We start from the raw sequence: 72,089 nt of genomic DNA on the forward strand, positions 1-72,089 counted from the left end.
ACTCTTTTTTGGGCCTTGTTGCAGGTATTTCTCCGAAGCTTCATCAATCAAGACTAACAAAGATGGGTGTTTTCCTATGGCCAGCGCTACTCGTCCTTTAAAGTTTGTGGTGTGTTTTGAGACCGAAGTTCGTGTTCAGACATCCGTCGTACGCCATCAACACGTTATAGATAGCCGATGCAATTACCTTGTTGTTTTAGTTTATGTTATTAGTAGTGCTTTGAGGTTTTATGTTGTAGTTATAGGTATGGCCTGTGAGCCGTACCACTAGAATGTAAAACACTTTCTTTACCGCTGTCAAAAAAAAAAAAAAAAAAAAAAAAAAAAATTAACATATTAACATAAGTTGGGTTAAAACGCTATGTTTATTACTTTGTAAATAAGAGGTTTTCGACACAACGATTTTCTTTCTTATATTTCTTCACATATTCTGTGTGAAACGAACAACACAAGAAGTAAGGAAAAAATTGTATCGAATATTATTGATAATCAAGCAGAAGCAATTACAAGATTAAATACATAAAGTTAGGAAAGGTTACCCTAACTAAATCCTACAAAAAAGGCAAAATAAGCGTACAAACTCCTAAATTAGTGTAGATATACATGCAAATATTTGACATGATACACGATATCAATTAGTTACGGGAATATCGTTCAATACTCCCCCTCAAGTTGGAGTACTTGGTAAGCTAATGCCCAACTTGTAACGAAGAAAACGAAACGCTTCACCACATAATGCCTTGGTAAAGATGTCGGCTACTTGGTCTTTACTTCGTATATAGGATGTTAAAATCATTTTGTTCATAATGTGATGTCGTATAAAGTGGCAATCTACCTCAATATGTTTGGTGCGGTCATGAAAAACTGGGTTTTAGCAATGCTTAAGGCCGATGTATTGTCACAAAACAATTCAATTGGTGACTTGTGATCGACTCCAAGGGACAAAAGAAATGATTTAAGCCAAAGAACTTCACTAGTTACCGCACCCAAAGCTCGATATTCTGCTTCTGCACTTGACTTTGCAATTGTTGTCTGTTTACGTGCTTTCTAACTGATTGGTGAGTTCCCCAATTTCACAAAATACCCGGTGAGAGACCTCCTCGTTAAAGGGCACCTAGCATGGTCGGAATCCGAGTATCCACGCAACAACAAATCACCATTGCGTTCTATCACAATTCCACTACCCGGGCTTCCTTTGATATACCGTATAGCTCTCAAAACGGCATCCAAATGTTCTTTTCGTGGTGCGTGAACAAATTGTGACAAGATATTAATAGCAACTCGGATATTACGCAACACCTAGCTGTTGCCACCAACCCCAATAGAGCCATTGGCTCTTATCATGCAATCAAGGAAATTCTATTATTTCCTACTTTGTGATATATTATAGCTGTTGTGAATATTTGCCGGAAATAGGATTGATTACATAGCTTACATATCTTGTATAAATAGCTAATTCCTTAACCATGTAAAACACAATTGAATTGATTCTGATGCAATATAAGTTATACAATCTCCAAATTATCATGGTATCAGGCTAGTAATTTTTTCCTCTGCCTCTTAATTCAAATCAAAAAACAATACTACTCGACTCTTTTTCACACAATGACGAACTCCGAAATACCGGAAGTTATCAATTCTGCTCAACAACAACAACAATTTTCAGTCATTCAAGTCGAAAATACCGGTTCGAATATCACACAAATCGCTTTCAATGGGTCTAATTACGATGAATGGTCCCGTTCTTTCCATCTTGCACTCATCGCAAAAGGGAAGGAGGGATACATCGACGGAACCACCGTAAAACCTGCCGAATCCGCTGCTAATTTTTCCACCTGGAGGGCCACGAATGCACTGGTCACAGGATGGATATTCAATTCCATCGAAGCAAACACACGACGCACCATTTCGACTCGACCAGAAGCGAAGTAAATATGGCTCGATATCAAGAATCGTTTCTGTCAGGGCAATGATCCACGCGTTTTTCAATTAGAAGCCGACTTAATTGCGTGTCGTCAAGGCCCGACTGAAACTTTGATGTCGTACTATGGTCGAATGATCAAAATATGGGACGATATCCTCATGTTTGATCCCCTGCCTACATGTGATTGTAATCCTTGCCACTGCAATTGGGTAACCAAAATGGATGCTCAACGGGAGAAGAAACGGGCTCGGGATTTTCTCATGGGTCTGGATGCACGGTTTGATAACGCACGATCACAAATTATCGGTATCACCCCTCTTCCTAATTTAGATCTTATATATAATAGACTTTTGCAGGAAGAAGGTTTACGATCTTTATCTCGTTCTAATACTGAGTCCAACCCCGATGTTATGGCCTTTGCAACTCGTTTCTCTGATTCCCATCGAAAGTCTGACCGTAGTTATAGTCGAAACTCTGACCGAAACAATGGGGGAGGACGGGGTTCTGGTCATGCGCATCACAATTCAAATATTGCCGTGATGAATTTTAATTCCACCAATAATCAGACCGAAAACCCGAGACCATACTGTATTGCTTGTAAGCGACATGGTCATAAATTTCAAATTTGTTATCGGGTAAAGGGAAAATTCCCTGACTGGTGGGGCGATCATCCCCGAGACCGAATTTATATCAACCCAGGTGACACAGACCTTAGTCGAGCAATTTTTGTTCTGGATGTTCAAGGTCGGCTGCCTATGAAAGAAATCGTCAGAATAATAATGGGTCTGTTCAACCGAGAGCCCATATGGTCTCTGGTTAGCAAGGAACTCCAGCTCCTATTGCTCCATCTTCACGCTCTCTGCTAGTAATGGATAGTGTTGATTTCAACTCATTAAATCCCACGGACCTGGCCACAATCACGCGTTTATGGCAGGAACACCAATCTGCTCCGTCTACCAGTCACGGTAATATTTCTAACATTCCGCTTTTATCTTGGATTATCGATACCGGAGCCTCTAACCACTTGTCAGATTCACTCACTCATTTTTCTAATATTCGATCTATTGCTCCTATTTCCGTCGGGTTACCAAATGGTGACCTTACTCTCGCCACTCAATGCGGCGATATTAAATTATCAAATCGTTTAATATTAAAAAATGTTCTTTACGCTGCAAATTTAAGTTGTCATTTAATTTCTGTCTCAAAGTTACTAATGGATGATACTCTTACTATACAATTTTCTCACCAATTATGTCTTATTCAGGACCGTTCCTCGAAGACAGTGATTGGTGCGGGTGAGCAACGAGAAGGGCTATATTATTTGACAGGAATTCGGAATGAGTCGGCCAAAGCTTGTATGGTGGGAAAGGCTGACTCCTCCGAGTTATGGCACCGAAGGTTGGGGCACCCTTCCTCACATGTTTTTCGTTTTTTACCTTTTATTAACAATAATTCTAGTAAACATTTTCATACTCGAACTTGCGACATTTTTCTTCGCGCGAAACAAACACGGGAACAATTTCATTTAAGCACGAATAAAGCCTCTTCTATATTTGATCTAATTCATTGCGACCTTTGGGGACCATACTCCGAAAACGCTTCGTGTGGCTTCACCTATTTTTTAACAATTATAGACGACTTTTCTCGATCCACATGGGTCTATCTTTTACGTAACAAAGGTGACACTCAACAAACTCTTCTCAATTTTTTGGCTATGGTTGAAAGGCAATTTAACAAGAAAATTAAAATTTTACGAAACGATAATGGAAGTGAATTTCGATGTATTATAAAATTTTTTAATCAAAATGGTGTAGTTTTTCAAACTTCTAATGTGGGCACCCCACAACAAAACGGTCGGGTTGAACGAAAACATCGACACATTTTAAACGTTGCTCGTGCCCTTTTATTTCAAGCAAGTTTACCTTTATATTTTTGGGGTGAATGTGTTCTTACTGCGGTTCATTTAATTAATTGCACCCCAACTCCTCTTCTTGACGGAAAAACTCCATACGAAATGTTATTTAATAAATCTCCACCTATGGAAAATCTTCGTATTTTCGGTAGTCTTTGTTATGCCAAAACTCTAAATCGTACCCACGACAAGTTTGCTTCTAAAAGTCGAAAATGCGTTTTCATTGGATACCCGTTTGGTAAGAAGGGATGGTGTCTTTATGACTTAGACACCGGATCTTATTTCGAGTCTCGAGATGTCGTTTTTATTGAAAATGAATTTCCATACAAGGCTCTTGACATTCATGATAATGAACATCCTTCTTCTTTTCTTCATGACACTTTACAACCCATTGATCAAGCTGTGATCATAAGCCAACCATCACCCACCGTTACCCAACCACCCTCGACGAACACAACTTCTCCACCTTCGACTGCTTCTAGTCCGACCACCGATACTCCTTCCGCATCAACCCCCCACACCGACGCTCCAACCACCACCAAACCACCCATAATGGGCCGCGGCCATCACCTCAAAATTCCGAATTCCAACCTTAAAGATTTTGTTCAACCAAAATGCCCATCTTCTCATGTGCTCACCGTGTCACCATCACCGTCAGGTACTAAGTATCCTATTTCTCACTATATTAATTATGCTAATTTTTCTCCTAAACATCAAGCTTTCTTGTCGGCCGTGACTAAACATCACGAGCCTAGTTCTTTTAAAGATGCAGCGCAGGTTCCCGAATGGCAACAAGCTATGCAACTCGAACTGAATGCTCTCGAACAAAATCGTACTTGGACTCTAGAGCCGTTGCCTCCCAACAAAAAGGCAATAGGCTCAAAATGGGTATATAAGATTAAATATAACGCTGATGGTACAATCAAAAGATACAAAGCCCGATTGGTTGTTATGGGGAATCGTCAAGTTGAAGGGGTCGATTACAACGAAAAATTTGCTCCCACAGTCAAACTTGTTACGGTTCGGACCCTACTCGCTATTGCTGCTGCCAAACAATGGACTCTCCATCAAATGGACGTTCATAATGCATTCCTTCACGGTGATCTTCACGAAGAAGTTTACATGAAATTACCTCCGGGGCTCAACGCACCTAAATATGGCTTGGTATGTCGTCTCCAAAAATCATTATACGGTCTACGCCAAGCTCCACGGTGCTGGTACGCTAAACTTGCTTCCGCCTTAATTAAATATGGCTTCAAACAGTGTCCGAGCGATCACTCCCTTTTTCGATGACCACATCCAACTCAGAAATTCATGTTCTCGTTTATGTTGACGACCTCGTCATTTGTGGTAACAATAACGAGGTAATTACGAACTTTAAAGATTATCTACGCCGATGTTTTCACGTGAAGGACCTAGGACTCCTCAAATATTTTCTTGGTCTTGAAATCGCAAGAAACAGTTCGGAAATTTTTGTGTCTCAACGCAAGTACGCACTTGATATCCTTACAGAAACAGGTTTCCCTGGGGGCAAAACCCGCTCATATCCCCATGGAACCAAATCATCAATTGGGACTCTCCAAGGCCGCTCTTTTGACTGACCCACAACCATATCATCGCCTTGTGGGCCGACTGGTTTACCTATCTATTACTCGCCCGGAACTCATATATTCCGTTCATATTTTGGCCCAATTTATGCATGCCCCCACGCAGGATCATTGGGCCGCCGCGCTCCAAGTCGTTCGCTATCTAAAGGGTTCTCCGGGTCAAGGTATTTTACTTCGTTCCGACTCCGATCTTCGACTTAATTCCTATTGTGATTCAGATTACGCAGCATGTCCAACAAGCCGCCGTTGTCTCTCGGCCTACATCATTTTTCTTGGCTCGTCGCTTATATCATGGAAAACAAAGAAACAGACCACTGTCTCTCTGTCATCCACCGAAGCCGAATATCGCGCTATAGCATATACGACATGTGAATTAAAATGGCTCAAGGGCTTAATCAACTTCATGGGCATCTCTCACGCCGAGCCCATTTACTTACATTGCGACAAACAATCCGCCCTCCACATAGCAAACAATCCGGTCTTCCACGAACGGACAAAACATATCGAGGTTGATTGTCACTACATCCGGGACGAAATACAAAAAGGCACAATCACAACCAAATATGTGTATACAAAATCCCAGCTCGCAGACATATTTACGAAGGCCCTCGGGCGCATATCTTTTGACGAGCTTCTATCCAAGCTGGGCGTTTCCAAACTACACGCTCCAACTTGAGGGGGGGTAATAGCAACTCGGATATTACGCAACACCTAGCCGTTGCCACCAACCCCAATAGAGCCGTTGGCTCTTATCATGCAATCAAGGAAATTCTATTATTTCCTACTTTGTGATATATTATAGCTGTTGTGAATATTTGCCGGAAATAGGATAGATTACATAGCTTACATATCTTGTATAAATAGCTAATTCCTTAACCATGTAAAACACAATTGAATTGATTCTGATGCAATATAAGTTATACAATCTCCAAATTATCAGATATGAACCACATAAACTAAGTCGGGTCTCGTAATGGTTAGATAAATAAGTTTACCTACTAGTCGTCGGTATTTTATTGGGTCACGTAGCAACTCCCCGTCTGCCATGATTAATTGGTGATTGGGTTGGATTGGCACGTCAATTGGTTTGGCTCCTTCTAATCCTGCTTCCTTGATTATTTCTAATGCATATTTTTGTTGGCTAAGAAAGAGTCCTTTGGAACTAGTAGCTACCTCAATTCCCAAAATATATTTTAGTCTCCCAAGGTCTTTAATGCCAAAACTACGATCAAGAAAGCGTTTAAGACGATTACTTGCTGCCTCGCTATCACTCATAATTATCATGTCATCGACATAAACCAAAATTCCAATAAAAACTCCATCTTTATTATAAGTGAACAATGAGTAATCCGCCATCGATTGAATGAACCCATACCTTGTTAAAGAATCGGTCAATTTGGAAAACCAATTACGAGAAGCTTGTTTAAGGCCATATAATGACTTCAACAATTTGCAAACTTTAGTTGATCCTCCTTTTTCGAATCCGGGTGGCATCCTCATATATAGACTTCTTCATCTAGATCCCCGTGTAGAAAAGCATTGTTGACATATAGTTGAGTAATGGACCAACCTTTCGACACAGCGACCGTTAGCAAGCATCGAACACTGGTCATTTTGGCCCCCGGAGCAAAGGTTTCATGATAGTCAACCCCTTCAATTTGTGTGTAACCTTGAGCAACAAGTCGCGCTTTGTAGCGCTCAAGAGTTCCGTCTGCATTATACTTTACTTTGTAAACCCGTCGACATCCAATGGGTTTCTTACCTTTAGGAAGATCGACTATTGCCCATGTGCCATTAGCTTCCAACGCATCAAACTCCTTTGCCATTGCCTCTTGCCATTCTTTCACTTTCGAAGCTTCGTGATAATTGCGTGGTTCACGAATTTCATTCAACTTTGCCAAGAAGTTTCTGTGATTAGCAGAAAAACAATTGGTTGCGATATAATTAATCAAAGGATAACGAGTACCTCTCTTTTCGGATGTTGGTTAGACCGAGTGAATGTTGTCTTTGGGGTCTATAATTCGAGTCGATTTACATATGTAGTCTTTGCGCCAATATGGCTCGAATTTCTGCCGAGCACCACGTCCTTCTTGCTCACTACACCTTTCTTCTTCACCATGTCTCTCCGGATCATTTATGACAATTGATTCATTTTCCCTTTTGCTGTTGTCGCCATTTTGAAACTCTATTTCACTGTCTTCGACATTTGGAATTGTGTTTGTATTTTGTGTGGCTTTTTGGTTAAAGCTTTGGGGTGTGTCATCAACGTGTCCAAATTTTGGGAAACAAAATCAAAATCATCGTAATCCGTATCTAAGAAGAGGTTGTTGTCAAAAGTATTAGTTGGTTTGTCAGTGGTTGACTTCATGGCCTCATCATGCATAAAATGAAAAACATTTTCATAAAATACGACATCCCTCGACTCAAAAACGGCTTTCTTCTTTAGGTCGTAGACTTTCCAACTCTTTTTGCTAGCCGTATAACCAACAAAAATACATCGCTTCCCACGTTCATTGAACTTATCTTTTGGCTTGTCTTTATTATGAGCATAACAAATACTACCAAAAACTTTAATATTGTCATAACTCGGTTTTTGCCCATATAAGACTTCAAAAGGAGTCAAGCCATGAAGTAAACGAGTGGGTGTTCTATTTATCAGGTACGCAGAGGTCAAAATACATTCTCCCCAAAATTCAATAGGTAAGTTTGCTTGGAAACGAAGGGCTCTTGCTTTTTCTAAAATATGTCGATGTTTCCGTTCTACCCTACCATTTTGTTGTGGGGTATCTATTTGACTGGTTTGAAAAATCATCCCATGTTCACTATAATAATATTTCATAACATGACTCAAAAATTCCGTCCCATTATCACTTTGCACTACTTTCACCTCTTTTCCGAATTGGGTTTTGGTCATTTGACAAAAAATAATTAAAAGTTGGCTCGCTTCTCCCTTATCTCTCATTAATCTAACCCAAACATGTCTACTTCGGTCATCTACAATTGTGAGAAAATAATGAGCTCCTGACAAACTTTTCGTGTGGTAAGGTCCCCATATATTACAATGTATCAAAGCAAATAATTCTGCACTTCTCTTATTATTTCGCTTAAAAACCGAACGTGTCTGTTTGGCCCGACAACAAGGGTCACAAATATTATCATTATTCCAGGATAAATCAAAACCAATTAAATTTGAGAAAAGAGGTAAAATACTTCTAGACGGATGCCCGAGTCTCATGTGCCACAACCTTGAATCGATGATTGTTTTTGCTTGCGCCACCATATGTGATCGGTCATCTTTAAAATAATAGACCCCATCAACGTGTTCACCCCGTCCAATCTTCATCCTCGTAGATTGGTCCTGTATAACACAATGATCATTATAAAAGGTCACAACACAATTATTTTCCGTAATAAGTTGTTGAATTGAGATTAAATCACAAGTTAGAGAGGGGACATAAAGAACGTCTTTTAGTGTAAAATTATCATTCAACACTATTTTTCCATGTTCTTGCGCCACTATTCGTGAACCATCCGGTAAACTAACGGTAGAAGCTTCCCCGCGCCATACATCAACAAGCAAATCACGTTTTCCTGTCATATGATGAGAACAGCCACTATCGAGTAACCAATGAATATTTTTATACCTGCGTGTTTCTGTCCACCATCATTTTTATTTGACAAAAGATTTCTTAATTGAATCACTTCATCTGGCGTAAAACCCGGTGATTCGAATTTGGCTTGGGTTTCATCATTAGTCACTGCTGCTGCTGCTGCATTTGCTTGTTGCGTCGAGCCTCCACGGCCTCGGCCTCATCCTCCTCTCGCATTGTTCCTCCCACGGCCACGACCTCTTCCTTGGATTCCCAACTTATCCCAGCATTTATCTTCCGTATGCCACAGTTTATTGCAGTGTGTGCATCGAATTATTCCTGAGTTTTCACCCTCCTTTGTCGAATCAGCGCCAGTTTTCGCAGCCATTACTGCTTCGACAGTTTCTTCTTTGATTTTCGTGACTGCACGATGCCTTTCTTCACGAAGAACTAAGGCGTATGCTCTTGTTAAAGCAGGAACTTCGTCCTCCATCAACAAATTCGAGCGTATATGGCCATAAAGCACACCATCAAGTCCCATCAAAAATTTATGGACTTTCTCCTCCTCTCGTTCTTTAAGCATAGCATTTGCCGCTCCGCAAGTGCATTGTGGGACTTTGCTATAAGTTGATAATTCATCCCACAGTGCTTTCAATTGAGTATAATACTCAACTACGGACTGATTTTTCTTTTGTTTGCATTCATTAAGATCGCTTTTGAGTGGATGTACACGTGGTGCATTACCACTCGAGTACCGATCGCGCAATTCCTTCCAAATCTCCACAACAGACTCGGAAAAAGCTATACTGGGATGCAGTTTCGGATGAATTGCATTTCGCAACCATGCCTTAACCATGGCGTTGCATTGACGCCAAGCAACGACCTCTAGAGTTTCTGCCTCTCCTTCTTGAATCACCGGCTTCTTTACGGTACCCTCGATGAAACTTAGTTTGTTTTTCGCATCGAGACCGTTTCGCACTGCATCCGCCCATAATTGATAAGTATCTCCGTCAAAGATGATTTGAGACAAAGATAAATTGGGGCTTTCACTTGGATGTATATACAAAGGTGAAGAAGGTGGTATGAACTCGGTTTTCTGGTCTGATTTAATTGGTATTCCACTCCCTTGCGTCATTGTTGTAATTATAAAAATTTGATAATTTTTGGAATGATGAATTTATTTTGATGTCGAAAAGAAGAGCCAGGATTAAAAATTCCAGAGCTCTGATGCCATGTGAAACGAACGACACAAGAAGTAAGGAAAGAATTGTATTGAATATTATTGATAATCAAGCAGAAGCAATTACAGGATTAAATACATAAAGTTAGGAAAGGTTACCCTAACTAAATCATACAAAAAAGGCAAAATAAGCGTACAAACTCCTAAATTAGTGTAGATATGATACATGCTAATATTTGACATGATACACGATATCAATTAGTTACGGGAATATCGTTCAATATTCTGGGAGGTCAATCGTTATAAGAGAAAAAAAAATGCCAACGGTTGTATCATTTCAACAATGCATGATCGTGAGCATTCACTTCTCCTCCCTATTGCCATAAACTAATGGGGATCATTCAAACCTCTCTGCCACTATTTTAGATGTACACTGATAAACCTTTGATTTTTGAGCATGCAATTTAAATCTTGTAAAACGTAATAAAGAAATTAGCGACTTTACCATAAACTCGTTAGGCTATCCTGCAACAGGTTATCCATAAATTTTCGTTAATGGGACACACATTAGATCGATGATTAGGGATGTCAGCGGGGTGGGTACAAGTGGGTACCGCCCCGCACCTGCCCCAGTTGGGGCGGGGATGGGTAGAACTTTGGCGGGTGGTGGGGCGGGGACAGGTACGGAATTTGTACCCGCCATGGGTCATGGGGCGGGGATAGATTTCGCATCTTACCCACCTAATACCCGCCTACCAGCCAATCATTAAAAAAAATTAGTAGGATTATGATAATTTTATAAATTTTATTTAGTTATAATTAAGATATAATGATAATAATTATTTTATAAAATTTTTAACTAATTTATTTGGTGAAAAATTAAAATTATAAAGATAAATTCTAAAAAATGGAAATTAATAGTGATTAAACCAACTTTTAGGAAAAAATATATCGAATAAAATTATGGTGTAACGGGTTAATAGGTAAGCGGGGCGGGTACGGTTTTATATTTTTACCCGTTGGGGCGGGGATGGTTTAGGAAATTTGTACCCGCCACGGGTGGTGGGGCGGGGATGGGTACGAGTTTTTCTCTGTGGGTACGGGTACCGGGGAACTTATATCCACCACCGCCCCGCCCCAATGACATCCCTATCGATGATGCCATCTATAGGTGCCTTTTAAGTCTAAAGCACGGGGCTAATGTTATTATGGATGGACACACTTTGATTTCTACGGAGCCACGATTTTACTTTATAAGACCATCCCCAAGCAGAAGGTCGCCTTAATTGGGTCACAAACATTTTTCCTCTTAATCGCACCTTATTAATCTTGACCCACCTTCACCCTCCCAAGCAGAAGGTCATGACCTAGTCACCAACCCAATCATTTTTCCACTTTCCAACATTTCCAATCATTTACCACATTCATTACTCCATCAAAACCTCTCTCTTACTCATACTATAACTAAGTTAATCTTTTCATTTTTAAAATAAACTCTACTCAAATATTTTAAGTAAATTAATTTTATAGTGTACATTAAAAAAAAAAAATTGGAAATAAATAAACTTTATTGAAAACATGAGTCAACATATAAAAAAACAGCATACATAATTCGAAAAAAAAAACACGATCTTAAAAAACATTAAATACTACGAAATAAAAAAATGCATTCTAAACTAATTCGAATTACGGAAGTTTTGCCAAATATGCTCAATGAGATCATTTTTCAGAGCGTTATGAGTGGCTATCACGAATCTCACCATGAATTTCTATGAATCGTTCTTTAGGCGATCTTCTAAGACGATGATATTCATATGGATCATCACTAGCTGAAGTCGGATTATCTTCTTTGAACAATGCGATTATGTTTTCATAGTTAAGATAGGTTTCTCTTTCATCTTCAACTATCATATTATTCATAATAATACAAGCAATACGAACCTTCCCCATATTAGCTCGATCCCAAAGAAGACAGGGGCGTTTGATGAACGCAAATCGAGCTTGTAGGACGCCAAAAGCACGTTCCACATCTTTTCGACAACTCTCTTGTCGAGCTGCAAATAAACTATGCTTTTGAATTTGTGACGCATTAATTGTTTTAACAAATGTTGCTCAACCAGGATATATACCATCAGTAAGATAATATCCCATATTATAGTCCGTACCATTAACCGAAAAATTAACAGGTGGGGCAGATTCTTCTAAAACATCATAAAAGAGTGGAGAACGTTCAAGAACATTAATATCATTAAGCGAACCTGGTGTGCCGAAGAAGGCATGCCATATCCATAAATCGTACGAAGCGACCGCTTCCAAAATGACAAGTGGCTTTGAACTTCTCTCGGCATATTGTCCAGCCCATGCTGTGGGACAATTTTTCCACTCCCAATGCATGCAGTCAATGCTACCCAACATACCAGGAAATTCACGAGCTTGCCCCATATGAAGTAACCTTCCTAAATCTTGAGGGTTGGGTCTGCGTTGATACTCGTTCCCAAAGCAGCTGATTACACCTTCGACGAACAATTTAAGAGAGTCCCAGATGGATGTATCGCTCATACGCAAATATTCATCTACTGAATCGGTAGAAGTACCATATGCTAGAACTCTTAAAGCAGTCGTGCATCTCTGTAATGGTGAGAAACTAGGTCTCCCATTACCGCCGACTCTTTGTTGGAAAAAGCGATCATTGGCGGATAGAGCATTAACTATGCGCATGAATAGATGCTTGTGCATGCGAAATCTGCGGCGAAATAGCTCTTCGGGATAAACCGGATCCATAAAGTAGTCATTGTACAATTGCTTATGACCTTCTTCACGATCACTCTTAATGTTTCTCCTACGACGTCTAGGAGGAGGATTTGGTTGAAGAATTCTTCTATTAACGTATTCATTCATACGTTGGGCTATAAGGTTTTGTATAGCCTCAGATCTTTCATCGGCTTCGGCTTCCCATTGGTAATCGGAAAGCCTATTTTGATCGACAATATTATCGTTTGATGAATCAGAATCGGAATTTTACTCAGACATTCTAATAGTTTTTTTGTGAGGGTGATTTTGTGAGAGTGATTTGAAAGAACGAAAATGTATGAGTGATTTTGTTCAATTTTTTGTGTGGGTGATTTTGTGAGAGTGATTTGAAAGAAGGAAAATGTATGAGTGATTTTGTTAAACAACCATATGGGGTATATATAAGTTTTTTATGTAACGGATATATTTCTAATCGAATGGCTATAATCAATCCAACGACTATATTTCTAATTTAATGGATATAATCAATCTAACGGCTATATTTCTAATCTAATGGCTATAATTAATCCAACGGCTATATCTCTAATCTAATGGCTATGATTAATCCAATGGCTATTATCAGTTCTATTGACGATATATCAATTATATTGGTGATCGTATTTAAAATATTAGTTGACGATTTACATAAAAAATCAGAAAGCAATATTTACATAAATATTTACAAAATATTTCAACCACCCCAACTTGTCAACCACTCAACTATTTCATAAAAATACAATTTTTTATTTTAAAAACAAAACGATGAAAATTACAACAAAATATCAGCATTCATCTCTATCCACACATTCATATCATCATTCATCTCATCAACCATCTATCCATACACATTCACCCCACCGACACTCTAAACCCAAAAAAACCCCAAAAATCTCATTCATTTCATCATTCATTGCTATATCATTCATAAATTTCATTCATAAATTGTTATATCATTCTTAAATTTGGATTTTATTTCGATTTGGGTTTTATTTCGATTGGTTTTCTGATTGGGGATTTCATTCATCCCGATTTCATTCATGCAGGTAAATTCTTGTTAAATCGTTTATAAATTCTTGTTAAATCGTTTTCATTCATCCCGATTTTCTGATTAATAATTAGTAATCGAAATCTTGTTAATGTTTTCATTCATCGTTGGGATTAATAATTACTTGTTACATTTACATAGTTGTTACATTTACATTTTAGTTGGAATTTAATCGAAATCTTGTTACATTTACTTAGTTTTTGCGAGATTGATGATTAATAATTAATAATCAGACTTATATTGTTGCGAGTAGAGGTGGCAAACAATGACACGACACGAAAACACGACACGAACCTGACACGAAATTAACGGGTTTGGGTTGAGACTTAATGACCCATTTATGTATGTGGGTCGACACGAACACGACAAGATATTTAATTGGGTTGGGTTAGGGTTGACCTCACTAAACACGAACCAGACACGAATGACCAGTTTACTAAATTAATCCTAATTTTTCTTGATCCTCCATCACATAAATATACTTAAACTTTCAAAATATGGAAGTTACATGAAAACCCGACACGAACCCGACACGAAATTAACGGGTTAGAGTTGAGGCCTTATGACCCATTTATGTAAGTGGATCAACACGAACACGACACAAGATTTAATTGGGTTGGGTTTGGGTTGGAGGGATTGTGACCCATTTACATGTGACACGAACCCGGCACGACCCGATCTGTTTGTCAGCTGTAGTTGCGAGATTGATGCGATATCAATAAATCGACTTACATTGTTGCGAGATTGATGATTAATAATCAGAAAATAAATAGACAAATATATGTCGATTTCAGCGGATTGATGATGAATAATTAAACCAACAATAAAAAAAAGAAAATAAAAACAGATTAAATAAACTAAATATCAGACATATATTTGTCCATTAGCTTGTCCTTCAACTCTTGATCTTTCAGGTTTAAATTTTATTTCGAGAGCAATGTTTTCAACCAACCCATCTCCATTTTTGTTTTCATTTTTTGAATTCTAATTTGTTCAATTTTAAAATCTGTTGCAAGCCTTTTTTGCAGAAAATCAATTTGCTCTTTCGTAGTGAGTCTATTTCCTTCCATTATTTCTCGGTCATCTGCACTTAACATATAATTGGGCACGATCTCAGGTGCTTTTCCATTCCGCTTCTTTGTAGCTGCATCCCGTCCTTCGGGCCGGTCACTTGCGTCGACATAAAGACTGAACGGGGTTGGAACATTAACACTAGACGGGGTTGGAACATTTACAATAGACGGGGTCCCGACATTTACACTAGAAGGGCTAGAATCCATTTCCGACCTTGACCTTTTTTAACCCGACTTTGAGTTTTCAGGGAGCTCAGATTGATGTTTTTGTGAGCTCCACTTGTGGTGTTTACTCATGATTTTATCGTAAACATGAAAGTGAGCAAAATCGTTACCATTATTCAACTTACGAAATAATTTCTGAGCTAATTCTATGTCGTCTTTGATGTTAGTGCCGCTTCCCGATGGTCGATTTAGAACTTGTGTGTAGCAACCAACCCATTTGCTCACTGCTGTATTGAGTCATTTATAGCGACTTTTCATTCCATCGATACTCCTAATTCCAAGTTTATTTTGATTTTAATTTTCCGTACGACTTTTTTCATAGAGCTGAAATACATCATTCCATCTCGTGACGGTTCTTTGGTTTTTTCCAAGTATTGAGTCGGTACTACACATAATCCATGCGGATATAAGAGCTTCTTCCTCCTTTTCGGTCCAAATCCGATCATCCATTTTGGAATTGGATTGATTTTTTGTGGATGCTAATGATTTTTTGGTTTTTTTTAACAAAAAAGGGGGGTTTCTGATACAAATTCTTGAGTTTGAAGTTCGGACTACAAGATTTGATTTACAAAAACATCGATATTTCAATTCTTTTGGCTACCCGAAATTAATTCCGTAAAAGTAGGAATTGGAGTACTTTGATTTAAATCGAAATTTTGAGAGTCTTGATATATGTTGAATAATCGTCACTAGCATAACTTGAAAAATCAAAGTCGTTTAAATCCATAATATATTTGAAAATTGAGAATTTTATAAGTGTTTGAGTTATATTTTTTTATGTTTGTAATTTGTTTTTGGTAGAAGATTAAAAATATTTTACTGATTTGCATTTTTCACCTCTACTTTTATAGTGTTTTTTACATATATTTTTACTACACAATTAATATTATGGTTGTATGGTAGGAGTTGAGAAAATTATGGTTGAAGAAATTAAAGAGAGACCCGGGGAAAGGGAAGCAAGCTGGTGAAAAGAAAAGTAAGAAGGGCGAAAGGACATAAGAGCAGAGAAGAGGGAAGAGGCTGAGAAGCTGCCGTTTTTTTGTACTTTTTTTGTTTTTATGTTTTTTAATATTGTAAACCAATAGAAATACGACACGTGTAAGGTCACCAACATTTACCAATTTCTCAACTCAGGGTCATCGGTTGCCCATTTCTAACTCAGGGTCGTCCTAAATATCGTCTTAATTCTACTTAATAACGTCATTAGCGTGACCCAATAAGGTCACGACCCGGTTGGTGACCTTGCTTGGGGATGGTGACCATCCACAACCAGAAGGTCGCCTTAATCGGGTCACCAAATTTTTTTCTCTTAATCGCACCATATTAATCTTGACCCACCTTCACCCTCCCAAGCAGAAGGTCACGACCTAGGTCACCAACCCAATCATTTTTCCACTTTCCAACATTTTCAATCATTTACCACATTCACTACCCACTAAAACCTCTCTCTTACTTTTACAATTATTATTTAATAACATACTACAACTAAGTTAATCTTTTCATTTTTAAAATAAATTCTACTCAAATATGTTCAGTAATTAATTTCATAGTGTATATTAAAAAAAATTATTGGCAATAAATAAACTTTATTGAAAACATGAGTCAACATATAAAAAAACCGCATACATAATTCAAAACAAAAACACGGTCTTAAAAAACATTAAATACTACGAAATAAAAAAATGCATTCTAAACGAATTCAAGTTACGGAAGTTTTGCCAAATATGCTCAATGAGATAATTTTTCAGAGCATTATGAGTGGCACGATCACGAATCTCACCATGAATTTCTATGAATCGTTCTTGAGGCGATCTTCTAAGACAATGATATTCATATGGATCATCACTAGCTGAAGTCGAATTATCTTCTTTGAACTCTGCGATTATGTTTTCATAGTTAAGATAGGTTTCTCTTTCATCTTCAACTATCATATTATGCATAATAATACAAGCCATAAGAACCTTCCCCATATTAGCTCGATCCCAAAGAAGACAAGGGCGTTTGATGAACGCAAATCGAGCTTGTAGGACGCCAAAAGCACGTTCCACTTCTTTTCGACAACTCTCTTGTCGAGCTGCAAATAACCTATGCTTTTGAATTTGTACCACATTAATTGTTTTAACAAATGTTGCCCAACCAGGATATATACCATCAGTAAGATAATATCCCATATTATAGTCCGTACCATTAACCGAAAAATTAACAGGTGGGGCAGAGTCTTCTAAAACGTCATTAAAGAGTTGAGAACGTTCAAGAACATTAATATCATTAAGCGAACCTGGTGTGCCGAAGAAGGCATGCCATATCCATAAATCGTACGAAGCGACCGCTTTCAAAATGACCGTTGGTTTTGAACTTCTCCCGACATATTGTCCCGCCCATGCTGTGGGATAACTTTTCCACTCCCAATGCATGCAGTCAATGCTACCCAACATACCAGGAAATCCACGAGCTTGCCCCATATGAAGTAACCTTCCTAAATCTTGAGGGTTGGGTCTGTGTATATACTCGTTCCCAAAGCAGCTGATTACACCTTCGACGAACAATTTAAGAGAGTCTCTTATGGATGTATCGCTCATACGCAAATATTCATCTACTGAATCGGTAGAAGTACCATATGCTAGAACTCTTAAAGCAGTCGTGCATCTCTGTAATAGTGAGAAACTAGGTCTCCCATTACCGCCGACTCTTTGTTGGAAAAAGCGATCATTGGCGGATAGAGCATTAACTTTGCGCATGAATAGATGCTTGTGCATGCGAAATCTGTGGCGAAATAGCTCTTCGGGATAAACCGGATCCATAAAGTAGTCATTGTACAATTGCTTATGACCTTCTTCACGATTCCTCTCAATGTTTCTCCTACGACATCTAGGAGGAGGATTTGGTTGACGAATTCTTCTATTAACGTATTCATTCATACGTTGGGCTATAAGGTTTTGTATAGCCTCCGATCTTTCATCGGCTTCGGCTTCCCATTGGTAATCGGAAAGCCTAATTTGATCGACAATATTATCGTTTGATGAATCAGAATCGGAATTTGACTCAGACATTCTAATAGTTTTTTTGTGAGGGTGATTTTGTGAGAGTGATTTGAAAGAAGGAAAATGTATGAGTGATTTTGTTCAACAACCATATGGGGTATATATAAGTTTTTTATGTAACAACTATATTTCTAATCGAATGGCTATAATCATGGGTTATGCTCAATCATGGACATGATTTACTTAATCATGGACATGCTTGACCATTTTACCCCTCCCAAACACCCACATTTACAATTTTGTTTTCAATAAAATTAGTCGATTAATTTACTCGTCCTACCACCACGCACCACCCAACCACCACCATCCAACACCCACTATGCACCACGCACCCCCACCGACCTTTACCCTGCCCCTCCCTGAACGTCCGTTCCACTCCCGTGCATCGCCGACCGGCCTTGTTAGCCAGACCCGCCTCCCATTCTCGCCACCATCCCCAAACCGCGCGCCACACCCGCTATCCAGATCCACGCCGCTCTAACCTGTCCCTTCTCCCTCATCCCTGCTCGACTCCCTCGCCGGACGACTTCGCCAACTATGGTTTCATGTCGACAAAAATTCCATACAACAATTGGTCTGCCAACTCATATTGAATTCATACGAAAATTCCATGTATTTTTGGGTCATGCAACTTGAAAGGCGGCGATGATGGCGACATTGATGGAGTCTGGCTATGGAGGTGACCTGATGGCTTATTGGGGTGGAGGTAGCGTAGTTGGGAGGGTTAGTTTAGGATGGGTATAATTAGAGAAGGGAGCCAGGAAGGATGAAAAGGGTAGTCTTTGCCAATTTTATGGAAAAAAGTCCATGATTGAGTAAAAGGTGTCCATGAATGAGCAATGACGATAATCAATCCAACGGCTATATTTCTAATATAATGGATATAATCAATCTAACGGCTATATTTCTAATCTAATGGCTATAATCAATCCAACGGCTATATCTCTAATCTAATGGCTATAATTAATCCAATGGCTATTATCAGTTCTATTGACGATATATCAATTATATTGGTGATCGTATTTAAAATATTAGTTGACGGTTTACATAAAAAATCAGAAAGAAATATTTACATAAATATTTACAAAATATTTGAACCAACCTAACTCGTCAACTACTCAACTATTTCATAAAAATACAATTTTTTATTTAAAAAAAAACGATGAAAATTACAACAAAATATCTGCATTCATCTCTATCCACACATTCATATCATCATCCATCTCTTCAACCATCTATCCATAGACATTCATCCCACCGACACTCTAAACCCAAAACCACCCCAAAAATCCGATTCATATCATCATTCATTGCTATATCATTCATAAATTTCATTCATAAATTGTTATATCATTCTTAAATTTGGGTTTTATTTCGATTTGGGTTAATTATTTCGATTGGTTTTCTGATTGGGGATTTCATCGATTTCATTCATCCCGATTTCATTCATGGAGGTAAATTCTTGTTAAATCGTTTATAAATTCTTGTTAAATCGTTTTCATTCATCCCGATTTTCTGATTAATAATTAGTAATCGAAATCTTGTTAATGTTTTCATTCATCGTTGGAATTAATAATTAGTTTTTACATTTACATAGTTGTTACATTTACATTTTAGTTGGAATTTAATCAAAATCTTGTTACATTTACATAGTTGTTGCGAGATTGATGATTAATAATTAATAATCAGACTTATATTGTTGCGCGATTGATGCGAGATCAATAAATCGACTTACATTGTTGCGAGATTGATGATTAATAATCAGAAAATAAATCGACAAATATATGTCGATTTCAGCGGATTGATGATTAATAATTAAACCAACAATAAAAACAGAAAATAAAAACAGATTAAATAAACTAAATATCAGACATATATTTGTCCATTAGCTAGTCCTTCAACTCTTGATCTTTCGGGTTTAAATTTTGTTGCGAGAGCAATGTGTTCAACCAACCCATTTCCATTTTTGTTTTCATTTTTTGAATTCTAATTTGTTCAATTTCAAAATCTACTGCAAGCCTTTTTTGCCGAAAATCAATTTGATCTTTCGTAGTGAGTCTATTTCCTTCCATTATTTCTCGGTCGTCTGCACTTAACATAGAATCGGGCACAACCTCAGGTGCTTTTCCATTCCACTTCGTTTTAGCTGACTCCCGTCCTTCGAGCCGGTCACTTGCATCGACATAAAGACTGAACGGGGTTGGAACATTAACACTAGACGGGGTTGGAACATTTACACTAGACGGGGTCCCGACATTTACACTAGAAGGGCTAGAATCCATTTCCGACCTTTACCTTTTTGAACCCGACTTTGAGTTTTCAGGGAGCTCAGATTGATGTTTTTGTGAGCTCCACTTGTGGTGTTTACTCATGATTTTATCGTAAACAAGAAAGTGAGCAAAATCGTTACCATTATTCAACTTACGAAATAATTTCTGAGCTAATTCTATGTCGTCTTTGATGTTAGTGCCGCTTACCGGTGGTCGACTTAGAACTTGTGTGTAGCAACCAACCCATTTGCTCACTGCTGTATTGAGTCGTTTATAGCGACTTTTCATTCCCTTGATACTCCTAATCCCAAGTTTATTTTGATTTTGATTTTCCGTACGACTTTTTTCATAGAGCTGAAATACATCATTCCATCTTGTGACAATTCTTTGGTTTTTTCCAATTATTGAGTCGGTACTACACATAATCCATGCGGACATAAGAGCTTCTTCCTCCTTTTCGGTCCAAATCCAATCATCCATTTTGGAATTGGATTGATTTTTTGTGGATGCTAATGATTTTTTGGTTTTTTTTGAACAAAAAAGGGGAGTTTCTGATACAAATTCTTGAGTTTGAAGTTCGGACAACAAGATTTGATTTACAAAAACATTGATATTTTGATTCTTTTGGCTACCCGAAATTAATTCCGTAAAAGTAGGAATTGGAGTACTTTAATTTAAATCGAAATTTTGAGAGTCTTGATATGTTGAATAATCGTCAATAGCATAACTTGAAAAATCAAAGTCGTTTAAATCCATAATATATTTGAAAATTGAGAATTTTATAAGTGTTTGAGTTATATTTTTTTATGTTTGTAATTTGTTTTTGGTAAAAGATTAAAAATATTTTACTGATTTGCATTTTTTACCTCTACTTTTATAGTGTTTTTTACATATATTTTTACTACACAATTAATATTATGGTTGTATGGTAGGAGTTGAGAAAATTATGGTTGAAGAAATTAAAGAGAGACCTGGGGAAAGGGAAGCAAGCTGGTGAAAATAAAAGCAAGAAGGACGAAAGGACATAAGAGCAGAGAAGCTACCGTTTTTTTATACTTTTTTTGTTTTTATGTTTTTTTTAATATTGTAAACCAATAGAAATACGACACGTGTAAGGTCACCAACATTTACCAATTTCTCAACTCAGGGTCATCGGTTGCCCATTTCTAACTCAAGGTCGTCCTAAATATCGTCGTAATACTACTTAATAACGTCATTAGCTTGACGACCCGGTTGGTGACCTTGCTTGGGGATGGTGACCATCCACAAGCAGAAGGTCGCCTTAATCGGGTCACCAAAATTTTTCCTCTTAATCGCACCTTATTAATCTTGACCCACCTTCACCCTCTCAAGCAGAAGGTCACGACCTAGGTCACCAACCCAATCATTTTTCCACTTTCCAACATTTTCAATCATTTACCACATTCACTACCCACCAAAACCTCTCTCTTATTTTTACAATTATTATTTAATAACATACTACAACTAAGTTAATCTTTTCATTTTTAAAATAAATTCTACTCAAATATGTTAAGTAATTAATTTTATAGTATACATTAAAAAAAATTATTGGCAATAAATAAACTTTATTGAAAACATGAGTCAACATATAAAAAAACCGCATACATAAGTCCAAAAAAAAAACACGATCTTAAAAAACATTAAATACTACGAAATAAAAAAAATGCATTCTAAACTAATTCAAGTTACGGAAGTTTTGCCAAATATGCTCAATGAGATCATTTTTCAGAGCGTTATGAGTGGCATGATCACGAATCTCACCATGAATTTCTATGAATCGTTCTTGAGGCGATCTTCTAAGACGATGATATTCATATGGATCATCACTAGCTGAAGTCGGATTATCTTCTTTGAACTCTGCGATTATGTTTTCATAGTTAAGATAGGTTTCTCTTTCATCTTCAACTATCATATTCTGCATAATAATACAAGCCATAAGAACCTTCCCCATATTAGCTCGATCCCAAATAAGACAAGGGCGTTTGATGAACGCAAATCGAGCTTGTAGGACGCCAAAAGCACGTTCCACATCTTTTCGACAACTCTCTTGTCGAGCTGCAAATAACCTATGCTTTTCAATTTGTGGCGCATTAATTGTTTTAACCAATGTTGCCCAACCAGGATATATACCATCAGCAAGATAATATCCCATATTATAGTCCGTACCATTAACCGAAAAATTAACAAGTGGGGCAGATTCTTCTAAAACGTCATTAAAGAGTGGAGAACGTTCAAGACCATTATTATCATTAATCGAACCTGGTGTGCCGAAGAAGGCATGCCATATCCATAAATCGTACGAAGCGACCACTTCCAAAATGACAGTTGGCTTTGAACTTCTCTCGGCATATTGTTCCGCCCATGCTGTGGGATAACTTTTCCACTCTCAATGCATGCAGTCAATGTTACCCAACATATCAGGAAATCCACGAGCTTGCACCATATGAAGTAACCTTCCTAAATCTTGAGGGTTGGGTCTACGTGTATACTCATTCCCAAAGCAGCTAAATACACCTTCGACGAACAATTTAAGAGAGTCCATGATGGATGTATCGCTCATACGCAAATATTCATCTACTGAATCGGTAGAAGTACCATATGCTAGAACTCTTAAAGCAGCCGTGCATCTCTGTAATGGTGAGAAACTAGGTCTCCCATTACCGCCGACTCTTTGTTGGAAGAAGCGGTCATTGGCGGATAGAGCATTGACTAAGCGCATGAATAGATGCTTGTGCATGCGAAATCTGCGGCGAAATAGCTCTTCAGGATAAACCGGATCCATAAAGTAGTCATTGTACAATTGCTTATGACCTTCTTCACGATTCCTCTCAATGTTTCTCCTACGACGTCTAGGAGGAGGATTTGGTTGACGAATTCTTCTATTAACGTATTCATTCATACGTTGGGCTATAAGGTTTTGTATAGCCTTAGATCTTTCATCGGCTTCGGCTTCCCATTGGTAATCGGAAAGCTTATTTTGATCGACAATATTATCGTTTGATGAATCAGAATCGGAATTTGACTCAGACATTCTAATAGTTTTTTTGTGAGGGTGATTTTGTGAGAATGATTTGAAAGAAGGAAAATGTATGAGTGATTTTGTTCAATTTTTTGTGAGGGTGATTTTGTAAGAGTGATTTGAAAGAAGGAAAATGTATGAGTGATTTTGTTCAACAACCATATGGGGTATATATAAGTTTTTTATGTAACGGCTATATTTCTAATCGAATGGCTATAATCAATCCAACGGCTATATTTTTAATTTAATGGATATAATCAATCTAACGGCTATATTTCTAATCTAATGGCTATAATTAATCCAACGGCTATATCTCTAATCTAATGGCTATGATTAATCCAATGGCTATTATCAGTTCTATTGACGATATATCTATTATATTGGTGATCGTATTTAAAATATTAGTTGACGGTTTACATAAAAAAATCAGAAAGCAATATTTACATAAATATTTACAAAATATTTCAACCAACCCAACTCGTCAGCCACTCAACTATTTCATAAAAATACAATTTTTTATTTAAAAAAAACGATGAAAATTACAACAATATATCAGCATTCATCTCTATCCACACATTCATATCATCATTTATCTCATCAACCATCTATCCATACACATTTATCCCACCGACACTCTAAACCCAAAAAAAACCCCTCAAAATCCCATTCATATCATCATTCATTGCTATATCATTCTTAAATTTAGGTTTTATTTCGATTTGGGTTTTATTTCGATTGGTTTTCTGATTGGGGATATCATCGATTTCATTCATCCCTATTTCATTCATGCAGGTAAATTCTTGTTAAATCTTTTATAATTTCTTGTTAAATCGTTTTCATTCATCCCGATTTTCTGATTAATAATTAGTAATCGAAATCTTGTTAATGTTTTCATTCATCGTTGGAATTAATAATTACTTGTTACATTTACATAGTTGTTACATTTACATTTTAGTTGGAATTTAATCGAAATCTTGTTACATTTACATAGTTGTTGCGAGATTGATGATTAATAATTAATAATTAGACTTATATTGTTGCGAGATTGATGCGAAATCAATAAATCGACTTACATTGTTGCGAGATTGATGATTAATAATCAGAAAATAAATCGACAAATATATGTCGATTTCAGCGGATTGATGATTAATAATTCAACCAACAATAAAAACAGAAAATAAAAACAGATTAAATAAACTAAATATCAGACATATATTTGTCCATTAGCTTGTCCTTCAACTCTTGATATTTCGGGTTTAAATTTTGTTGCGAGAGCAATGTGTTCAACCAACCCATCTCCATTTTTATTTTCATTTTTGGAATTCTAATTTGTTCAATTTCAAAATCTGCTGCAATCCTTTTTTGCCGAAAATCAATTTGCTCTTTCGTAGTGAGTCTATTTCCTTCCATTATTTCTCGGTCATCTGCACTTAACATAGAATTGGGCACGACCTCAGGTGCTTTTCCATTCCGCTTCTTTTTAGCTGCCTCCCGTCCTTCGGGCCGGTCACTTGCGTCGACATAAAGACTGGACGGGCTTGGAACATTAACACTAGGCGGGGTTGGAACATTTACACTAGACGGGGTTCTGACATTTACACTAGAAGGGTTAGAATCCATTTCCGACCTTGACCTTTTTGAACCCGACTTTGAGTTTTCAGGGAGCTCAGATTGATGTTTTTGTGAGCTCCACTTGTGGTGTTTACTCATGATTTTATCGTAAACATGAAAGAGAGCAAAATCGTTACCATTATTCAACTTACGAAATAATTTCAGCTAATTCTATGTCGTCTTTGATGTTAGTGCCGCTTGCCGGTGGTCGATTTAGAACTTGTGTGTAGCAACCAACCCATTTGCTCACTGCTGTATTGAGTCGTTTATAGCGACTTTTCATTCCCTCGATACTCCTAATCCCAAGTTTATTTTGATTTTCCGTACGACTTTTTTCATAGAGCTGAAATACATCATTCCATCTTGTGACGGTTCTTTGATTTTTTCCAAGTATTGAGTCGGTACTACACATAATCCATGCGGACATAAGAGCTTCTTCCTCCTTTTCGGTCCAAATTCGATCATCCATTTTGGAATTGGATTGATTTTTTGTGGATGCTAATGATTTTTTGGTTTTTTTTTAACAAAAAAGGGGGTTTCTGATACAAGTTCTTAAGTTTGAAGTTCGGACAACAAGATTTGATTTCCAAAAACATCGATATTTTGATTCTTTTGGCTACCCGAAATTAATTCCGTAAAAGTAGGAATTGGAGTACTTTGATTTAAATCGAAATTTTGAGAGTCTTGATATGTTGAATAATCGTCAATAGCATAACTTGAAAAATCAAACTCGTTTAAATCCATAATATATTTGAAAATTGAGAATTTTATAAGTGTTTGAGTTATATTTTTTTATGTTTGTAATTTATTTTAGGTAGAAGATTAAAAATATGTTACTGATTTGCATTTTTTACCTCTACTTTTATAGTGTTTTTTACATATATTTTTACTACACAATTAATATTATGGTTGTATGGTAGGAGTTGAGAAAATTATGGATGAAGAAATTAAAGAGGGACCTGGGGAAAGGGAAGCAAGTTGGTGAAAAGAAAAGCAAGAAGGACGAAAGGATATAAGAGCAGAGAAGAGAGAAGAGGCAGAGAAGCTGCCGTTTTTTTGTACTTTTTTTGTTTTTATGTTTTTTTAATATGGTAAACCTATAGAAATACGACACGTATAAGGTCACCAACATTTACCAATTTCTCAACTCACGGTCATCGGTTGCCCCTTTCTAACTCAAGGTCGTCCTAAATATCGTCTTAATACTACTTAATAACGTCATTAGCGTGACCCAACAAGGTCACGACCCGGTTGGTGGCCTTGCTTGGGGATGGTCTTAGGGGGGAAATTTCTAGGGATAAACTAGAAAATAAAGAACGAAAATTTAATCAAAAGTTTCACATAATTTATTCTTCGGGGTGACGCCCCCTCTTCTATATCAGTTCTTCCACTGTTCACAAGTAATACTTCCTCTATCTTAGTCATTTGTTTACCTTTTAAGCAAAGGCAGAGAAATAATTGAGACGTAGTGAGTAGTGAGTAATTACTCTTTTCGTCCCGTTCATTTGTTTACATTTTATTTTCTTTATAAAGGGTATTTTAATAAGGATAAATAAATAATTGGGACAAATGGAGTAAAGCATAATTTATTAATTCCTCCCGTCTATTAGAAAAACTTGTCAATCAATTTTAGATTAGTCAACATGAATTTCTATCATTTAAATTTCTAGTTAGTCTTCTATAAGGTGGTTTTATACAAAGATAGTACTCCCTCCTATTCTAAATAACTCTCTCTATTTCCTTTTTCGTTTATTAACAATACTCTCCCCATTTCCTTATTTGGCAAACTTTTATACTTATTTTAATCACCCCACCCCACAACAATACCCCACAATACTCATACTTTATCTTATTTTATTTACCTTACCCCCACAACAATACTTATTTTAATCACCTTACCCCACAACAATACTTATTTTAATCACACAATACCTTATCTTTCTCCAATCTCCTATCCCGCTACAATACTTTACCATATAATACTTCCCTCCCTTAATTCCCGTGCCCTCCATGAAAGGGGAGGGTTATTAAGAATAGGAGGGAGTATAACCATGTTAGTGTGGAAGGATAGTTATTAAGGGTGTATTTGGATTGGGAGATTTAAAGTGAAAAGAAAGGGAGGGAGAGTAGGGGATTTAATCCCTTGTTTCGATAGCAAATGAGGGTGGAGGGAATGAAGGGGGAGAGATTTGAAGGGATTCAATTTCCTTCCTCCAAGCGTAATCAAAATCTCTTCACAGTAGACAAGATTTGGAGGAAAATTGTATCCAAACACCCACACCCCATTTCTGCTCCCCTACACTTCCCTTCCCTTCCCTTCCCTCCTTTTCCCTTTCCCTCCACTTTTGCTATCCAAACACATCCTAAGAAAATCCGTTTTACATTAATTTTGTGTAAATCCGCCTTACACAAGTATTTGGGTTAAATTTGAGTTCAAATTTTGCTTGAATTCACTTATTATGTTTGAACTTTGAATAAATTATAGAACTACAAATTCACAAAAATAATAAATAATGGATAGCAACACCGATTAGGAGAGTTAAGGAGATCAAAATGGAATAGTGAACGATGGACATGCAATTTTTGATAAACACCTCAACAGAGATAAGAACCTAAGAAGAAATCCTGAAAGGCAAGGGTATGAAGCCTACTAAGTTTATCAATCAAGCTTCTTTGAAAAATATTGATATTGAAAAAAATGTTAAAACCTTGTTTAAGAACCTTGATATGAAAGCTTGTTACACCATGGATTATAAGACCTTTTCCGAACTCACCCTTAAGTTCTTGAGTTCATTTGGGTTTCATAAATCTAAAAAGAAGGATTTTATATATGGTGTAAGTTTCCGGTTGTTCAATAATGACTATAGATTGAATTTAGCGGAATTTGCTACGGAGTAATATATTTCAATTGCCACATGAAAACTTGCATATTGACTCACCCGAATATTACAACCCCAAAATAACATGTGGGAATCCATTTCTCACTATCCTTTTGTTGATTGGGATCATGTCCCTCATCAATATATCCACTACCCCGAAATTTGCATTTGGCAAAGGTTTATGGGGTGAACTTTCTTTGGTAGAAATGAGCCTCACTCGGTGAGGAAAACGGAGGTTGAAATTTTGGGTACTTTTCTCAATGTCAATTGTGATGAAAAATGGGGGATAAACATCCCTTATCATTTTGCGGTGCATTTGACCAAACAATGCCACATGGGCACTAGTTCTATTGTCTTGGGTAGGTTGATTACTAAAATTGCTCATCATTTATGCCGTTTTAACCAAAAGACCACCGACATGCGACCTTTACTTACCACTAGGGAAAAGGGGGATGGACTTGATTATGAATACTTTTTATCTTTGAATTGGTTTAGAAGTTCTCGTCCTCCCATGATTTGGAAAATTGGTAGACAATATTCGATTAGTCTACCGGATGAGAAAAATGAACTAAAAGCATTAGTTCATACCAAACCCTATCGTGGAAGTGCCCCCTTTACACCCACTACTTATCACTTGCCTCTACGAGGAGAGACACATTCCACCGTTGAGCGGCGTAAGAGAGGTCAACCCTCTCAAGCACGTCATTCCACCTCTAGCATTGAAATGATGGATATGATGAGAGACCTGAGCCTTAATGTTAATGTCATTCGTGATGATCAAAGACTTGCATTGCATCCTATTTATGATCATTTTGCTAGACAAGGTGTAATCTGACATGAGGGGCCACACCCTTGATTTTATAACTACCCCCGGGTGGATTCCTTTCTTCTTCAAACTATGATGCAGGTACTATGCTCCCGGTCCGGATTTTTGTGGTTCGGATTATGGAGTAGAGACTTTCAATGGAGGTTATGGAGGGTATGGTGGCTATGGTAGATATGGTGGTTATGAAGAGGATATAATAGCTATGGAGAAGGACTTGGTAGTGGACAAAATATTGGTGAATATGTCACTCCTCTCCAAAGGGATGAACCAAGTGGAAGTGGTCACCAAGATGATGCATTGGGAAGTGGTAATGGTAGAGCATGGAAAGGTAGGAAAGGCTTCAATTTTTGGCCATTTTCTTAAATTGTTGATGATTGAAAGAGTCCCCCGTATACATACTAGCTTGGGGGGAGGCTAGCTAGTCTAGTAAGTATTCTTTTCTTTGCATTTTAGTTTAATTTCCCTCTTCCAATTAGATATAGCCTCTTGTCTTTCTTTTTTATGTGCTTTGAACCGTTTTTACGGTTATTTTGGTTGGATTACATGTTGGCACATTGAGAAAAATGTTGTGTTTAGCTTGGGGGGGGATTGCATTTGCATTTTAGTGTAGTTTGCAATTAGGAAAAATCTGAAAATTTTGAGAATTGTGTTGCTTTGTGCTATTTATGCTCCATTTAGCCTACTTTTGTCATGAGAAATGTGTTTTATGCCCTCTTGCTTATCCTAATGATAGCTTATAGCTAATGATTCTTTCTTATTTGATGGGATAATTGCTACATGGAGATGTCTTGACATAGTAGGTGGAAGATGAAAATTGAACCATTAGGCTTGATCTAGACTTTTGGCAAGCTACAAAATGGTAAGGTAGAGCCTCCTTGGACCGGTACATCTTTTTCCGGTCTCACTTAGGTGAGTGTAGGTATTCTTATGGTGTGTGTTATATCAATAACGCACAAGTATGATTTTTATTTCATCTTTTATGAGCATTACTTTCATTATATGCTTTCATTTGAAGCCACTCACATAGACTTTGTTGCCCATTTCTAGCCCCTCTTTACACATGTTTACAATTCATCTAGCGACATCATACATGCATACCTTGTTAAGCTAGTAGCTATGTCATTGGTGTTAGGGTGCTCATTTGGAATTTGCTTAATTTTTAGTCTTTGTGAGCTTGGCTATGCCGGATTTGCTATTTTCCGGATTTGGTTAATGAAAGAAAGAAGTGAATCCATTTTTGAAATAATGGTCAAAAATAAAATATTTGTCGTTTTAGGTCGGTTTTGAAAATATTTGTCAAAATGGTGTCCACGTAGGCTCGGAATTTCTGGACCTAAAACACGCCACTACCAATGGCGTGTTTATAATGAGCAGGGAAAGAAACTTCATTAAAAAATGGACTAAAACAAACAAGCCATTGGGAATGGCGGGTTTCGGAGGGGAAACACGCCACCCCTAATGGCGTGTCTTATGTAAATTTTTTTTTTTTTTTTTTTTTTTAAAGTTCAGTCAGTTGAGGAAAAAAAATTGTTGTAAAGACACGCCACTACTAATGGCGTGTTTCCTTCACAAAACACGCTATTAGTAGTGGCGTGTTTCAGATCTAGAAATCCCGAGCCTACGTGGACACCATTTTGACAAATATTTTCAAAACCGACTCAAAACGACAAATATTTTATTTTTGACCATTATTTCAAAAATGGACTCAAAAGAAGTTGTGAAAAAGAGAAAAATGAAAAATGATGAAAGAGGAAAAAAAGGTGTAGAAAAAAAATTATGAGAAAAAGAATGAAAAGAAATGAAAAAAAGAAACATGAATTGTAATTGAGAAAAAGAAGAAGAAGTGGAATTAAGAAAAATTCTCATATTTTATTATGATCTTTTGGAAATTTTTTTTATGGTTTGCATTGAAATTTTGGGTTTAGTTTTGGGATTGAGCATCCTTTCATTTGGTTGTTGCTAGTTTGACTTAGCTCCACATAACCATAATTCATATGTTCCCCTTTCCATTATAATCATGTTTAGTAATTCATATGTTATTAGTTTTATTTCCATCATGAGTGAGCTAGGTTGCATGGACACTCCTCCTAATCGGTGTTCCCGTGTCGGACACCCGTGTCAGACACGACACTCGTCGGACACACGTCAAAACGTGTCGGACACTTGTAAAGCCGTGTCTAACTTTCATCTTTTATTTCGGCACGTGTCCGACACGTGTCCACGGTATTTTGAGCCGTGTCCATGGTATTTGGACACACCTGGCCTCCAAAAGGAATCAAGTTGAATTTAAATTAAATAGCGAGAATTGTTATATGGTTAAATTTGATGGGGAAATAAGTTGAATTGGAGACAAATGATATTATTTAGACTAGTAATGAGATGTCGAAATAGATTGATTATAAGTTGGTTTTGGTTTTGAAAATGAGAATGAGTTATAATTAACGTAAGTTTTACTTTCACTTATTTAAATTTAATATTCAATACTTTTTCAAAAATAAAATCACATATATATATAACTATAAAATATATATTTTATTAAATTTAAATGCCGTGTCCCGTGTCCTAAATTTCATGGGATGTCGTGTCACATGTCCGTGTCGTGTCCGTGTCCGTTTTGGTGCAACCTAGTGAGTGAGTAGTTTCATATGTCTAAAGAATAGGGAAGTCATGCATAATTAGTATTTGTAAATGTTAAATTAGGATGATATAATATTGTTTTAATAGTTTATATCATATGCTTAATATAACTGCTAATCTTTGGTAATTGATCACTATCTTAGATTAATTTGTTAATTCACTTTTATAAGTCGAGAGGCACGAAAATGAATTAGACAAAGCATGTTTTAGTAGACCGAACCTAGCCATAGCGAGAGCTCGTTATGACCCGTTCTATGGTTGACAATAAGGACGGGAGGTGGTTGTCATAAGACCTAAACAATGTTATCAATTCTGAGTTTAACATGAACATCTATTTACATTTGCATGTGTGACCCGACTCTCCTAGACTCCTTTAATATTATTGAATTTACATCTTATTGCTTTAGTTTTACCAAACCCAATCAAACAACCAAATCGCAACCGACCTTGATAGATTTCTATTCATAGCATTTCAATAAGCAATTCCCGTCTCCTTGTGTTCGACCCCTTTGTACTCCATTCATTTGTATCTAGGGAAATTTATCTTTGCTTAGGTGTCCGACAAAGCCTATCAATCCTTACTACCCAAAACGAGCTCGTAACATTGGGAGCAATTTGCCCTTATCGAGCAAGTTCTCCTTGATGGAACGCATCGTCTAACAATTGATCAGCCCATTTTCATAAACAATTCGTCTCATTATAAACGGCCATTATCCGTCTATAACTATAGACGGATAATGGCCTCTCACAAAATTAAAGTGGGAGGGTAAGTGGGGGTATCCATTTCCCACCCACTTACACTACCCACTTTCATTTGTGAGAGGGATACTATCCATCTATAGCTATTGACGGATAGTAATCGTCTATAATGACAATTTGTGTTTCATAAATCCCTGGAAACTTCTCCCTTGTGAGAACATAGTTACCCGAAACGTCTTGAATAATTGGTAACAACGTAACAAGGAAAAAATACTATGTACGTGTATGGACACAATATTAACAAAGATAAAAAGGAAAGACGATAATATATACAATTACAAGAATATTTACGTAATAGTTAGTCATTATAAAGAGCATTTATTTTTATTTATCGTACATAAAAAGGAAAATTACAATACATGAGTGCTTTATTTATTTTTATTTACCATAAAAAAGAACATCACATAATATGATATGACAATTCTATTGTATATGATGAACTTGAACTAATAGAAGAAACATTTGGTCAAGCTTTAACCCCGAAACGAGCTTGTAACATTAGGAGCAATTTGGCCTTATCGGGCAAGTTCTCCTTGATGAAGGCATCGTCTAACAATTGATCAGCCCATTCATAAATCCCTGGGAACTTCTCCCTTGTGAGAACATAGTTACCCATAACATCTTGAATAATTTGTATCCAATATGCAATAAATAATCCTATGATGTCCAAGAAACTAAGTTTCTCTCCACCAAATAAATCTCTTTTTGTGATCTCGCTCTCAACAACCTTAAGTACCTCTTCCATTTCTTCTTTCGCTTTTTCGCTATCTTCACCTCGCCTCAACAGTGCTGCTCTTACTGAAGCCACCATCTGCATGCTCCAAATTATTACAATATCAAACCCGACTTGTAAAACGAAAAATGTACGGAGTATATAGTAAGTGATAAATTAAATTAAATTTAATTTAATTTAATTACCTTGTCATCGATAAATTTGGCCCAAAACCGAACTTGAGCACGCTCATAAGGGTCTGTAGGCAGGAGCCGGGGTCCATTCTCCTTCCAAGTCTCGTCAATGTACTCCATAATTAGTGACGATTCCACGACGGGTTTACCGTTATGGACAAGCACCGGGATTTTCTTATGGACAGGGTTATACATAAGTAGTTGCTCGCTTTTGTGATCAAGATCTTCCTCAATAAATTCATAATCAAGTCCCTTCATTTTAAGGGCTATTTCAACCCTCCTGCTAAATGGACTACCCCATACCCCATACACTTTGATTTCCTGCATTATTATTATTGTTTGTATGCTATGTATAGTGAATGAATTGAAATAGTATATATAGGTTGCAAAAAATTACTCCCTCCGTCCCGGTCAATTGTTGTCCTTTCGTTTTGGCACAAAGACCAAGGAAAGAGGAAAAGGCCAATAACTAAATGACAAGTGGAACAAATTGAATGAGAATGATCAAATTACCCATCAAGTTCATTCTTAAAATAGAAAGGACAACAAATGACTGAGACACCCCAATATGGAAAAGGACAACAAATGACCGGGACAGAGGGAGTATGACGTAAGGGATGATAGCATTAGGCTTTGATCTATTGATCTTTGACTGTCAAGTTTAATATTCCAGATTGTAGAATGTGGATGACATTCAAGTCCAAAATGCCATCCATGTGTTGGATGTTAATTGACATATACTCCCTCCGTACCGGTCATTTTTCGAGGGCCTAGACCCGTAATATAGAGGTAGTAATCGAGTCACTAGGGTTGGATTTTGGACGGGTTAAGTCGAATTGGATCAGATCGAGTTTGGGTCAAACGTATTAATCTGAACACTAAATCACTTTCACTATTATCAATATTAAGCTTAATAATTGTCAGGTCATCAATTTAATCGGGTCAATATCTAGTCAGGTATGGTTTGAGTTCGGTCATTGATAATCGAGTCGGGTCAGGTTGGGTTTGCTCAGGTTCTGGCGGGTCAGACTTGTCAACTCTACTCGTAAACATAGGTTGCCTTCCAAATTTGAAATGACCGTTACTTGTGTATCAAGACTCAACGTATCCTAAAAGTTTTTGATTAATTTTCACGGACAAATCCAAACATATTGTGGTGAGAACCATGTAATATTTGTACCCACTTTTCTCTTAGGCCGGATTAGTCCATATAAACGGTTATGAATGATATCAATTGGTGCAAGCGAAATAGAATAGAACTAGAATTATAAAAAGAAAGGCGTCTATGTAACTAACGTGAGAGTAACATAAATGGAAGTTGTTTGGACCGATTAAAATTTATTTGAGTATATACGATCTAAAATATTAATGCCAGGATGACCGAGCCTATTGTGTATCAGAAGACAACATAGTTAGGTAGATTGCGGAGGAAGAAGACTCGCCGGTAATAGCGCTCCTCATAATCGGAGTCCAAGGCTTGAGGTCCTTCACAAATATGATGCCTATAATAAGTACATATAGAAATAACTTGGACACTTGGTATACATAGAGTACAAAATCAAATTCGGAGTACACAAACTTTTACCAAATCAATGTTTTGAATTAATCAAAATTTGAGAGCTACAAGTGGAAAAATCACTTGAAAGACTAAATCAGTACTGAAAAGAACACATTCCGGCAGGGCTTCTAAGTTTGAGCATTTGCCTATCACCATGGATTGCAGGGAGGTTAGTTTAAGTACTGAAACTCCTTTGGCAGATTCATCAGCTTCGGAAGACGAGATAAGGGATTTCCATGGCATCAGAGCCCTGGAGGATGCTTTTCAACTCCCGACAAACTCTTCAGGTTTGGGCAAAACGATATTTCCAACTCTATTAAAAGAAGCATGCACTATGCGCTATGCGCTTTTCTGCTAAACTCGACAAACTCTTCCCCGCAAACCTTGAATCGAGAGATCACGAATATCCCCCTACAGACTCTCCAAACAAGTAGTCAAGCACTCCAACATTGTCTATTTCCACCAAGTTCATGGATGCATGAAATCGCTGATCTTTTACTCCCTAGCGCCTCATGACATCTATAAATCACTCAGATTTTGACATGATGGTAAAGTTGTTAAACTTAGGCAATCATTCAATATTAATCGACGTAGTAAGGGAAATGAAAGGACAGCCACAGAAGAGGTACACACTTCTGCTGTCACAGTTCGGAAATATCTGTTCCTTCCAGCAACCTTTCAAGTTCGGAAATCGACACAGTTCAAGCCCCTCTAAGGGTTAGAATTTTTTTTTTTTTTTTTTTTTTTATGACGAGGGGTTGAATTCCCCCGGGTCCATGCATCCCCGCACCACCACATGGACCATGTAAGTCACCCCCTTCGGGGGCTGCAGTGGCCAAGTGATCATCGCCCCAGCTGGTAGTCGAACCCGGGACCTCTCAACTCCTGCACTTCTACCAGCTTCAAGGTTTAACCCGGCTACCACTGGACTAACACCACCTGGTTATCAGAATCTCATTATCTAACTTCTCCAGCCACCTTCTCTTCTAAATTTCCTCTAAAAAAACCCTTAAAAATCCCCAATTTCTCAGTCTTGATCCACCACTAGCCGCCTACTCCTCTACATCCCTCTACTTTAAAACTGCCTCTCCGGAGATGTGGCCATTCTTTGGCCTGTCTCCGGAGGTCGTACCTCCACCTCCTGCTTAACAACCTTTCACTTTGATACCCGATTGTTTCTTCGGATGGGTTTCTGTTTCTCCAACGCCGGCAAGATCGGATCTTTTACGGTCTCTTTTGTCTTCCCTTGTCCGATCCTTCGAAGTTTGGGTCTTTGTTGTTGCACGGTCTTCCTCTTTGCCAGTTTGTTTCTTTTCTTGGGTCTTGATGGTCTTGCATGTCCTTTCCCAGTGTTTGGTGGTCTTGCATGCCCCCTCCCCCGTCTCCTTGTCCTGTCTCCGTGGCTTTGGATTTCCTCCCAGGGGTGATCCCCCCATTTCCCCCATCTCTGGGTTGGTTTTCTTGGTTTTGTTTCCCTGTGTCGATGAGTATAGCTCATCCGTCTGTTGCATTGTCGTCCTATGTCGTTGTGATTTGGGTCAGATATGGTGATCACCTCATTCCCCCCACCTATCGGTCCCTTTTCCTTTTCCAATTTTGTCTGTCAGTGTCGTCTCTTTTTCGCTGTTGTGGCGGTGGTCCTGAGAGGAGTCGGTTGGTGTAAAGGGTGGCTTTGTAGTGTGTCACCCACCTTTCGGGTTTGCATGTCCTTTTGGTGTTAAGGGTCGCAGTTGTTGTATGTTGGTCTTTCTGTTAAGGTTCAGTTGGGGCTTCGGGGTAGTCCGTGTTTTGTTGTTTTAGGTTTCGTGTTTTGGCTTGGGTCTGTTGTGGGAGATTTTGTTCTGATCTTGTTGATTTTCGGAAGACTCTCTCTTCTGTCGTTTGACACGGGTTCATCATAGTTATTGGTTTGTGGTGTTGGTCCGATTTGGCAGTTTCATTTTGGGGCGGTTTGTAGTGTTGAGTAGGGTGGTTGTGGTGATTTTTTATTATCCATGTTTTTAGTTATAAGTGTCATGGTCATGTTTGTTTTAGTCAGTTTAATTTACTTATCATGTTCCTCAATAAAGATCTCCTTGAGAAATAGTCCCCTTCAAAGGTCTAGGGTGTCCTGTCCCGCTTCCTTTTGGGTTCTGCTTCAGTCTTGGAATCAAGGTCGGTGCCTTTTGGACCCTGTGGAATGGAGCTTGACTGCGGGACTGCCCTTGTTCTCATTTATCTTCAGGCTGGTTTTATTGGTTTGTTGGTCCTATGATCAATGGGTACGATTACTAAGGTGTAGGAGAGTAATCTCCATCGATGGCAGACTTCGTTGTCTTGCTTTTCACCCTTTTTATCTACGTTCTTTTCGCAAGAGTGTAAGTACACCTTGTTGTTGTCACCCAGCGACTCGTATGTGCCAGCGGTCTTTGGAAGTCAGTTGTGATGGTGAAGGTGAAGCTGGTGCATATGCTCGTTATCCATTTTCCGTTCTATTCCATTCTATCTTACGTTTATTAGTTTGTATTACTGATATTGCTTTAGCTTGAATTAGTGGATGTACTATGGACTCGGAGAGTCTGAACCTTATGTAATACATTTTTTGAGGAAAATATATTCATTGCCATCCTAAAACTTCTTTTTTTCTAATAATGCCATTCTAGAAATTTTGTTTCTATTAGTACCACTCTAAAATATACATTCCTTTCTTAATTGCCAACTCCTTACTTTGTTTACCTAAAACTGCCGGTTGCTCAATTGTGGTTAGAACATTAGTATCTATTTTTTTTAGGGAACTAATTTATTTATTTTTTAACTAGATCTCTCATTTTTAGTACAAAAAACAGTTCACATTTTCGAAAATTGGAGTAGCAAACTTCAGACAATAGCTCATTGATGCAAATTGTAGGCTAATCAGTAATCACTACACCAAAAGATTTTCGTGTTAGTTATTGTAATACCCCGTATTTTATATAATATAATTAACTAAACGGATATTATTATATATAATTATTATATATATTATTTTACTAATTATGTCGGGGTAATAGTTGAGTCGAGTTAATTGTTTAGTCGTGTTGATATCGTAAAAGCGAGTTGTTGCATAAGTTATTTGAGACGGGTTTATATGGTATTCGAGACGTGAGCTAAACCATTTACCCTCGACCCATTTGGGTTTACCCAATATCATGTTTAACCCAATTAACCCAACACCCAACATCTTTCTCTAACCTAAGTTTTAACCTAATTTTACCCTAGCAACACCTCAACCCGCCTCCCTCCTTCACCAACACCAAAACACCAGATTTCACGCCTAGAGAGGGAGAGGGTGTGGCCGTGAGTGTTGACAGCAGAGCAAGGAAGGGCTAGGGACTTTTGTCGACGGTCGTGGGTGGCCGTGGTGGCTGTGGTGGTGGCTGCAAGGTAAGCACTCCACACCCTTTTCTGTTTTCATTGTTATGTCGGGGTTTTTGGTGGTTGTTTCGTATCTGATAAGGGCGTTTATGGTGGTTGTCGACGGGGTAGGGGAAATGGGTAGCAGGTGACGAGTGTAGTGGTGGTTGTTAGGGTGGTTATAGGTGGTGGATATGGCGGCAGAGGGTGTTGTCGACATGGGTAGCTGAAACGGGTTTGTGTATGGTTTCAGACGAGTTTTAGACGACTAGGTTTGGGGTGGCACCACCGTGGACTCGGGGGAGGTCGAAGTGGTGGTGCCACGGTGTCTGGAATCGTGGGTTGACGGAGTACAACACGGTGGTGGTTTGGGCAGGGGATAGGCAATAGGTGCGGTGGTTGTGAGTCGAGGAAATGGGATGTTTGGTGTTGCGTGGTGGTGAACCAGGTGTTTTGGCGGCCGTGGTTCACCTCGCCGGCGGGAGTCGACCCTACTGGAGGTGGTCTCGGGTGGCTGGGTTGAAGTGGGTGTTGGGGCTGGTGGTTGACACGGCCTCACGGTGGCCTGTGGTGGTGCGTGGATGAGTGCGAAGGGGTACGGGCTGTTTTGGTGGTTCGAAACGGTTTTTATTGATTTAATCGTTATATTTCGTATCGGGTCGTATTTTAAATTAATTAGTTAATTCCCGAGTCTCCTAAATAATTAATTAATGTAATTTCCGAATTAGTTAATATAATTAGAAATGGATTTTGAGTCGGGTTTGTTAAAAGAGAAAAGTTTCTATATCGGGAAAGTTTCTATTTTTAGTAATTTCTATTTTGGGAACGGGAATAGTTAAGTAATTGGTTATCATTTCATTATCTTTCAGAGGGCGAATTATTGTGGATTATCACTGAGCACCCGACTATTTGACTGCAGATCGAGGTAGGGAAATACACTTGACTTAGGTGTTGTTAACTTGTGTTGAGTTGTTGTGTTACATGTGACCGAAATTTGTGATCGATGACTTGTGCGTGGTTGTAATTTATGTTATGATTCATACACTGGAGTGTGGTTGACTGAACTGTTCGGGTTGATTATGTTATTTCGTTATTTTGATAGCTGGCATGATTTCATTCATTGATATACATATCATGTTGCATTGATTACTGTGGAGCATTGCATATGCATTGGAGTTGGAGGATGGTGTGGTGGTGACGATGATGAGATATGATGTGATGTTGTGATAAGGCCCAGTGGTTCTGCGGGACTTGCCCTGGTGTCCTCTGCGAGCGGGCGGATCGACTACGGTCGATATATATATAGTCTACCGGGGATCGGTATGGTCGGGCGTCGGGGTTGTGTGTGATGAGTTGAGATGGAGATGGAGGTGACGGAGTATCATGCATATCATATTTCATTGTTTTATTGTTTTCCCTACTCAACCTCGTGGTTGACCCTGTGTATTCGTGAACACCTGTGATGAACCGTTTTATGGGAGCGAGACTTGACGGGTTTATGAGATAGGACGGGAGCGATGGGTGTGAGGCCTTTGGATCGGATGACCTAGTGGCTAGTTCATCATCTAGAAGACTTCACCTTTATTTACGTCAGTTCTTGTAATTTAATTTAGAAGGAGAATTTGTAATAGTTAAGTTAAAATGTTAAATAAATTGCCTTGGAGTTTAATTTGTTATTCACTACCTCGGGAAACCGAGATGGTAACAGTTCGGTTTATTAGGGAATGTCTTGCCAAAGGCTCCTTCATAAACCGGGGTGTTACAAAGTGGTATCAGAGCGAACGATCCTCAGGCCTAAACCAATGAACCCAATGAACGTAGGATGTGTCTGAATAAAATGAACCCCTGGGAATAAACTGTTAGGAGCTCACAGTGCGGTTAAGAAGGCGCCCTTAATGCGTGCTCTTTTGCCCTCTCAGTTTTGAACCAGGCAACCCAAGAGAAAACGAGTGAATGGGGTAGTTAGAAGGAAAACCTTGGATATAAGCGAGTTGATGTATACCTTGAGACCTAGTGCTGAAATTATGATATTTATCTGGATGGATAATCAATGAAGCGTTGGATTGTGGTAATCGTGAGCATGAGAATAATTGCGAATTTATGATATTTAACTGGATGGATGTGAATGACGTGTTGATAGTGCTATTATGTGTCGGTAATATGTGGTTATGTGATCCCAAAGCCATGCTAGTATAGTATCGTGATAGTAATGAGAGACACCATTGAATTGCTTGTTTCTAGTCGTAGCAATCGTGATTAGATGTAAGGGGTAGGTCGGGAGGCGAAGGGACTTCTATGGGATAGATGTTTACGTAAATACAAAAGCGTGAGATTTAAGTTAGGATGAGTTAGTATCGATAGTATGGTTGTAAGAGCTTGGAACATGGAAAATGAATGATTTAGTGTTGAAATCCGTTTTGTTTGATTTTACTCTGTAATTGATCTTGCTGTCATTTCCTTCCTGTTAATTTTCTACGGATGAAAATTTTATGAGAAATAGCCTCGTGAGTTAGTGTTCTTTTGGCGTTGGTTTCATGCTTATAGGGTATACGGATTAAGAGTAATAAATGTTTTAGTGGGCTGTGGTCGGGAAGTTCCTGTGCAGTGATGTTTTGACCAACGTTTTTGTAAAAATCCTCATTTAATTTGTGTAAATGATTTTTGCATAATTCCAACTCCATCGACTAGAGGTTTCGCACATGTTTCCAAATTGATAAGCCACGAAAATTCTTGATGTCTCTATATTAAATGGTAAGCTTTGCAAACTGACCCAAGTTTCGGACCAATTGCTGTCACATACTTGTTTGGACCAACTGAGTTGTAAAAATTTTTAGAAATTGAATTCTTGAACTTTCGACCTCCTTCTTTTTATCACGAACTATTAACTCTCTGTATGTTATGAAAAGTAATGTAACTCAAGTTTTCGTTGGACGGCTGTTTATTCGTGATTTTGAAAGTTACAACGTGAATCATGACCTGTAAAATGTACGTTCTATGTTAAGTTTTCATACAGTTGTTTGATTAATTAATGAGCCTTAGTAAAGTGAAATTATAATGTTTTACATGATGATAGTAGCACGCATGTTCAGTAGTATATATCTTAACAAGTGATACAATTAAAACTTAGTTGATAACATTGTTGGCATGATAGCATGAGTAAAATTTGGATAGCTTAATTTGATTCTTAATCGAGGGCGAAATGTTTGTACGAGTCCAGTTGTTTGCATATTTTGTGGCATGTTGTAATACCTCTGTTATTCATCATATTCGTATAGTGGTCGGGTATACATAAACATAAAACCATATTATCATATCTTGGTAAATTTGGTGGCGTTAAATGTCCTAATGTACTCGCATGAATATTTACTATAATGATGTTAAATATTTTACACAGGAACGGTAGTAATAGTTATGTCTAAATGTTCCCACATGTAGGATGTCATCTAAGTCCTAAGGTCCTTTATGTGAGTCTGTGTGCCTATAGTTATACTTATTGCCTTCATTGTATTAAATTATTTTGATCGAACCTAAAACCTATAACATGATAATAAAACAGTGTTGTTATTTTTGTTATTGAATATGTTCGTTATTACAATGTCGTAAAGCACTAAAGTGATTCTTGCAAATGCATGGGTATGATATAAGGGAAACTGTTTGATATAACACGACAATTGACATATTTATATTCTCGTGTCGTTACTATCAATTATATTAACATGAAGATTGTTATGATAACTATGTTGACAATTATAATAGGATAACCCTTTGATGATTCACATGATATGCATTGGTTTAAATGATAGTCGTTATAGTTACATTTAATTGAGTCTACGGGTTGCCTAAGTATTTAAGTCGTGCAAATCAGTGAAGTTTCCAAGTTGCTAATCTTTTACTATAGCTAGAATTCTACAAAGTATACGATGGTGAATGTGTGTTTAAACTATTTATGCGATATCGGTTGTTTTCTTTGAAAATGAGTGGTACTAAGTTCTTTGGACACAATTGAACGATATGGTTGCTATGATGTCAAACACATGTGTGATATGGAAGTAGTGTTGTGTTGGCATGGATCATATGTTGTTACTTTTATTAGCGAATATGTTTCAGAATTTATATCAAACAAGTTGGCCAATTCGGGTTGTATGTCTGATGAGTAAAAAGGTTTTGATTACGTGTGATGTTTTCTATGGTTTCGAGGTGTTTAAGTAATGCTCATGTACCGCATATTTTAATACTCCTGGTGATTTATTAGTAGCAGATTGTTCAATTATTCGGAATTGGTAACAGTTTTGACTTGGGAGTGGAATTTGGTGGGGTCAATATAGATTGTATCTTTGGTTTACGTGTATTCTTGCAGTTGATATTTCTAAAATGATTGTTCTCTGGTAGATAATGCGAATTGTGATGATCTTGAGTTGACCAAAACCCTGGTATTACAACAGTTACCCTGAAAACTTGTTAAATATCTTTCGCACACTTAAACCTCGAGGATGAGTCCCTTGTCTTAACACCCTTGTGTCTAAATTTGTTAACCTTCCATTTTGTAGGATGGATCCCTACAATGTACACCCGCAAGACTGTTACATGTCACTTGATGCTGACTTTAATGAGCATTATGAGAGACTTTGCACTGCCATGGACATGTATGGCCATAATGGGCACCCTGAGTATTTAACTAATACTCAGTTAAGAGCGTATACCCTTATCGATTCTATTCCTGACTCTGGCACACTAAAGGACAGCAAACGATTTTATATGAGAGAGTTGACCACCCATTGCATGAGGCTATTCCGTGACCCCAATTACTGCGGCGGGGCCAAATACCCGCCCGAGCATACCTTTGACTTCATAGCGAGCGACTGAGACACGAATTTTACGCTAATGTACCCGATGCCGAAAGTACGTTGAACCACCCATGCGGACTTCGGGGAAGAGGTGAACCAGAAAGGGAATGACACGAAGTCACGAAAAAGAGGAAGCGCGAACTAAGGACCGTTAGGTTAGGGCTAGTAACACCATGATCGGTCTCTGTTTGTGAAACCGTGTAAACCTTTGGTTCCTTCTCGTTGTTCTTTTAGTTCGATGTTGTGTTTTAAGTCAAGCATGAACTAAGTAATAAGTGATACTTGTTGACAATCAGTTAATTTCATAATAAAACCTTGTTTTCAACTTTAATGTTCTTTTTGCGCAATCTTTTGGTCATGTGTTCTTTTCGATTACATGTTGTTGTGGTGTTTTGTTACATTGGAATATGAAAGTTGAGAAGAGGTTACGAGGACGTAACCATGTTTTTAGTTGGGTAGGATTGTAAAATCTTAAGGTTTATGTTCCACTTGTGTATAGATTGTGGTGTTGATCAAGTTGTAGATCGTAGTTTGTTCAAGCCGATGTTTTTCGATATTTCGTTGCGTGGTACCCATACAAATGAGTTCTCTATGTTGTGTAATTAAACTGCTCTTTGTTATAGCGCTCCGATAGTTGCACGAGTTCATGAGTGGTAATAGATTTGCATGAAGTAAGTTCCGGGACGTAACTTTCTTTTTAGGAGGGTAGAATGTAACATACCGTTTCACCCGCTTAAGTTCATGAGATCTGGTACTAGGAAATCTGTTTTGGTAACCACGGTGGTACTTGGAGGTTTGGTAGATGAGCGAACTTCGGGACGAAGTTCATTTTAAGGGGGGAAGACTGTAATACCCCGTATTTTATATAATATAATTAACTAAACGGATATTATTATATATAATTATTATATATATTATTTTACTAATTATGTCGGGGTAATAGTTGAGTCGAGTTAATTGTTTAGTCGTGTTGATATCGTAAAAGCGAGTTGTTGCATAAGTTATTTGAGACGGGTTTATATGGTATTCGAGACGTGAGCTAAACCATTTACCCTCGACCCATTTGGGTTTACCCAATATCATGTTTAACCCAATTAACCCAACACCCAACATCTTTCTCTAACCTAAGTTTTAACCTAATTTTACCCTAGCAACACCTCAACCCGCCTCCCTCCTTCACCAACACCAAAACACCAGATTTCACGCCTAGAGAGGGAGAGGGTGTGGCCGTGAGTGTTGACAGCAGAGCAAGGAAGGGCTAGGGACTTTTGTCGACGGTCGTGGGTGGCCGTGGTGGCTGTGGTGGTGGCTGCAAGGTAAGCACTCCACACCCTTTTCTGTTTTCATTGTTATGTCGGGGTTTTTGGTGGTTGTTTCGTATCTGATAAGGGCGTTTATGGTGGTTGTCGACGGGGTAGGGGAAATGGGTAGCAGGTGACGAGTGTAGTGGTGGTTGTTAGGGTGGTTATAGGTGGTGGATATGGCGGCAGAGGGTGTTGTCGACATGGGTAGTCGAAACGGGTTTGTGTATGGTTTGAGACGAGTTTTAGACGACTAGGTTTGGGGTGGCACCACCGTGGACTCGGGGGAGGTCGAAGTGGTGGTGCCACGGTGTGCGGAATCGTGGGTTGACGGAGTACAACACGGTGGTGGTTTGGGCAGGGGATAGGCAATAGGTGCGGTGGTTGTGAGTCGAGGAAATGGGATGTTTGGTGTTGCGTGGTGGTGAACCAGGTGTTTTGGCGGCCGTGGTTCACCTCGCCGGCGGGAGTCGACCCTACTGGAGGTGGTCTCGGGTGGCTGGGTTGAAGTGGGTGTTGGGGCTGGTGGTTGACACGGCCTCACGGTGGCCTGTGGTGGTGCGTGGATGAGTGCGAAGGGGTACGGGCTGTTTTGGTGGTTCGAAACGGTTTTTATTGATTTAATCGTTATATTTCGTATCGGGTCGTATTTTAAATTAATTAGTTAATTCCCGAGTCTCCTAAATAATTAATTAATGTAATTTCCGAATTAGTTAATATAATTAGAAATGGATTTTGAGTCGGGTTTGTTAAAAGAGAAAAGTTTCTATATCGGGAAAGTTTCTATTTTTAGTAATTTCTATTTTGGGAACGGGAATAGTTAAGTAATTGGTTATCATTTCATTATCTTTCAGAGGGCGAATTATTGTGGATTATCACTGAGCACCCGACTATTTGACTGCAGATCTGAGGTAGGGAAATACACTTGACTTACCGGTGTTGTTAAATTGTGTTGAGTTGTTGTGTTACATGTGACCGAGCTGTGATCGATGACTTGTGCGTGGTTGTAATTTATGTTATGATTCATACACTGGAGTGTGGTTGACTGAACTGTTCGGGTTGATTATGTTATTTCGTTATTTTGATAGCTGGCATGATTTCATTCATTGATATACATATCATGTTGCATTGATTACTGTGGAGCATTGCATATGCATTGGAGTTGGAGGATGGTGTGGTGGTGACGATGATGAGATATGATGTGATGTTGTGATAAGGCCCAGGCTGGTTCTACAGGATTTGCCCTGGTGTCCTCCGCTGCGAGCGGGCAGATCGACTACGGTCGATATATATATAGTCTACCGGGGATCGGTATGGCTGGGCGTGCCGGGGTTGTGTGTGATGAGTTGAGATGGAGATGGAGGTGACGGAGTATCATGCATATCATATTTACTGTTTTATTGTTTTCCCTACTCAACCTCGTGGTTGACCCTGTGTATTCGTGAACACCTGTGATGAACCGTTTTATGGGGAGCAGACTTGACAGGTTTATGAGATAGGACGGGAGCTGGATGGGTGTGAGCAGATTGGATCGATGACCTAGTGGCTAGTTCATCATCTAGAAGACTTCACATTTATTTACGTCAGTTCTTGTAATTTAATTTAGAAGGAGAATTTGTAATAGTTAAGTTAAAATGTTAAATAAATTGCCTTGGAGTTTAATTTGTTATTCACTACCTCGGGAAACCGAGATGGTAACAGTTCGGTTTATTAGGGAATGTCTTGCCAAAGGCTCCTTCATAAACCGGGGTGTTACAGTTATTTAGCATTTTCGTCTCGATTGTATTTGTAACGAAATGTTATCACAACAATTGCATATTCGATAATATAGACACCACTGTCGTAGCCTGTCGTGGCGAATACATAAGTCACTAGGTTCTCTCTCTTAAATCTACACGAAAAACACAAAAATTTAGTAACAAATATCATAACTAATTTTTCGGTACGAATTCACTATATACACCGTTCTGCAAATATCAATTGCGCCAATTTTAATTGATACGATTGTCAAATTATACCGTCTTTTAACAAAAACTCACAACTAAAATTTAATAGTTATACCGTCTAAAGTAGAGTAAAATAATGTAAATAACAATTAAAATAAAATATGTTGGTAAACTTAAAAATTAACATTTCTTCGAAATATGGCCTTCTGTTCTCCCATCTCTTTTAATTGCTTGCATGGCCTTCATATTGTAGAGTAGTAAGCTAAACGTCTTTGTTGTCATTATCCTGCATTAGTGAAAATAGTACAAATATTAGCATATATGCACATAGTCAATAGTAGAAGAAGTTGTGTTGTCTAACCTTATACTCCTCTTCAGCATCCTGGACACCAAAAACAAAAGTAAGATTATTGTTTTACGTATTAAAATCATCAACGCATATATATTTTCACATAAAAACTTCAAAAAAAACTCACTGGATTGTTTTTACTTCTACTTTCCGCACGTTTTTTTGTTATGACCATAATCACCGCATTTGCTACATCTTACTTTCCTTCCAAATCTGGTTACACTCCCATACTTGCTATTAGTTTCACCTTATTCTCTTCTTCTTTTATGTTGTTGTTTTCCTCTCTTCCTCTTCTTGAACTCGGGAGACAAAATTACATCTCCTTCAGCACGTGACCACATGTTCATACCATTTAGAGGCTCGATTGGATATGAGTATGCCTTGATATATGATGCTACACTGTAACAATCACTCACATAGTCTCCGGGATTGATTCGTGCTTCTTTTAAAGCGGCAATAGCGTGGATACATGGTATTCCCGTCAAATCCCATCCATTGCATTCACAATGCCTTTGTAAAATATTTACCACATAACCTTCACTTCCAAGCTTGACACTATATCTCCCGACACCATTGGAAATGGCCTTCCATCCACTAAAAGTCTCCTTTAAAGATTGTATCTTACTTTGAATTCTAGGGCACACTTTACCTTGCATTTTTTCTCCAAGCGATCTTCTTTTTTTTACTCTTACCATTATTGTCTCCCTTATATCCTCTAACATGGTAATAATTGGTTTGTACCTTGCCTCCAATAAGACGCCATTAAAAACTTCTGCCATATTATTGTCGACGCTATCACATTGAGCATCACGCTTGAAAAACAATCTACACCATTTTGTGGGATTCTTGTCTAAGAGAAATTGGTGTGCCTCTGTACTGAGCTCTCTCATTTCTGTCATATTATTGTCAAATGCATTTTTTGTGGATGACTTAGCTATTGCCCAAAAGATTTTCTTGTACAAATTACCCTTCCACTTTTTTCTCAAGTTTGCGTATACATGTCTAGCACATAGTCTATGCTCAGCTTCACTTAGAAGTTCTCTCACACATTCTACCAATCCCTAAAGGAAAAACAAATACAATATAATGAAACATAAGCACTATGTGAAACCCAATAAAAATTAACAAATTAATCGAAAAGACTGGCCAATCAAAATTAAGAAAATATAGTGATACCTTTTGCTGGTCAGATATGATTGTCCATCCTTTACCATCACAAAGATTTAGATCGTTAATGAGAAGATTCATAAACCAATTCCATCTATCATAGTTCTCCGAGGAACAGCGCCCAAGCAAATGGATACATCGATTGTTGGCATCTCTTCAATGACCACCAAAATTTGACCATTCCATGGCCCTTTTAAAAAACAACCATCAAGACAAATAACTCTACGACAAGATTCCAGCATGCCTTTCCTTAAACTATCTAAACACACATAAATCCCATTGAAAACGGAAGGCCCATCGAGGTAGGTAGTTTTTTGTCTCAATTTTTGATACTCCTTTATTGGTTCTCAATAATTCAAATGCATAGTCTCTAAGTTTTCCAAATTGTTCTTTGTAATCGCCAACAATCTCTTTCAGAGCTTTTTGTTTTGCACGCATGCATATTGTCATAGTTGGTTCAATGTTAATATCTGCATTAACGTAATCTCTAAACTCTCTTAATTTCCAACTTGGACAAACTCGTAACTTTTCTAAGTATCTTTTGCACAACCACCTTGCAGTAAGTAATCTTGACTTTTCATTAAAATCAAATGGTAAACAAGTATGAGGAGAGGGTAGTGATTTGATTTGAAAAGTTTTCTCCCCACATTTCCATGATGCCCATACTCTCCATTTACACCCTTCACTAGTACATTGAGCTCCTATCCTATTCCTATCACTCTTATATGTCTTTATTGCATAACCATTTAAAATTTTATAATTTTGTACCGCATCAATAAACTCCTTCTTATCAGTAAACTGCAAACCCTTCTCAAAATCAACCATATTTGCCTTGGTCTTTGGATTAAAAGTTGGAAACTTTTGTCCTTTATTATTTTGTTTTTCCAAATCATCCTCGGATTCGCTACTTTGTAAATCATGTAGGTTGTCTGAATCCCCATTCTCGTAATCAGAAATGTCATTTTCTTGACTCATTCCCACGCCATCATCAATAGACTTGTGTATATCAATCTCGGTCACCTTAGTTGACATTAATTTCTCATTCCTCAAAGTATCACCAACAATCTTCATCTCTTTCTTTTTATTACTTAATTTTTCTTTCACTAGTACTAGTTCCTCATCATCGTCATCAGAATACAAATTTTCATCAATGAAATACTTCATTTCATCATCATCTTCGTCATCATCAGACCCTCTATATTCCATCTTGTTATACTCTTCACCATACTCTTTATTAGAGGTCTCACCATCATAGTCATCCAAAGCAAAAATACTTGTCTCATGCTCAACATATAATTGAACAGGAAGAATCTTGACAAAAACACAAAAGATCAAGGGTTTCTAATTCACTTTTAATTTCAACAAGTCCATTGTGTATTTCATGATTAGGCGTTCTAAAAAATATTTTCTTGATTTGCTCATCCTTGTACCCTTGTGATTTCACCAAATTTCTAATATCATCGACACTTACATAATTAAAGGGAATGGTTAAATCGACTACATCTCCCCCTATATAAATCAAATTTGGATTCCTCACAAAATATCCCCCATGATGTAGGTAAAAAGTCATTTCATCCATTCCGAAATTGATATCTAGAACTAACGAAAATAAAAGCTATCCGAGACGAAAGGGAGTGCGTAACTGGAAAACGTGACAACAAAATATAAAATTCAATCAAAGTCAAACCATTAACATACCTTCAATTGACGAAATTAGATGATTGGAATTTATTGATTGAAGAAAAGCAAAGTTGTTTGCCAAGAGTGTGCCGTTGAGTGAAGACGTAGGTTAAACTAGTTATGCTTTTGTCTTTCTTAATTTTTTTATATTTTTTTTTTGTGATAAATTTCTTAATATTCATCAATTATCAATTTTAGGTTATGTTTACCGGCTAATCAAGTAAAAGGTTATTTAATGGCAATTAAGTAGGTTAAACACATTCTAAAGTGGCAATTATAGAAAATAATTTTTTACAATGGCAGTTTTAGAAAAAAAAATCTTTTACAATGGCAATAAGAGCTTTTAACTCGCCGGTAAACATAACCTAAAATTGATAATTAATGAATATTAAGAAATTTATCACAAAAAAAAAATATTAAAAAATTAAGAAAGACAAAAGCATAACTAGTTTAACCTACGTCTTCACTCAACGGCACACTCTTGGCAAACAACTTTGCTTTTCTTCAATCAATAAATTCCAATCATCTAATTTCGTCAATTGAAGGTATGTTAATGGTTTGACTTTGATTAAATTTTATATTTTGTTGTCACGTTTTCCAGTTACGCACTCCCTTTCGTCTCGGATAGCTTTTATTTTCGTTAGTTCTAGATATCAATTTCGGAATGGATGAAATGACTTTTTACCTACATCATGGGGGATATTTTGTGAGGAATCCAAATTTGATTTATATAGGGGGAGATGTAGTCGATTTAACCATTCCCTTTAATTATGTAAGTGTCGATGATATTAGAAATTTGGTGAAATCACAAGGGTACAAGGATGAGCAAATCAAGAAAATATTTTTTAGAACGCCTAATCATGAAATACACAATGGACTTGTTGAAATTAAAAGTGAATTAGAAACCCTTGATCTTTTGTGTTTTTGTCAGCATTCTTCTGTTCAATTATATGTTGAGCATGAGACAAGTATTTTTGCTTTGGATGACTATGATGGTGAGACCTCTAATAAAGAGTATGGTGAAGAGTATAACAAGATGGAATATAGAGGGTCTGATGATGACGAAGATGATGATGAAATGAAGTATTTCATTGATGAAAATTTGTATTCTGATGACGATGATGAGGAACTAGTACTAGTGAAAGAAAAATTAAGTAATAAAAAGAAAGAGATGAAGATTGTTGGTGATACTTTAAGGAATGAGAAATTAATGTCAACTAAGGTGACCGAGATTGATATACACAAGTCTATTGATGATGGCGTGGGAATGAGTCAAGAAAATGACATTTCTGATTACGAGAATGGGGATTCAGACAACCTACATGATTTACAAAGTAGCGAATCCGAGGATGATTTGGAAAAACAAAATAATAAAGGACAAAAGTTTCCAACATTTAATCCAAAGACCAAGGCAAATATGGTTGATTTTGAGAAGGGTCTGCAGTTTACTGATAAGGAGTTTATTGATGCGGTACAAAATTATAAAATTTTAAATGGTTATGCAATAAAGACATATAAGAGTGATAGGAATAGGATAGGAGCTCAATGTACTAGTGAAGGGTGTAAATGGAGAGTATGGGCATCATGGAAATGTGGGGAGAAAACTTTTCAAATCAAATCACTACCCTCTCCTCATACTTGTTTACCATTTGATTTTAATGAAAAGTCAAGATTACTTACTGCAAGGTGGTTGTGCAAAAGATACTTAGAAAAGTTACGAGTTTATCCAAGTTGGAAATTAAGAGAGTTTAGAGATTACGTTAATGCAGATATTAACATTGAACCAACTATGACAATATGCATGCGTGCAAAACAAAAAGCTCTGAAAGAGATTGTTGGCGATTACAAAGAACAATTTGGAAAACTTAGAGACTATGCATTTGAATTATTGAGAACCAATAAAGGGAGTACCGTCAAAATTGAGACAGAAAAAACTACCTCTGATGGGCCTTCCGTTTTCAATGGGATTTATGTGTGTTTAGATAGTTTAAGGAAAGGCATGCTGGAATCTTGTCGTAGAGTTATTTGTCTTGATGGTTGTTTTTTAAAAGGGCCATGGAATGGTCAAATTTTGGTGGCTGTTGGAAGAGATGCCAACAATCAGATGTATCCATTTGCTTGGGCAGTCGTTCCTCGGGAGAACTATGATAGATGGAATTGGTTTATGAATCTTCTCATTAACGATCTAAATCTTTGTGATGGTAAAGGATGGACAATCATATCTGACCAGCAAAAGGTATCACTATATTTTCTTAATTTTGATTGGCCAGTCTTTTCGATTAATTTGTTAATTTTTATTGGGTTTCACATAGTGCTTATGTTTCATTATATTGTATTTGTTTTTCCTTTAGGGATTGGTAGAATGTGTGAGAGAACTTCTAAGTGAAGCTGAGCATAGACTATGTGCTAGACATGTATACGCAAACTTGAGAAAAAAGTGGAAGGGTAATTTGTACAAGAAAATCTTTTGGGCAATAGCTAAGTCATCCACAAAAAATGCATTTGACAATAATATGACAGAAATGAGAGAGCTCAGTACAGAGGCACACCAATTTCTCTTAGACAAGAATCCCACAAAATGGTGTAGATTTTTTTTCAAGCGTGATGCTCAGTGTGATAGCGTCGACAATAATATGGCAGAAGTTTTTAATGGCGTCTTATTGGAGGCAAGGTACAAACCAATTATTACCATGTTAGAGGATATAAGGGAGACAATAATGGTAAGAGTAAAAAAAAGAAGATCGCTTGGAGAAAAAATGCAAGGTAAAGTGTGCCCTAGAATTCAAAGTAAGATACAATCTTTAAAGGAGACTTTTAGTGGATGGAAGGCCACTTCCAATGGTGTCGGGAGATATAGTGTCAAGCTTGGAAGTGAAGGTTATGTGGTAAATATTTTACAAAAGCATTGTGAATGCAATGGATGGGATTTGACGGGAATACCATGTATCCACGCTATTGCCGCTTTAAAAGAAGCACGAATCAATCCCGAAGACTATGTGAGTGATTGTTACAGTGTAGCATCATATATCAAGGCATACTCATATCCAATCGAGCCTCTAAATGGTATGAACATGTGGTCACGTGCTGAAGGAGATGTAATTTTGTCTCCCGAGTTCAAGAAGAGGAAGAGAGGAAAACAACAACATAAAAGAAGAAGAGAATAAGGTGAAACTAATAGCAAGTATGGGAGTGTAACCAGATTTGGAAGGAAAGTAAGATGTAGCAAATGCGGTGATTATGGTCATAACAAAAAAACGTGCGGAAAGTAGAAGTAAAAACAATCCGGTGAGTTTTTTTTGAAGTTTTTATGTGAAAATATATATGCGTTGATGATTTTAATACGTAAAACAATAATCTTACTTTTGTTTTTGGTGTCCAGGATGCTGAAGAGGAGTATAAGGTTAGACAACCCAACTTCTTCTACTATTGACTATGTGCATATATGCTAATATTTGTACTATTTTCACTAATGCAGGATAATGACAACAAAGACGTTTAGCTTACTACTCTACAATATGAAGGCCATGCAAGCAATTAAAAGAGATGGGAGAACAGAAGGCCATGTTTCGAAGAAATGTTAATTTTTAAGTTTACCAACATATTTTATTTTAATTGTTATTTACATTATTTTACTCTACTTTAGACGGTATAACTATTAAATTTTAGTTGTGAGTTTTTGTTAAAAGACGGTATAATTTGACAATCGTATCAATTAAAATTGGCGCAATTGATATTTGCGGAACGGTGTATATAGTGAATTCGTACCGAAAAATTAGTTATGATATTTGTTACTAAATTTTTGTGTTTTTCGTGTAGATTTAAGAGAGAGAACCTAGTGACTTATGTATTCGCCACGACAGGCTACGACAGTGGTGTCTATATTATCGAATATGCAATTGTTGTGATAACATTTCGTTACAAATACAATCGAGACGAAAATGCTAAATAACTAACACGAAAATCTTTTGGTGTAGTGATTACTGATTAGCCTACAATTTGCATCAATGAGCTATTGTCTGAAGTTTGCTACTCCAATTTTCGAAAATGTGAACTGTTTTTTGTACTAAAAATGAGAGATCTAGTTAAAAAATAAATAAATTAGTTCCCTAAAAAAAATAGATACTAATGTTCTAACCACAATTGAGCAACCGGCAGTTTTAGGTAAACAAAGTAAGGAGTTGGCAATTAAGAAAAGAATGTATATTTTAGAGTGGTACTAATAGAAACAAAATTTCTAGAATGGCATTATTAGAAAAAAAGAAGTTTTAGGATGGCAATGAATATATTTTCCTCTAAAAATGAGAGATCTAGTTAAAAAATAAATAAATTAGTTCCCTAAAAAAAATAGATACTAATGTTCTAACCACAATTGAGCAACCGGCAGTTTTAGGTAAACAAAGTAAGGAGTTGGCAATTAAGAAAGGAATGTATATTTTAGAGTGGTACTAATAGAAACAAAATTTCTAGAATGGCATTATTAGAAAAAAAGAAGTTTTAGGATGGCAATGAATATATTTTCCTCGTTTACCGGCTAATCAAGTAAAAGGTTATTTAATGACAATTAAGTAGGTTAAACACATTCTAAAGTGGCAATTATAGAAAATAATTTTTTACAATGCCAGTTTTAGAAAAAAAAAATCTTTTACAATGGCAATAAGAGCTTTTAACTCTACATTTTTTCACCTTTGTCAAAAAAAAAAAAAAACACCACCTGGTTAGAAATTAGTAACTCATCATCTGAAGGACCAACAATTACATTACTCGCCATAAACTCTACGTTAGGCACATCTCCGAGTTAAAGATATTTGAGCTGCAGAAGTTGACTCATTGATGGCAGAGTAACCAATTCCAACATATCAAATCCTATAAGTCGGATTTTAACAAAACTATATACATCATCAATTTTATCATCTTTACAAATTTGATAATTTTATTTACAAAGCTAAACCCATGCTTGCAGTTTTTATTCTTAATTAATTATCGAACAATTAAATGGGGGATGTGCCGTAGTTTGGGCCAGTCTTCACCATCTGGTTGCCGGCATCTTCTTGTAAGGTTTTCACAGCCATAAATGCCAAGAGTTTCCAGAGCAGGCATATGTGCGATTGCTTCGGGCAAGGATTTCAGTTTGTCGCATCTGATAATGTGTAGTGTTATCAAAGATGTGAGGTTGTTGATCCATTCCGGCAGCGCTTCCAAGTTTTCACATTCTTCTATCCTTAACAATTGAAGCGAGGTCAAGTACTGAAGCTCCTTTGGCAGATTTATCAACTTTGTGAGAGAATAGAAACTCAACTGAGAGAGCAAGTGAAGGGATTCCCATGACGTCGTCGCGGTCGCTGCTTCTTCATTATTGTTTTCCAATTCCAAGTTTTTACATCTCCCTATGGTCAGTATCTGCAGGCTAGTAATGTGCCTTACCTCTCCTGACAAACTCATTAGGTTTGGGCAGTCCCATATTCCCAAATGTTTAATATAAGGAGCGTGCTCTATGCATTTTTCTGCTAAAGTCGACAAACTCTCCCCCTCAAAATTCTGAATACCTAGATATTGAATACCCTCTGGATACTTCTCAAACAAGCAATCAAGTGCTCTAGTGTCGTCTGTTCTCACACTCTCCATGTATAACAAGGGGAAACCAGAAGACAAGCTGGATGACGAGCCTCTTGTGGAATCACCTGGAACGGCTCTTTTATTCTCCAAGAAGGTCAGTGTTCCGTGATATTTATGCAAATTTAGATTACATAATTTTGAACATGAAGGTAAACTTCTCAGGCTTGGACAATCATACAAACACAACTCACGTAGAGAGGGAAATGATGGGACAACCGCGGGAGGGGAACCCACTTTCCCTGTCCCCCAGTTTATCTCTTCGCTCCACCATCCCTTTAGCTTTGGAAATTTACACAGGACAAGCTTCTCCAAGGATGGGTAGAATAGTAACTCGTCATATCCAGGACCGACAACTACCTCACTCTCCATAAACTCCACATTCGGCATACCCAAGACTTCAAGGCATTTGAGGTGACGAAGTCGACTCAGTGAAGGGAGAATTTCTATGCCATCAAAATTCGTCAAGTTAATTTGAACAAGGTTCGGAAGTGAAGACGCTAGGGACTTGGCCCAACTAGGTAATTTGAACCCATCATAATTCTCGATTTTAATTCTTGTGAGTTTACTATGAGGTTTAAGACAGGCCAATAAAGATTCATCAATAGCTCCTTGATCACTAAATTGTATGATCAAATTCTTAAGATGCGCTGCGTTTAGTAACTCTACGTTCCTATAGTTTGCCATATCAAAAGTTGAATAACTATTGAATACAATATTGAGTTTACCTCTCAGGTTAACAAGAGCATTGAGGTCTTTCAGCTTACCAATATTACCCTCGTCAGGCACTTCCTTTCCCACCACAAATGTAGTTAAAGTATGCAGACTTGTCAAAGTATCCAAACCTGGTGGCATATGCCTCAAACAGCTGCAGCCACGAAGAGACAGGTGCCTCAGATTCACAAGTTTCCTCATGTCTAATGGCAGCTCTGATACACTAGTCCTATCTACATTCAACACTTGCAAGTTATACAGTTTGGTAATTGAGTTCGGGAGAACTCTCAATGCATCATTATCAGAAAGATTAAGATTCCTCAAGTGTGACAGATTACCCATAGTATCTGGTAAAGTACTGATAGAACTGTATCTCAAATCCAATACCCTCAATCTTCTTAGGTGTGAACAGATTGCAATGACATTTGATTCCGACAACTGCAGATTGTATCCAAGATTTAGAAAAGTACGCAACGTGTACGTCTCACCCAATTCAGTAATAATACTAGTCAAGAGGGCATGTACATCAGTTGTAAATGAGAGATGAATATTTCTCCTGCTTAAGTGGCCTTGAAAAGAATCTAATAAAATGGTCTCTTTACCAGCTACTTCTTGTGCAAGATCATGGATCAAATCATGCATCTTACATTCATAAATTTCACCATATCTATCCCTCTTGACGTCTTGTAAAAAACATCTTTGCAATAACATAGAAAAGTACTCATCACCTACATCTTCTTCATTTTGATAGCCACTTGGTTGATCAAGGCATCCGTGTGCCACCCACAACCTAACTAATGATTCTTTGTCTAATCTCCAATCTTTAGGAAAAAGTGCACAATAGCTAAAGCAACTTTTTAAAGCCGGTGTGAGATGATAATAACTATACTTCAATATTGGCATTACACCATTCTGACCTGGTCCCATCTCCATCAAATTAGCAACATTTTTTAATGACATCCATTTTTTCTCATCCTGGTCATATAACATGCTAGCTGCTACCCTTATGGCCAAAGGAACATCAGCACATTTTTTCACAATCTCTTTGCCGATGTCAAAGAGATGATGAGTACTATCCATAGGCTTTTTTCCTTGTTCAAATGCCAATCTCTTAAATAAGTTCCAAGAATTTTCTTTCGAGAGGCCTTTTAACTCGTACATCAAATCATGTGCAACCACTTTTGCAACCTTCTTCGAGCGACTAGTAACCACTACTCTACTTCCCATGTTACCTAAATCCAGAAATGACTTTAGTTTATCCCACTCATCACGACTTTCGCTCCAAACATCGTCTAAGACAAGTAAATACCTTTTTCCCTCTATCATATTCCGAACTTGTCTTTGCAAATCTTCTATATTGAACACATCTCTTCCGAGCATCTGACGAAAGATCTTTTCCAAGATAAAGTCGTCAGAAACACAAACCCACATCTTCAGTTCAAACGCCTTTTCAACCCTACTGTCACTATAAACCAGTTGAGCAAGAGCGGTTTTCCCCAACCCACCAATCCCAACAACAGTGACGTAAGAAACCTTGTGACCAACAACATTAGAAGACTCAGAGTCAGAATCCCCAAGCAACATTTTCACAATAGCTTCCCTGTCATCCTCTCTCCCAATAATAGTATCTTCACCAACAAAAGACATGGTTTCTGGTTTTCTCTTAATAGGCACATAAACATCAGTAAACCCAAATTGTTGACGATCTTTAGCAATTTTATCCAATTTGCTCCTAAGGTTCTTAATCTCACGCGACATATTGAAAGCAACAAGGACCTGATTGGAACGAGAGAAGAAGCGGCGTACCTTTTTAGAGCTCTTACTACCCTTGATGAGCTTATTCTTCTGGACCATGGTGTTAAACTCATCGAGCAGGTCATCGACATCGTAAACAGCTTCCTTGAGCCTCTCTATATATTCCCTACCGCCATGACCGAGCTCTTGGTGTTTAGATTCGGCATCAATCAGAACACACTTGATGGTGGAGACAGTGAGCTTAAGGTCGTCAAGTTGGGATTCATACCCAAACATTGAGCACACATCTCTTAATTCCTTACTGTGGAGTGCTGCATACAGTTTTTCAGCAACTGTAAGTATAATTCCAGTAGCCATTTTTTATTTTTTTTTCAGTTTTAAGTTTTAACACAAAGTAGTTGTTGATGTTTGCATATTAATAACGTATCTTCAATTATTAAAGGACGGTAAAGGGACTAAAGGAAGGTGCTGTCACACTACCATCAAGTTGCCTGCTATGTTCATACTAAGATTTTTCCAAAAGCATTCTTCTTGCAACTTTGAGTAATTTAAACAAGAAAATTACAACTAGCTTTTATTTTACTTAAATACTCCTAGTTGTAAATCAACTGTTGTCATATCTCCAATGGAACCAAAGATTCATTACTCTTTGGTTTTGTATTATGATGAAATAAATTAAAATGGCTCACTACCATGGCTCCGCTTCTTTCTCTTGTAAACTAGCAGTTCTTCCATGCACTTCTCAATGCAATATTATTTTAGGGCTATTAGGAAATAGCCTCTTTGTGTTACTAGTACAACTTATCGAGCAATTTGTGGGAGCTATTGAGGCACTGGGGTAAGATTTTGTATATCAATTCAAATTTGACTCGTTTTTAAGTTTAAATGGATTACCCGTCTTAAACAAGCATTTGTAAAACAAAGGAGCACAGGGAAATAATATAATATCGACCCATTCACTCCGTCTCAGTCAATTACGGAGTACTTCACTATCTTTCGGGGGAGAATTATTGTAATCAGATAAAGCAAATAACTAACTGAAGCAAATTGAACTACAATTGGAATCAAAGACAGCAAAAAGTAAACATCAAAAGAAATTAGCAGTAAACAAGAAAAAAAAAAAGGAAACATTTATCTAATAAAGAAATTTGGGTGAAAATAAAACATTACCGATTTAGAAGCATAAAAATTAAGCTATGCGCGACATTCTGGATGAGATTTTGCTGGTGATTGGCAATGCTTGGTGATGTATAATAAAGGCAATAGTGGCTTTTGGCTTTTAATATTGGGATTAATAATTGGGACTCTATTAGCTCCTTGGAATTCTTGGGTTCTTCGGGGATATGTGATCCCAATCTTGTACCGATTGAGAAAATTCATACGGATGATAATGGATCGGATACGATGATCTAGTTACTACTTTTACTTATCTACAAAAATTTTACTCAGATTTCTTTTTCATAAATTTTCCACACCTTCAACAAATTCTTTCTTCTTCTCTCCCTCTAAAAAATTAAACAAATCCTCAAATTTCTAATTACAAATCTTAATTCGTAGTGTTAACAATAGGTAGCGCTAAAACGGACACACACACGATACGAACACGGAGACGGCATCCCATGAAATTTAAAACACGGAACACGTTATTTAAATTTAATAAAATATAGGGTTATTTAACATAAATACTCTAAACTATAGGTGGTCTTCTCGTAATACTCCAAACTACATTTTAACTCAAAATAAATCTAACTTTAAGTATCCTCTTCTTAAAATAGACTCGGATGACCGTCTACCTGACTAACAGGTCATTCAATTTTAATTTCTATTTTTCTTTAATAATAAAGTTATTTACTGGAGTACTAATTATAATACTAATAACACAAATAAACCTCACCCCCCAAAAAAACCCAGCCTCCCCAGAAAATCGATAACCTCACCCGCCCCAACATGGACCCCTTCCCCCACCTGCACTTGCACCTCGTCATTCTCACCCTCAAAGCGGCCACAACAACCGCCGACATCCATACTCACGTCCTTTTCCATTCATCATCCATTCGCCGCCATAAAACCCGCCTCTGCGACACCTTTATCACCACATGCTCAATCTACTCGTCCACGTCTGGGGAGCACATCAGATCTGCACAACCACAAGTCGCACTTACCCACGAACCGTCATCTGTGTCCATGGCAACCACGAGCTACAACCCAAAAGCTATCCGAGACGAAAGGGAGTGCGTAACTGGAAAACGTGACAACAAAATATAAAATTCAATCAAAGTCAAACCATTAACATACCTTCAATTGACGAAATTAGATGATTGGAATTTATTGATTGAAGAAAAGCAAAGTTGTTTGCCAAGAGTGTGCCGTTGAGTGAAGACGTTGGTTAAACTAGTTATGCTTTTGTCTTTCTTAATTTTTTAATATTTTTTTTTTGTGATAAATTTCTTAATATTCATCAATTATCAATTTTAGGTTATGTTTACCGGCTAACAAGTAAAAGGTTATTTAATGGCAATTAAGTAGGTTAAACACATTCTAAAGTGGCAATTATAGAAAATAATTTTTTACAATGGCAGTTTTAGAAAAAAAAATCTTTTACAATGGCAATAAGAGCTTTTAACTCGCCGGTAAACATAACCTAAAATTGATAATTAATGAATATTAAGAAATTTATCACAAAAAAAAAATATTAAAAAATTAAGAAAGACAAAAGCATAACTAGTTTAACCTACGTCTGCACTCAACGGCACACTCTTGGCAAACAACTTTGCTTTTCTTCAATCAATAAATTCCAATCATCTAATTTCGTCAATTGAAGGTATGTTAATGGTTTGACTTTGATTAAATTTTATATTTTGTTGTCACGTTTTCCAGTTACGCACTCCCTTTCGTCTCGGATAGCTTTTATTTTCGTTAGTTCTAGATATCAATTTCGGAATGGATGAAATGACTTTTTACCTACATCATGGGGGATATTTTGTGAGGAATCCAAATTTGATTTATATAGGGGGAGATGTAGTCGATTTAACCATTCCCTTTAATTATGTAAGTGTCGATGATATTAGAAATTTGGTGAAATCACAAGGGTACAAGGATGAGCAAATCAAGAAAATATTTTTTAGAACGCCTAATCATGAAATACACAATGGACTTGTTGAAATTAAAAGTGAATTAGAAACCCTTGATCTTTTGTGTTTTTGTCAGCATTCTTCTGTTCAATTATATGTTGAGCATGAGACAAGTATTTTTGGTTTGGATGACTATGATGGTGAGACCTCTAATAAAGAGTATGGTGAAGAGTATAACAAGATGGAATATAGAGGGTCTGATGATGACGAAGATGATGATGAAATGAAGTATTTCATTGATGAAAATTTGTATTCTGATGACGATGATGAGGAACTAGTACTAGTGAAAGAAAAATTAAGTAATAAAAAGAAAGAGATGAAGATTGTTGGTGATACTTTAAGGAATGAGAAATTAATGTCAACTAAGGTGACCGAGATTGATATACACAAGTCTATTGATGATGGCGTGGGAATGAGTCAAGAAAATGACATTTCTGATTACGAGAATGGGGATTCAGACAACCTACATGATTTACAAAGTAGCGAATCCGAGGATGATTTGGAAAAACAAAATAATAAAGGACAAAAGTTTCCAACTTTTAATCCAAAGACCAAGGCAAATATGGTTGATTTTGAGAAGGGTCTGCAGTTTACTGATAAGGAGTTTATTGATGCGGTACAAAATTATAAAATTTTAAATGGTTATGCAATAAAGACATATAAGAGTGATAGGAATAGGATAGGAGCTCAATGTACTAGTGAAGGGTGTAAATGGAGAGTATGGGCATCATGGAAATGTGGGGAGAAAACTTTTCAAATCAAATCACTACCCTCTCCTCATACTTGTTTACCATTTGATTTTAATGAAAAGTCAAGATTACTTACTGCAAGGTGGTTGTGCAAAAGATACTTAGAAAAGTTACGAGTTTATCCAAGTTGGAAATTAAGAGAGTTTAGAGATTACGTTAATGCAGATATTAACATTGAACCAACTATGACAATATGCATGCGTGCAAAACAAAAAGCTCTGAAAGAGATTGTTGGCGATTACAAAGAACAATTTGGAAAACTTAGAGACTATGCATTTGAATTATTGAGAACCAATAAAGGGAGTACCGTCAAAATTGAGACAGAAAAAACTACCTCTGATGGGCCTTCCGTTTTCAATGGGATTTATGTGTGTTTAGATAGTTTAAGGAAAGGCATGCTGGAATCTTGTCGTAGAGTTATTTGTCTTGATGGTTGTTTTTTAAAAGGGCCATGGAATGGTCAAATTTTGGTGGCTGTTGGAAGAGATGCCAACAATCAGATGTATCCATTTGCTTGGGCAGTCGTTCCTCGGGAGAACTATGATAGATGGAATTGGTTTATGAATCTTCTCATTAACGACAATTGAGCAACCGGCAGTTTTAGGTAAACAAAGTAAGGAGTTGGCAATTAAGAAAGGAATGTATATTTTAGAGTGGTACTAATAGAAACAAAATTTCTAGAATGGCATTATTAGAAAAAAAGAAGTTTTAGGATGGCAATGAATATATTTTCCTCGTTTACCGGCTAATCAAGTAAAAGGTTATTTAATGACAATTAAGTAGGTTAAACACATTCTAAAGTGGCAATTATAGAAAATAATTTTTTACAATGCCAGTTTTAGAAAAAAAAAATCTTTTACAATGGCAATAAGAGCTTTTAACTCTACATTTTTTCACCTTTGTCAAAAAAAAAAAAAAACACCACCTGGTTAGAAATTAGTAACTCATCATCTGAAGGACCAACAATTACATTACTCGCCATAAACTCTACGTTAGGCACATCTCCGAGTTAAAGATATTTGAGCTGCAGAAGTTGACTCATTGATGGCAGAGTAACCAATTCCAACATATCAAATCCTATAAGTCGGATTTTAACAAAACTATATACATCATCAATTTTATCATCTTTACAAATTTGATAATTTTATTTACAAAGCTAAACCCATGCTTGCAGTTTTTATTCTTAATTAATTATCGAACAATTAAATGGGGGATGTGCCGTAGTTTGGGCCAGTCTTCACCATCTGGTTGCCGGCATCTTCTTGTAAGGTTTTCACAGCCATAAATGCCAAGAGTTTCCAGAGCAGGCATATGTGCGATTGCTTCGGGCAAGGATTTCAGTTTGTCGCATCTGATAATGTGTAGTGTTATCAAAGATGTGAGGTTGTTGATCCATTCCGGCAGCGCTTCCAAGTTTTCACATTCTTCTATCCTTAACAATTGAAGCGAGGTCAAGTACTGAAGCTCCTTTGGCAGATTTATCAACTTTGTGAGAGAATAGAAACTCAACTGAGAGAGCAAGTGAAGGGATTCCCATGACGTCGTCGCGGTCGCTGCTTCTTCATTATTGTTTTCCAATTCCAAGTTTTTACATCTCCCTATGGTCAGTATCTGCAGGCTAGTAATGTGCCTTACCTCTCCTGACAAACTCATTAGGTTTGGGCAGTCCCATATTCCCAAATGTTTAATATAAGGAGCGTGCTCTATGCATTTTTCTGCTAAAGTCGACAAACTCTCCCCCTCAAAATTCTGAATACCTAGATATTGAATACCCTCTGGATACTTCTCAAACAAGCAATCAAGTGCTCTAGTGTCGTCTGTTCTCACACTCTCCATGTATAACAAGGGGAAACCAGAAGACAAGCTGGATGACGAGCCTCTTGTGGAATCACCTGGAACGGCTCTTTTATTCTCCAAGAAGGTCAGTGTTCCGTGATATTTATGCAAATTTAGATTACATAATTTTGAACATGAAGGTAAACTTCTCAGGCTTGGACAATCATACAAACACAACTCACGTAGAGAGGGAAATGATGGGACAACCGCGGGAGGGGAACCCACTTTCCCTGTCCCCCAGTTTATCTCTTCGCTCCACCATCCCTTTAGCTTTGGAAATTTACACAGGACAAGCTTCTCCAAGGATGGGTAGAATAGTAACTCGTCATATCCAGGACCGACAACTACCTCACTCTCCATAAACTCCACATTCGGCATACCCAAGACTTCAAGGCATTTGAGGTGACGAAGTCGACTCAGTGAAGGGAGAATTTCTATGCCATCAAAATTCGTCAAGTTAATTTGAACAAGGTTCGGAAGTGAAGACGCTAGGGACTTGGCCCAACTAGGTAATTTGAACCCATCATAATTCTCGATTTTAATTCTTGTGAGTTTACTATGAGGTTTAAGACAGGCCAATAAAGATTCATCAATAGCTCCTTGATCACTAAATTGTATGATCAAATTCTTAAGATGCGCTGCGTTTAGTAACTCTACGTTCCTATAGTTTGCCATATCAAAAGTTGAATAACTATTGAATACAATATTGAGTTTACCTCTCAGGTTAACAAGAGCATTGAGGTCTTTCAGCTTACCAATATTACCCTCGTCAGGCACTTCCTTTCCCACCACAAATGTAGTTAAAGTATGCAGACTTGTCAAAGTATCCAAACCTGGTGGCATATGCCTCAAACAGCTGCAGCCACGAAGAGACAGGTGCCTCAGATTCACAAGTTTCCTCATGTCTAATGGCAGCTCTGATACACTAGTCCTATCTACATTCAACACTTGCAAGTTATACAGTTTGGTAATTGAGTTCGGGAGAACTCTCAATGCATCATTATCAGAAAGATTAAGATTCCTCAAGTGTGACAGATTACCCATAGTATCTGGTAAAGTACTGATAGAACTGTATCTCAAATCCAATACCCTCAATCTTCTTAGGTGTGAACAGATTGCAATGACATTTGATTCCGACAACTGCAGATTGTATCCAAGATTTAGAAAAGTACGCAACGTGTACGTCTCACCCAATTCAGTAATAATACTAGTCAAGAGGGCATGTACATCAGTTGTAAATGAGAGATGAATATTTCTCCTGCTTAAGTGGCCTTGAAAAGAATCTAATAAAATGGTCTCTTTACCAGCTACTTCTTGTGCAAGATCATGGATCAAATCATGCATCTTACATTCATAAATTTCACCATATCTATCCCTCTTGACGTCTTGTAAAAAACATCTTTGCAATAACATAGAAAAGTACTCATCACCTACATCTTCTTCATTTTGATAGCCACTTGGTTGATCAAGGCATCCGTGTGCCACCCACAACCTAACTAATGATTCTTTGTCTAATCTCCAATCTTTAGGAAAAAGTGCACAATAGCTAAAGCAACTTTTTAAAGCCGGTGTGAGATGATAATAACTATACTTCAATATTGGCATTACACCATTCTGACCTGGTCCCATCTCCATCAAATTAGCAACATTTTTTAATGACATCCATTTTTTCTCATCCTGGTCATATAACATGCTAGCTGCTACCCTTATGGCCAAAGGAACATCAGCACATTTTTTCACAATCTCTTTGCCGATGTCAAAGAGATGATGAGTACTATCCATAGGCTTTTTTCCTTGTTCAAATGCCAATCTCTTAAATAAGTTCCAAGAATTTTCTTTCGAGAGGCCTTTTAACTCGTACATCAAATCATGTGCAACCACTTTTGCAACCTTCTTCGAGCGACTAGTAACCACTACTCTACTTCCCATGTTACCTAAATCCAGAAATGACTTTAGTTTATCCCACTCATCACGACTTTCGCTCCAAACATCGTCTAAGACAAGTAAATACCTTTTTCCCTCTATCATATTCCGAACTTGTCTTTGCAAATCTTCTATATTGAACACATCTCTTCCGAGCATCTGACGAAAGATCTTTTCCAAGATAAAGTCGTCAGAAACACAAACCCACATCTTCAGTTCAAACGCCTTTTCAACCCTACTGTCACTATAAACCAGTTGAGCAAGAGCGGTTTTCCCCAACCCACCAATCCCAACAACAGTGACGTAAGAAACCTTGTGACCAACAACATTAGAAGACTCAGAGTCAGAATCCCCAAGCAACATTTTCACAATAGCTTCCCTGTCATCCTCTCTCCCAATAATAGTATCTTCACCAACAAAAGACATGGTTTCTGGTTTTCTCTTAATAGGCACATAAACATCAGTAAACCCAAATTGTTGACGATCTTTAGCAATTTTATCCAATTTGCTCCTAAGGTTCTTAATCTCACGCGACATATTGAAAGCAACAAGGACCTGATTGGAACGAGAGAAGAAGCGGCGTACCTTTTTAGAGCTCTTACTACCCTTGATGAGCTTATTCTTCTGGACCATGGTGTTAAACTCATCGAGCAGGTCATCGACATCGTAAACAGCTTCCTTGAGCCTCTCTATATATTCCCTACCGCCATGACCGAGCTCTTGGTGTTTAGATTCGGCATCAATCAGAACACACTTGATGGTGGAGACAGTGAGCTTAAGGTCGTCAAGTTGGGATTCATACCCAAACATTGAGCACACATCTCTTAATTCCTTACTGTGGAGTGCTGCATACAGTTTTTCAGCAACTGTAAGTATAATTCCAGTAGCCATTTTTTATTTTTTTTTCAGTTTTAAGTTTTAACACAAAGTAGTTGTTGATGTTTGCATATTAATAACGTATCTTCAATTATTAAAGGACGGTAAAGGGACTAAAGGAAGGTGCTGTCACACTACCATCAAGTTGCCTGCTATGTTCATACTAAGATTTTTCCAAAAGCATTCTTCTTGCAACTTTGAGTAATTTAAACAAGAAAATTACAACTAGCTTTTATTTTACTTAAATACTCCTAGTTGTAAATCAACTGTTGTCATATCTCCAATGGAACCAAAGATTCATTACTCTTTGGTTTTGTATTATGATGAAATAAATTAAAATGGCTCACTACCATGGCTCCGCTTCTTTCTCTTGTAAACTAGCAGTTCTTCCATGCACTTCTCAATGCAATATTATTCAATGAGCAATATTATTCAATGAGGATCCTCTGTCCCATTTGATGTCTCATTGTATGTGTCACACCACTTAGCTTCTAACACATCAGCAAGTTTATATATTTGTTGTAATATTTTATTTTATCATAAGTGATGTGTCAAAATGTAAGTGGGGCGGCATACATAATGGGACACACAGTGGGACAAATGATCCTCACTGAATATTATTTAGGGCTATTAGGAAATAGCGTCTTTGTGTTACTAGTACAACTTACCGAGCAATTTGTGGGAGCCATTGAGGCACTGGGTTAAAATTTTGTAAATCGATTCAAATTTTAGCCCATTTAGATAGATGGGATAAGCTTTTTGCTACTCGATAAACATATCAATTTTGTTCCACCAATCTATTTGACTCATTTTAAGTTTAAACGGATATAACCGTCTTAAACAGGCATTTGTAAAACAAAGGAGCACAGGGAAATAATATAATATCGACCCATTCACTCCGTCTCAGTCAATTACGGAGTACTTCACTATCTTTTTGGGGAGAATTATTGTAATCAATAAAGCAAATAACTAACTGAAGCAAATTGAACTACAATTGGAATTAAAGACAGCAAAAAGTAAACATCAAAAGAAATTAGCAGTAAACAAGAAAAAAAAAAAGGAAACATTTATCTAATAAAGAAATTTGGGTGAAAATAAAACTTTACCGATTTAGAAGCATAAAAATTAAGCTATGCACGACATTCTTGATCAGATTTTAGGGAGTGTTTTTAGTGACGGGTTTTGCTGGCAATTGGCAATGCTTGGTGAATGGGTGAATGGTGATGTACAAGAAAGGCATAGTGGCTTTCGGCTTTCAATATTGGGCTTAATAACTGGGACATGTGATCCCAATCTTTTACCAATTCATAAGGACGATAATGGATCGGAAACGATGATGTAGTTACTAATTTTAGTAATTTTTGTACAAATTTTACCCTTTTATATACTCTCTCTTATTTTTTATACTAGTTTTTTTGCCCGTGTGTTGCACATATATTAAAATAATGTGTGATATATTTCATATAAAATAATAGAATATAGATATATAGTACATCGTTCATGTCTAAGATTTTATGTATACCACATGACCAACAAATAATTCTCGTTGGCATAAGAATAAAAGAGTGTTTGATTAATAAAATACTTTTTTTTAGGAAAATAAAACCAATATGAAGTTTATATATATAATACTTGGACTGATAGTTTTTAGAATTTGTTCATAAATACCTGTTTGTTTTTCAATTGATCAAGGAAAACAATAATATCTACTCAGCATAATCAACTCAATGATGTAAAAAATCTCCTTCTTTCGAATACAACCATAATTTAATCATTGCTAGATCAAATTGTAATATGTAAAAACATTTAGAGGTAGTTAGAATATTATATTCCCAGTCAAATTATAGACATACGTTTGAATGTGAACCAAATTTCGACGCAATACTACATGGCTAATGCTGCTTATGACCACTCCCCCCTCCCCCACCCCCCCCAGCAATAGTCTTGGCCCCCAATCTTCTCATTTGAAACAAAATTTTCACACAGACCCCTATTTTCCTTCCCTATTCACACACATGATCTAAAACAATTTCATCCCTTCAAAGATCGATTTTTGTCTACGAAACTTATCTCAAATTTATCCAACCAAGTGAAAAACTAAACCCCTACTTCTAGAAAAATTCACCATCCAATGGAAACTAACCCTTGTTCTCTCGACAATGTTGTTTTTTAGAAAAATAAAACCAATATGAAGTTTATATATATGATACTTGGGACTGAGAGTTTTTAGATTTTGTTCATTAATACCTGTTTGTTTTTCAATCGGTCAAGGAAAACAATAATATCTGCTTTTCATAAGCAATTCAATGATGCAACAAATCTCTTTTCTTTGGAATAACAACCATAAATTTAATCATTATTGGGTCAAATGTTAGTCACATAAAAACATTTACAGGTAGTTAAATTTTATATCTCCTGGCCAAACTATAGATGTACCTTTGAATGTGAACCAAATTCCAACGCAATACTACATGGTTGGGGCTGCTTATGACACCCCCTATAATAATAGTCTTGCCCCCCCTCCCCCCTCCCCATCTTCTCATTTGAAACAAAATCTTTCACGCGGACCCCTATTTTTATTCCATATTCACACAAATAATCTAAAACATTCTCATCCCTTGAAAGATCGATCCTTGTCTTCAAAACTTCTTTCAAATTTATCCAACTAAGTGAAAAACTAAACCCCTACTTTCACTACTACAAACGAGCACTTGGGCCACGGCTAAATTCGTGGCGCAAGTGTTAAATTTCCGTGGCTAAATCATTTGGCCACGGGAATACCTTCCGTGACGCAAGTGGCCGTGGCAAAGACATAGCCACGGGAAAAACAAGAACGTGGCTATTATTAAATTTGTGGCCACGGATTCTCTCGTGGCTAATAACTCCCGTGGCCAAAAAATATCTTGTGGCCAAAAAATAATTCCCGTGGCAAAAAATATATATGAAAATTAATTAAATAAAATGTTCCATAATGTTTTTTTCACGATCGATATTTTATCATATATGGAATCGTGACAATTTCGGTACTGGTTTCGCTAGTTAACTCGATTCATTTGAACGTTCTTTGGTTTCACCGGTCATGCATTCACGCGCATCAAAGAGGCTTCCCAGGAGGTCACCCATCCCAACACTACTCTCACCTGAGCACGCTTAACTGTAGAGTTCTTTTGATGTGCTACCGAAACTGAAAGTTAACTTTGTTGATATAATTAGTACTTTGAATCCTTTTAAGTTTATTTTTTTTCTTTCAAAATTTACCTTTAGTACTATTTATTTACAAAAATGTTATATGATTTACGAATTTTTGCGGGAAAAATATTATTTTGGCCAAAACAATCAAATTTTCGATGTTACCTTCTCGACTAATGATTTTGACGTCATTTTTTTGCCCAAGTTAGCAAAACCATTTTCTCTAAAAAGTAAATTTAATCGTGTTTTCCTAACATTTTTTTATTTCTGTAGTTTATCGACATTCTTATTTTCATTTCGCTTCTACTCATTTTTTTCGTATATTTTTTTACGCAAATGCTATTGTCTGACCGCCGTACCTACGATATGAAAAATTAAGCACTTTTTGGTAAAATAATGACCACTTTTTATAACTAAAGGTCTCCCCCACCCCCCCTCCAAATTGGTCACTATTAACCAAAAAGTAGTCTTTTTTTACTCAAAAACCACAAAAAACACTATCATACAACAGAATCTCTTATTTTTTTAAGCTGATTTCTCTTTGTGATGATTTATCATTTTTATCTCAAATTTTTCACATTATTTGCACATGTGACTTTAAATTATTATAATTTCTATATTTTCCCTGTGATGTACTCATTTTCAAAGAAAAAATTTTCTCCATACTGAATTTTGGGTAAATTGATAAAACTACCAACTTTAGTCATCTTTTTCAGAATCAATAGCAACATAATCAAAATTAGTAATCACTACCAAAATATTAACTTTTTTCTACGATAAGTACTAAGTCGCCTTCTTACTCTAATTTTTTTTTCCTACTTTAAAGGTATTTTCATCTAAGAGAGGGATTTTGGAAGTGGGTGAGTGGAGATTTGTACTTGAATGATGGCTTTTTGGAATTTTTTATGTAGGTTGAGATTAGATTTTCAAGCGACTTAGTACCGATCGTAGAAAAAAGTTAATATTTTATTAGTGATTACTTATTATTGATTATGTTAATACTGATTATGAAAATGGGTCCTTATATTGTTATTGTTTATCAATTAACCCTTGAATTTTTTATATTGATAATTTTCCCGATATGTTTTTTTCTTAATTGGTTTGTGGAAGATCATTTTTTTCTTTTATTTCTCAGCGCACTTATTTTATTTAATCAATTTTGTAATCTAATTGTCGTTTTTTTTTTCACTCCTAGAAAATTTTTATCAAACTTTTTTCTCACCAAGTTAAATTTTATATCAAATTCAAATTTTTCAATTAATATCTTACAAATTAAGTTGTAAATCAAATTTTGAATGAACCAATTGGACAATATGTTAATTTTAGATTTATCAAAGACAGATGATAAATAACTTATTTATTTAATTTTATATGCTATGTCTTTAAATGTGATACGATCATTTAAGATTGTTATTCAAGATTATAATGTTTTAATTAAAAAATTAAAAGAAACTCACGACTCTTTTTTTTTGGGAAAGTGTAAGCTTTTCATTAAGATCAAAAACTCCTTACAACCATACATATTAAAGGTGTGTCACAAAACGACCACCTAATGAACTGCTAATGACTCTTACCCATTCAAGGACCCTATCATTCTTACATTTGATTCTACAACTCAATAAACGAGCACGCACAAAGCATGTATAACTTGTTTAGCTAAAATATCAGGCCTGCATACGAATTGTTTCCGCCAACTCTTGTTTCTAGCCATCCACACGTGATATATTAAAGCGACCAAAATCGGTCCAACTATCTTCTTTTGACATAAACTCCTGCATCTCAACTTTATCGACCAATGCAAACAATTGCAGTGCTGGGAACTGAATAGCACACCAGTCAGAAATTAACTTCCCGCACCTACAATTGTACTCACAGAGAAAGAAGAGGTGGTCATGGTTCTCGGGAACTAAACCACATAGATAAAACAATTGGTTTGACTAATATGCATCATGTTGATCTGTCTTGAGTTAATAGGTGCCCCTGAGCAGCAAGCCAACAAATAAAACCATGCCTAGGCATGATCCAATTGTTCAGAGACCATGGATACCATGTCACAATAGGATTAACAGGTACTAGCCAATCATACCTCATCTTGATAGAGTAGCCAGTGTTCTGGTTCCAAATGCAATCCTTCAAAATATTCTTAGTCTGGCAGATTTTCCTCCGAACCCAACTTGAATTAATGGGTGGAGAATAATCTTTCCAAACATTCCCTTTTATATAAATGGCATGTACCCACTTCACCCATAAATGATCTTCCTTATTTTCAATCCACCAAACATATTTTCCAAGCGCAAAGACACAGTTCAATAATGGAGATTTTTAAGACCTAAACCCCCCTGCTTTTTAGACCTACATACTCTCTCCCAAGCAACCAGAGCTGGGCTACTTCCTGGTTCTCTGCCATGCCATAAAAAGTCCCTACAGACTGCTTCAATCCTCTTGATGACAGTCTTTGGTAGAATAAAGATACGACCCCAATAATTATGTAAAGTGCTCAGAACATCCTTAATTAAAACAACTCTCCGAGCATAAGAGAGATGTCTGGTGCCCATGCCCTTAATTCTATCAATTACATTATCCACCAGGCAAGTACAATCTCCTATAGAAAGTCTCTTGGGTGAAACAGTCACCCCAAGATACTTAAAAGGAACATACCCCCTACACATACCAATAGTAACCTCAACTTCTTTAAGACGACCCTCATCAACTCCATTTGCATAGAAGTTAGACTTTTCCTTATTAAGCTTCAGACCAGAAGCTTTAGAAAAGAA

The 72,089-nt window shown here is 37.1% G+C and overlaps 6 protein-coding genes across 7 annotated transcripts; all 6 read right to left on the reverse strand.

The window, feature by feature from the left end:
- Positions 1-9,253: 9,253 nt before the first annotated feature.
- Positions 9,254-10,168, reverse strand: LOC141649767 (uncharacterized). The gene has a single exon (XM_074458448.1). The coding sequence runs from the start codon at positions 10,166-10,168 to the stop codon at positions 9,254-9,256; it is 915 nt and encodes a 304-aa protein (XP_074314549.1).
- Positions 10,169-12,325: 2,157 nt separating this feature from the next.
- Positions 12,326-15,328, reverse strand: LOC141649768 (uncharacterized). Its single transcript, XM_074458449.1, has 2 exons — positions 15,066-15,328; positions 12,326-13,184 (listed from the first exon to the last, which is right to left on the reverse strand). Exons 1-2 carry the CDS (start codon positions 15,326-15,328, stop codon positions 12,326-12,328), a joined length of 1,122 nt encoding a protein of 373 aa, XP_074314550.1.
- A 7,025-nt stretch (positions 15,329-22,353) lies between these two features.
- Positions 22,354-23,709, reverse strand: LOC141649769 (uncharacterized). The gene is made up of 2 exons (XM_074458450.1): positions 23,088-23,709; positions 22,354-23,042 (listed from the first exon to the last, which is right to left on the reverse strand). Exons 1-2 carry the CDS (start codon positions 23,707-23,709, stop codon positions 22,354-22,356), a joined length of 1,311 nt encoding a protein of 436 aa, XP_074314551.1.
- Positions 23,710-32,871: 9,162 nt separating this feature from the next.
- LOC141646323 (putative glutathione S-transferase) lies at positions 32,872-33,639 on the reverse strand. Its single transcript, XM_074454252.1, has 2 exons — positions 33,328-33,639; positions 32,872-33,220 (listed from the first exon to the last, which is right to left on the reverse strand). The coding sequence occupies exons 1-2, from the start codon at positions 33,571-33,573 to the stop codon at positions 32,876-32,878; spliced, it is 591 nt and encodes a 196-aa protein (XP_074310353.1). The 5' UTR covers positions 33,574-33,639; the 3' UTR covers positions 32,872-32,875.
- A 20,614-nt stretch (positions 33,640-54,253) lies between these two features.
- Positions 54,254-59,129, reverse strand: LOC141648124 (putative disease resistance protein RGA1). Of its 2 annotated transcripts, none has more exons than XM_074456608.1 (2): positions 58,782-59,129; positions 54,254-57,922 (listed from the first exon to the last, which is right to left on the reverse strand). In XM_074456608.1, exon 2 carries the CDS (start codon positions 57,885-57,887, stop codon positions 54,510-54,512), a length of 3,378 nt encoding a protein of 1,125 aa, XP_074312709.1. In that variant the 5' UTR covers positions 57,888-57,922; positions 58,782-59,129; the 3' UTR covers positions 54,254-54,509. The 2 variants fall into 2 exon arrangements, with proteins under 2 accessions (XP_074312709.1, XP_074312710.1); XM_074456609.1 differs by having other exon boundaries at positions 54,254-57,943.
- A 3,297-nt stretch (positions 59,130-62,426) lies between these two features.
- Positions 62,427-67,365, reverse strand: LOC141648125 (putative disease resistance protein RGA1). Its single transcript, XM_074456610.1, has 2 exons — positions 67,233-67,365; positions 62,427-66,095 (listed from the first exon to the last, which is right to left on the reverse strand). Exon 2 carries the CDS (start codon positions 66,058-66,060, stop codon positions 62,683-62,685), a length of 3,378 nt encoding a protein of 1,125 aa, XP_074312711.1. The 5' UTR covers positions 66,061-66,095; positions 67,233-67,365; the 3' UTR covers positions 62,427-62,682.
- Between the last annotated feature and the right edge of the window lie 4,724 nt (positions 67,366-72,089).

This window comes from Silene latifolia, chromosome 3 (genome assembly GCF_048544455.1).
Source record: "Silene latifolia isolate original U9 population chromosome 3, ASM4854445v1, whole genome shotgun sequence".
In the NCBI taxonomy this organism is placed as follows: domain Eukaryota; kingdom Viridiplantae; phylum Streptophyta; class Magnoliopsida; order Caryophyllales; family Caryophyllaceae; genus Silene; species Silene latifolia.

What these genes read in the sequence shown, in the direction of transcription:
- LOC141648125 (XM_074456610.1), bottom strand. Translation starts at nt 66,060, where the DNA reads ATGTTTGGGTATGAATCCCAACTTGACGACCTTAAGCTCACTGTCTCC.
- LOC141649769 (XM_074458450.1), bottom strand. Translation starts at nt 23,709, where the DNA reads ATGTCTGAGTCAAATTCCGATTCTGATTCATCAAACGATAATATTGTC. An exon ending in TGGATTTCCTGATATGTTGG is followed by an intron (nt 23,043 to 23,087) that starts GTAACATTGACT and finishes GTTATCCCACAG; the next exon opens with CATGGGCGGAACAATATGCC.
- LOC141648124 (XM_074456608.1), bottom strand. Translation starts at nt 57,887, where the DNA reads ATGTTTGGGTATGAATCCCAACTTGACGACCTTAAGCTCACTGTCTCC.
- LOC141649768 (XM_074458449.1), bottom strand. Translation starts at nt 15,328, where the DNA reads ATGGATTCTAGCCCTTCTAGTGTAAATGTCGGGACCCCGTCTATTGTA. An exon ending in ATTGATTTTCTGCAAAAAAG is followed by an intron (nt 13,185 to 15,065) that starts GCTTGCAACAGA and finishes CGATCAAAATAG; the next exon opens with GCTTTCCGATTACCAATGGG.
- LOC141649767 (XM_074458448.1), bottom strand. Translation starts at nt 10,168, where the DNA reads ATGACGCAAGGGAGTGGAATACCAATTAAATCAGACCAGAAAACCGAG.
- LOC141646323 (XM_074454252.1), bottom strand. Translation starts at nt 33,573, where the DNA reads ATGAAGGGACTTGATTATGAATTTATTGAGGAAGATCTTGATCACAAA. An exon ending in CCAAATTTATCGATGACAAG is followed by an intron (nt 33,221 to 33,327) that starts GTAATTAAATTA and finishes TGGAGCATGCAG; the next exon opens with ATGGTGGCTTCAGTAAGAGC.